The following is a 54,598-nucleotide window of genomic DNA, read 5'->3' on the forward strand; positions in this document are numbered from 1 at the left end:
ATATATATATATATATATATATATATATATATATATATATATATATACACATATAGGGTAGCAAGTAGATATGTGTTTTTATATCTGGGTCAAAAACTATATGGATGGAAATAAAGTTTAAGAAGACTGGAAAGTTAGAATTAGAACAAGTTGTGAAGATATTTAAATACCAAATAGAACACTTTATATATTTGATCTTGTACTTAATAGGTAGCCCTTAGGAGGGAAGGAGGAAAGAAGAGAGGGAGAGAGAGACAGAGACAGACAGGGAGACAGAGACAAAGACAAAGAGACACAGAGAGAAAGACAGAGAGACAGAGACAGAGAGAGAGAGAGAGAGAGAGAATGTTAGGGCGGAGGGTGTGATATGGTCAGATATCGCTTTAAATAAATTATTTTGGTGCCTGAGTGGAGGATGAATTGGAGTAAGAAGAGAATGCGGGCAGTAAGACTGAACAAAAGACAATTGCATTAGTCCAGAAGAATGGTGATGTGGACCTTGTACTAGGATGGCAGTCTTATGAGTGGACAGAAGGGGACATATACAAGATATGTTGTGAAGGTAAAAAAAAATTAAGAAGAAATTTGCTATTTGGGGTGAGAAGTTTGGGGTTAAGGATGACACTAAGGATGTGACTCTGTGCAAGAGAAAGTATTGTGATAACTATTTTGGGAAGTAAGAAGAGAGAAAATGTTGTGGGAAATGATGAATTCTATTTTGTACATATTGAGTTATATCTTTGTATTTCTTGTGACTGTGCTACCACAATCTGGATGTATCTTTGCCTTGGACCCTCTTTTTCTTCCCCTACTTCCCACCAGTGCCCTGGATGTCTCAAGATATCTTTGATACATTCTCTTGCATGAGTTAAAATGTACCCATAATAAAGACTTGTTGCTTTAAGCATAATTGGACATTCTCTCTCTTCTATGAACATTTACGATTTCCCAAAGTAATTTCAATGGAGAACAAAAGGAAACATTCAGTGAAACAATTCCATACATTTATAAATAGCAGATTCATGGTAATATGATTAACTAATTTGCTAGGCAATGTTATTCCTGATAAACAGTTTCAGTCTAGTTCAGGCTTTTGAATTTTTTTTCAGAAATTTCCTATTGTCAATCCTTAAATGTACCGCTCATTATCAAGGTTACAATTTTAAGATACTGGCTTTGAGAACTGAAAGAAAACTGAAAGAGAAACAGAAGTCTAGCCTGATCATCCAGCTCTGTGCTAAGGCACCAGGACTGGAGTGCCCTCGATCAAACACATACTCCTTGAAAATTCTTCCTCTCCCTTTGCCATTAACTTGCAAGTCACATAACCTCACCAAGCTTGGATTCTCTGAGATGGGGTCTGAGAGGGCAAAAGCATGCTCTGCTTGAATTTATATAAATTTTTTTTATAACAATTGGCCACTATATACATGTCTCTGATGACTGAGACTGATGATGACTGGCAGATGTGCCTTTCTTAAGGTCTGGATTTCAGCTGAGCTGTTGTTTCAAGTAGTCCAGCAAAGATATAAATATGATTAGCCCCAACTTGGGCTGCTTAGCATAGAGACCTGTGAGCTAGGAGCCAGGAACCCAAATATTCTCTCGAAACATTAGTCAGGATGAAAATGGATATGAATTCACTGAACTCAAGAATTCTAAAAATAAATATGGTAACCCTATTTCTATAGCAATACAGCAAAACCTGACAACTCTTCCCCATGGCAACCCTTCAAGTATGGGAAGCCAGTAATCATATTTTATGACATCTTCTATTTTCCAGGATCCCTTAACTTTTGCTAGCCTGTAAAAAAACAAACAAAAAAAAGCTAATTTCTAGGCATCCCCTTCACTATATTCTTCCTCCCTTTCAAAGTTCTAGTAGCATAGAATCTAACAGGGATTTAGAAATTTTGGAAATAATGTTTAATGAACTAAGACAATATATGATAGGTCCATTTCAAAGTGGGGAGACTTTCCCATCAATAGTCAAATATGTAATTATTTTGAATTATAGATAATTTATTTTAAAATATTCAAAGGAACAAAATAAAATTTCCTGATTGAATTGGCATTTTATGGTATTAAATACTGATGGGAAAAAATGAACAAGCTATCAAGTAATACCTGGAAATTAGTCTTATCATGGAGAGATTTTAATTGCAATGGGATTTGTCATGATGAATTTTGACCTGTATTATATTCAGCATCTTTTCATACTAGATGGCTAGGTGGTACAGTAGATAGAACACTGTCAGACTTGGAGTCAAGAAGACTGACTTCAAATCTGGCCTCAGATAATTATTAGCTCTGTGACCCTGAATAAGCCATTTAACTATGACTGCCCAAATTTCCTCATCTGTAAAATGGGCTTAACAATATCTACTTTCCAGTATTCTTCATGAGAACTAAATGAGATGATATTTGTTAAAGTGCTTTGCAAAACTTAAAATGCTATATAAATGTATTAGGGTTATTATATAATTAGCATGTTTAACATCCTTTTAAATATAACATTTCTATACAAACCATTATATTTTCAAAAATACCTAACGTGGTCATTCACTCATTTCTCCAGTACCTTAAGTTCATTAATAATGTTTTTTATTTTCTCTTCTTGCCCTATGTAATTATAATAAATATTAATGAATATTTAAAATAATATTTTCTTATCTTCTAAGTATATATATATGTAAAATGTATGCACATTAAATACATACACATTTAATGTATGAATGCATTTTAAACTATATATTTTAATACAGATACATAAAAAATACATATGAGGAAGCCTCCTCTGTAATTATCATTTCAGAGGGATGCCCATGTTACTTAGGTAAGTCACTTAACCTCTCAAGGACACAGGCAACTCTCTAAAATGATAAATTACAAAGGAGCCATTAATCTTCATGGACAGAAGGAGTTTCCTCACTTGGATTTCTTTATTCCAATGAAACTATAGGGTCAATGTAAACACATATAGATGAGAGATGGTTGATTGATAGCTAGTGAGATATGTAAATGAGAGAGACTTAGATTAAGTCAAAAGGTTATTTGTCTAAAAACTATGAAGTCTTTCTTTCCTCTTCCTTTCCTTCCTTTCTCCCTCCCTCCCTCCCTCCTTTTTTCTTTCCTTCCCTCCTTTTTTCTTTCTTTCCTTCCTTTCTTTCTTTCTTCCTTTTTCTTTTTCTCTCCCTTCTTTTCCCTTTCTTCCCTTTTTTTGCCTTCTCACCCTTTCTCCCTTCCCTCCATCCAAATAAAATGAAATGGGAGATCATAGAGGACTGTTACAATGCTGCCTAAGCCACTCATTACACTCAAATCTTGAAACATGTCCATTACCATTACCAAGGTTCCTGGGATACCATTTTCTTAATTTTCTACTAATGATCCCTGTTACTTAGGATAATTGCTTTCATTTGGCACATTGAAGTTGTTCTGGAACCAGAACAAATATCCACAGCTTTACTAAAGAGTATGTGTAGTGGTTCTAAGTGTTCTCCTAAGTATTCCAAGCATTAGGCAAAAGACATGAGCATAACTATGATATCCACTTTGTCTCCCAGGATTTTGCTGTCTTGAAGAGTAAATCTTTTGAAAAATTTCTACCAGTCCTTTGAAACATTCATTGCATCTGTAACATCTTTTATCTTTTATATGTAAACTTACTCCATTTTGCAAGATACTTAGAAACAAGAGGGTGCTCACTTCTCATAGACTGCAGACAAAAGAGTTGCCAGAAATTGTTCAATCATAACATCCACAGCAATTTCTATTAAAAGCTCAAAATTAGTCTTTCGTATCAATTTATGTTTGAGAACATCAAGAAGAGCACTGCTTTTAAGTTGTGAACAGCTTCAAATGTAGGAACACAACCGGAAAAGCACCTGCCAGATGCTGAGGCCTTTGTGATAACTAATGCCCTATGATGAACTTTACCACACATTCTGTCATTTACTTCTTTTTATTTCGTTTTTTGCCTCTCAGGTTAGTGCTATAGTATCTTTGTATCTGTGGTGTGTGGGTGCATGTGAATACATTCACACACTTATGCATGTGTACAAGCACACACATATATACATACATCGAATGTATACTCACACATATACACATATATGAATGCATGTGACATTATATGTTAGTAATTATGTATAAATGAATTTTTATATTATTTTCTATACGTGATCATATTATTTTCTTTCTATTATTTTATATACATCTTATCACTACAGATACACAAAAGTCTACCAAGGGCAGAAATCAGAATTTCCATTTTTCACAGAACCACTGAACCACTGTGAATCTTAAAGTTTATCTAATTCCATTTTAAAAGAAAAAGAAATTGAGAATCATAGGTCAAATGAGTTGTAACTCATATGTAACACAGGAAGCAAAAAGCAGAGCGAAGATTTGAATGAGGAACCTTTGATTTCAAAGTTATTTCTATTAGGCACTCTCCTTAATCATACTACCACCTCTTGTCTATCAGCACATTTTAGATCTACATGAAAGACTTGTGAATGGCTGGATTCAATAAATCAAAAGGTGCATATGTGTGGCCATATTCTCCTTAACAACTAAATCAAGGGGGAAAATATTTTTTCAAGTGAAATTTTAAAAAAAAATCTTAGCTTCAAAAAGAATCTATGAAGACCATCCTCAGCAAAAACAAACAAAAAGAAAAAAAATCCATTGATTACAAAAATAAAGCAACAAGCTAAACAAATCAGCTGAACATTATCCATGCTTTGCTGATATTCCCACAATTAATTCTTCTCACCATATAATGATCCAAATCTTTTAGAGATGGCATAAACTGCCATTACCCAAATATAAATGGTCAAAGTATATCAACAGGCAATATTCAGAAGAAATAAAAGATATCTATAGGCATATGAAAAAATGTTCTAAATCTCTATTGATTAGAGAAAGGCAAATTAAAATAACTCTGAGGTACCAACTCCTGCCTATCTGAAATGACAAATGATGAAGGGAATGTGGGAAAATAGGTACACAAATGCATTGTTGATGGAGTTGTAAACTGGTTCAACCATTCTCATGAACAATTGGAACTATGTCCATTATAAAACTGTACACACCTTTGATTCAGCAATACTGCCAATAGGTCTGTATCCCAGAGAGATATTTTTTAAAAAGGAAAATGATTCTTATGTACTAAATACTTATAGCAGCATCTTTCGTGGTGGAAAAATAATTGCAAACTGAATACATGCCCGTCAATTGTGGAATGGCTAAACAAATTGTGGTATATGATTGTGATGGAATATTAATTTGCTTTAAGAAATGATGAAAAGGATGGGAAAAAAAACCAGGGAACACATAAATGATCTGATACAAAGTGAAGTGAACAGAATCAGATAATTGTATAGAATAGCAGCAATATTGTAACAATGATCTACTTCTAAAGACTTAGCTATTCTGGTCAATACCATGTTTCAAAATAATTCAGAAAGACTTATGATGAAAATTGTTATCTCCAGCAAGAGAACTGATGAACTCTGACTGCAAATTGAAGTATGATTTTCTCACTTTATTTTTCTTGCTTTTTTGCAACATGGCTAATATGAAAGTATTTTATGTGATTTCACATGTATACTGAGTATCAAATTGTTTACCTTTTCAGTGGATAGAATAGGGACTACAAAGAAAGAGAGAATTTGGAACTATTTTTTAATTGTTAAAAATAACTAAATAACACATGCACTTTTTTAAAGGCTCAAACCAAGAATCCGACTTAAAATATGATCAATTTATCATGGCATGGGAGTTTGGGATTGTGCAGAAAAGGGCTATAATTCTAGAAAATGTAGTAAGAGATATGTTGAAAATTTTTAGAGAGACACATCTAAATTTAAATTATCAGTTACCTTTTCTAAATAAGAAAAAAAAATCATCTTATGCACATTACCCCTCCTTCAAAACCTTTGGCCTTAATCTAATTATTATGTCCTATGATATATATACATATATATATATAACCAAACCAAAGGTTTTTTTTCTAATCATAAGATTTCTAAAGGGTCACATTCATCTATTTGACCACAATACATGTCTCACTGATTCCCTGAAGAATGTTGTTGATTAGTGACATAGATAATTCACCTCTGAACCTAACTTTATTTTCACTAATAATTTCAGAAATGTGTATCTATATATATATGCACACATATGCTCACATAATTTATACATTGCATACATGTGTATATGCATATATAGGCTTATGTGTGTATATGATGCATATACATTTATATAGGCATATATAAAAGTACTGAATATAGAAAGTTGATATTTCAGAATGGAGAGAAATAGTGATGGCCTCAAAGTCAGGAAAAAAAAACTGGGTGTAAGTCCTTCTTTTGACACAGACTGCCTCTGTCATTGTGAGCAATTCATGGAAGCTGTAAGCATTTTAAACTCTCTAAGGGTACAGAGAAAGTACTGAATTACATACATAGAATAAGTTTCTTTACCTTATATTCCCCTATCATTATCCCTACATTCTTGAAGGGGTGTTAGTATTTGATTCTTAGTCCTAAAATGCTCAGGCCTATTGAAATATTACACCTAATATGCTATGTCTAGTAATTTTTACACTACAGATTTTTAAACTACTTGGAGTAGTTAATAATTAGCTGAAGAACTGAAGCCAAAGTTACAAGTGGAGAGTCAGCATAAAAACCAAAGAATTTTTAGATGAATATCATATGACTTCCCTGTTAAGATAAATTCCTTGTAACTTCTCTCATGATGGGATTCTAAGATTTTATTAAAATAATCAGTTTAAATATGAGTTTCAGTTTAATAAGTATATATTTTATATTTATTTTTAGTATAAAATCCTCTAAGCAAAATATTTATTTTTATAGGTTAAAGGCTAACATATATAATTATATGGAAGGTATTTGAAATAGCACAATAATTCCATAATTATAATAATGCTTGTTAACTTAGCTTTTCTGAAAAAGGTTCCATACATACTACTAAACATTTTAATCCACTTGTGATATGATTGAGTAATTTGGGGGATATTCAGCAAATGATAACAATTATAATTTAATAGCAAGATTAAAGTAACAAAATTAGGCATTATTGGGATGCAACATATGTTTATGTCTGTATATAATTTCTCCCTAATATCTCTTCTTGTAGAAAAAAAAATCTTCAGTAGGCAAATCAGATTACTTCCTGTCCCTCACAAGTCTCTCATTTCCTTTTGTGCATGTGTTCAGACAATATATCATCTGTGTCTAGGTGTGAAGGATGCAAGATAGTCATTATTATTAAACTTGAAAACATTCTGAAGTTTAAACCCATACAGAACTCTAATAATTTAACTTTAACACCATCTATTGCATTAATTCTTTGGGACTCTACCTCTCATATCTCTCAACTTCTCAAGTTAATTACATGTATGATTTCTAAAGAATACAGAATGTTCTGCAGAATTAATAAATCTCAGCTGGAAATCAAGAGCCAAGTACAACATGGACATGCAATCTTTAGCATGAGAGTCTAAGGTAAAAACAAGAATCTTTTAACCCCTTTTCATTATTTTGCATTAAACTTTAAAATATCAATAAGCCCTTGTAAATTCTTCACATTGAGATTGATGCTTCTTTCATTATCAAGTACAAGTGAAATTTCTGAGATGAATTATATAGGACATAATGTTTTAATAAATACCTTAACCCACTGAATGAATATGGGAATGGAATGTCAAATTCAAGGAGGTGTAAGATAAGGACTTGTTGAATTGAAACTGAATGGGTACCTCACATCCAGTGGGGTGAGTGTTAAAGATATTTATTGACCAAAGAAAGAAAGTGTTTAAGAATCATAAACATTTCATTCATTTAACATACATTTTCAAAGTGCCTACTAAGTGAACATCTTTGTACTAGTCACTACAAGAGATATAAAGTTTGTATATGGCATCTTTTAAGTAGTTCAAAGAGAAATAAGATGGCTAAAACATGTACAAATAATTACAATCAATACTAGTGTGTAAATAGTACAACCTCAGATTTATAGAATGCTTTAATGTTTGTAACATACTTTGCTTACAAGAATCCTGTAAGGTCAAAATTATAAGCCTTATTTTTCTCATTTTGCAGAGAACAGAAGAGTTAAAAAATCTTCCTCAAGGTCAAATCCTTAAAATTGTTGAAAAGAACTTTTTAAAATGTTTTTTGAGTTTAAGGTTGCTTAACAGATAGCAAAAGCGATCATTCACCCACATGCTACTGTGTAATCTGTTTAGAAGTCTATCTGTATTTAAAGGTTTCCTGTGTAAATGGTTAACTGATGTGTGCACTGATTTTATTTCTGAGTGGGATAACATATTTTGAACCAGAACCAGAACTGGCAACAGAAAATGAAGTAAGGCAGTTGACTAAAAAATAGAGTGGGTTGTGAAATAATTAATTTGAGGAGTATGAAAAGCTCAAAAGTCTTCTTATGTTGATCTACTCTGTCTTTAGCACCAAGTTAGCAATTACTAGTAGACCACACTGAATGCATGAAAAAAACAAAAACAAAAACAAACAAAATACAAAATACTTTGAATACAGATGAAAAATAGATCATTATCATTTGAGGGTAAAGAGGGAAGAATTCATGAAGAAGGTGTAATTTAAGTTAGCCTTGAAGTGGCCAAAATAGGGCAATAGGAGAATCAGTATTCCAAGCAAAGTGACTGGTATCAGAAAAGATACTTTGGTGGAAAAGTGAAAGACAATGAGTAGTCTTATACAGCAAATTATAAATTTTTTAAAAGAACCTATGTTGTTGTTGTTTTTTTCTAGAAAGCTATTTAAATAACTGTGCAAGGATACTTAAAAGGTCAAAAGACTGTAAGAGCATCAAATGAAATAACTTAGATGGTAGTTGTTGTTATGATTATTATTATATCCAGTGCCCTGACTCTAGGTTGAACCAAAATTTTACCAATTCAAAAATGCAGACAACACTAGAATTTCCCCCATTCCAATGTTTCATCATCCTTTCAGTGTAGCAGTTCTTTTTCATGCTTAACCTTAATTCCTAGGCCTATTACTTCTTGTCTTTGCCTCAAGGAAAAGCAATAATGGCAACACTCTACTACGTATACACCAACCGTTCACAGAACTGAGAGCTCTGATTGTCACTCATCATCTCACTCTTTTTCAGGCTAAATAACTCCTATTCCCATAGCCTTGCCTCATAGGGCCTATTGTCTTCTCAGCTAAAGCTCCTACATGAACCCTACACAATAAAAATTTGAGAACTGAGGATCTATAGAGCAGTAAAAATGGAAGATGCCAGAGGGAGAAAACATCTGAGTCTTTGCAGAGAAAAGCAGGCAGCTAAAAACAAGTTAAAATGCCAAATCCAACACCTATTCCAAAAACTCTTTACTTTGCTATGGCCAAACAGACTGCAAAGGGACTGGCATGTGCCAGTGAAACATGAAGCAACACTGGAATGGGCAAATCTACCAAAAGGTGTTAGGTGAAAGACATAATAAATGGCCTAATGAAGTAGGCAAACAGTTCAAATGCAGTTACTTAGGCTGCCAGCTGTTATCTTCATTAATTTTTAAATATGTACAAAGCCACATTCCTGAGCACAATTGCCTGATGGGAAAAAAATAATACTTTATATGCTTAAGTGACTGTTGTGAAGGAAAAATGAAATTAACAACCACAAGCAAGATAAATTAAAATAAATGATAAGACATTAGGCAATATGACCTAGCCAATGACAACTGAGCAGGTCAGTGAGAAAAAAAAAAACATTCAACATAGGGGAGGCAGCTCATTTTGAGCAAAGCACTAAGAAGAGCAGTAGAGATATCAACAATAACAGCACACTCTCTAACAGCAGCAAGTAGCATTGTGACGACCTGATGATTGTTCAGACTATTGGCGGCCCCTACAGAGATTCTTTCCAGAGTCCCATCCAAATTGACATCTCTGCTTCCCCATATATCCTTGGCATCCTATTTCTCATCTAGGGCAGCCTTGGGCTTTACAGGGTTCTCTGGGATGTTCATTTCAATTCAAGATATATTTTAAGTACCTACTATCTGTGATAGGTGAAGTAGTAAAGGGATTACAAAAAAAAATACTTTTCCCTCATGAATCTAATATTCCAATGGGGAGGGAGAAGGAGAAGGAGAAGGAAAGGGAGAAGCAGAAGGAGAGGGAAAGGGAGAGGGAGAGGGAGAGGAGAGGAGAGGAGAAGTGAGGAGAGGAAAGGAGAGGAGAGGAGAGGAGAGGAAAGGAGAGGAGAGGAGAGAACTAGGGAGAAAAGAGAACAGAAGAGAAAAGTAATCAATATCCATAAAGGATGCAGAAAGTGGTCCTGTAGGTGGCTGCCAAACTTTGTTCTTAAGGAAGTTAGGGATTCTGTGAAGCAGAGATGAGGATGAAGTGCATTTCTGGTATAGAGGAACACTGCACAGAGTTAGAAGAGAGAATGTCTTAGAGGGGAGACAACTAATCCACAGGGCAGTTTGGGTGTAATAGGGAGTGTATGAAAGGGAGCAAAGAGAAACTCTTTGAAACTCTTTTTAACTCTAGAAACATAGGTTTGTAGGAATAGGTAAAGGATGGTGCTAAAGCTACACTCAGTCAATGGGACAAATTGCAACCTGTAAGTATGGTTGCCATGAAATTTTTGAGCTATCATGTTCCTCAAAGTATTTATTTCATAAAACATTACATTTCTTAGTCACTGGGCTCACCTCATTTCCAGGAGGGGCTAGCCTGATCCTGTTCAAAATAAAATCAGTGCACACACCAGTCAATGATTTAGATAGACAGTCTTTAATTATAGAAGGCTCCTAAGCAGATTAGTCAGTATTATGTGTATGAATGATCCTTTTTACTATCTGTGAGGCATCCTGGGAAAACTTTTTAATATCTTGGAGAACATTTTGCATAATGTTCTCCACAGTCTTGGTAGGCAAAACCAAGCCAAAATAAAACTAAAAGCATAGAAAAAAATCTTCATTCAGTCATTGGCCTCATCCCTTTGATGTCTCCAGAGTGCAGAAAAGTGCTACAGGTTTGACATATATATATGTATGTATGTATGTATATATGTATGTATGTATATATGTATATATATACATGTATATACATATATATGTATATATGTGTATATGTGTATATGTGTATATTTATAAAAAGTAACATCAGCACAAGTCAATTCTGTCTAAACTAGGGGTTTTTAAATTTTTTATGTGTTATGGACACCTCAGAATAATATTTTTGAAATAATTGAAAATGCTAAATTTCATTTAGAGGTTAGTCAAAATAAAGATGTATTTTTCCCCCTCCAAGCACACAGACATTTGAAATGTGCCAATGGACTCCCATGAATTTATGCTTAAAAAGCCCTGAGGCAAAGGCTTTGGTGCTATTTATAGCTGAAAAGAAAAGAAAAAGAGAGTGTTTGATATAAGCAATGGTTCAATAGGTATCGTAGGTTGCTTTTAAGAGATTTGAAAAGCTTTTTTAGCAGATAGTGGCAACTAAAGGGAAGGCGAATAATTTAAATAACATATGTACACGTTTATATCAATGCACATTAAAGAAAAAAAGAGAATTAAAGTTTTAAAGCAAAATTCCAACATGAACTTTCAAGATGAAGCCAATTTTAACTATTTCTCTAGAATTTTACATTATATAGGTAGACAAAATATGTACATGTATTGGGATAAAGAATAGATCTATGATTTCGTTAGCATAGGAACCTTCCAGGTGAGGAAACTCTATCTACCAACGTGGGTCTTCACATTCTCTGCAATTAATAATGTTAGAAAGTTGCTTAGACCAGTAAGAGGTTACTAAATCAGTTTAGTCAGCCAGCAAGCACTTACTACATGGTTAACCCAGCCACTATGCTAAGTGCTGGGAATACAAATATACACAGAAAGATCATCTCTGGTGCCATCAAGAAACTTGTGTTTTAATGGGAGCAGACAGCCATAAAAAAATGGAATGTAAAGGAGAGGGTGGGGAGAGGTGGTGGTGAATAAGGACAAGTTTGACCTAGGCCTCCTTCTTAAAATGGTGGTTCTGGGAAGAACTGATCACTCAGAAGGTGTCTTCCAATGTGATAGGAAGACTAGGACTGGAGTGAGCTTCCAGGGTTGAGAAGTTTCTATGGCATGCTAGATAAAGTCCTGTGAAAATGAGTCCGTATTGCAACCAGAAGAGGAAAAAAAGTTCAGTGACTTGCTCAGGATCACAGAGGCATTATATGGCAGAGACAGGGCTTGAATCTGGGTTCTCTATGTTCAAGGTAATTTTTCTTATCTGCTATGCCATGGTGCTTCAGTGAATACATATAATTATGTATAAAATAAACATAAACAAATATAAATCAATATAAAATGTGTTGACTTGTCAAAGATAAATAACTCCAAAGTCTCACATTTTCTTCTACTCCATTATAAGTGAAGAAAATATTATGGAAATTATTTTGTGTCTTTGACAAAAACATTTTTCTATGACTTATATTTTATGTTAATGATAGTATTTACTAACTCCTGCTTCCATTTGATTGTACCTTTTAATTTGCAAAAAATGCCAAATTACAGGCTTCATTTATATGTTTTGGGTTTAGGAGGCTGAAACAATATCAATTAAATTTGCATGACCCAGTCTAAAACCATTCCTTTAAGTGCCATTGATTCTTGTAAATTTATCTGTCATGATCATTTCCCATTGTTTTCTCCCTGATTCTTTTTTGATGGATTGACATTGCCAATCATTTATCTCAAGCCACAGCTGACAATGATTGTTTACATGTCAATCTGAAGATCTCAACTATTGTAATATATACATATATAAATTAATAAATATGTGCATATAAGAGAATAAAATGAAGATGAGATATATATGTACATATGTGTATGTATTTCATTATATCATCATTTAATTTTTTTCTTGGTCAATGGAATTCAGACAGAATCAGCCATGGGAATAAGTCACTATGTTGCTATTGTTCTTTAATGTTTACTGTGCTGTGAACTGTTGTTTAGGTGGATAAAATGATCGACTTTTGCAATTGAATAAAAGTAATGGGAGAAAAACTCATCTTCTATGGCCTCACAGAGAACATCTTTCAGAACAATCTGGACAGGATGTTGGAAAAGATTTCCTCATGTTTTTTTTTTCTGCCAGATATCTATATTTTAAAAGTTTTTCATACCATGTAATTTAGAGATTATGAGTATTTGTTTTGATGACATCAATTTAAAAGTTGCTATCATTTTATGGATCAATGTTATATTCAGATGATTGTAGCCAATAGCTTATTTGTGACAATATTCCAGTCAAGGGTGGGGAACCTGCAGCCTTGAGGCCACATGTGACCTTCTAGGTCCTTGGGTGTGGCCTTTTGACTGAATCCAAATTTTACTGAACAAATTATTTTATTAAGGGGATTTGTTCTAGGAAGTTTGTATTCAGTCATAGGGCCACACTTAAGGACCTAGAAGGTCACACATGGTCATGAGACCACAGGTTCCCCACCACTGCCCCAGATCAAGTAGAGCTTATTTGTTTAATTCCCAAGAATATTTTGAACTCTAAATTGATAATAAAAGGAATTGTGCTTCCTAGTTGTTTTTAATAGAAAGACTTTGATATACCATCATTTTTATCATTGAAAAATTGAGGTGGGCATGAAAAATAGGGAAAAATAGATAATGCTAGAACACCTGCATGCTTCTCCAATGATTTGATGCATAGTCTGGATTTCTGGTTTAAGTTATGGAAAATCTGTCTCTTATTTCCAGATGTAGGAATTGACTACAAAGGCCAAAAAGTCCAAGCTGAGGGAGGATGTGTCAGTAACAGAGAAGCTTCTTGAAATCAGGGGCTTTCACTTTTTACTTTGCATGCCTAATACCTAGCTTAGTGCCTAGAACAACACTTTTAATAAATGTTTGCTGATTGATTTCTCAAGATAATACTTACTTTTGTTTTTATTTTAGAGGGTTGAGGATTTGAAAGTCCAGATAATTGGTTTCATTGATATAGTGAACTCCCAGTGAGAAAACTCTACCAACACAGATCAAGTATTCTTCAACTTATAGTCTTAGAGAAATATCTAGGAAACTGAGAAGTTAAATGAATTTTCCAGGCTCACACTGGCTAGAATCAGAGGGGTGGTTAGAAACTAGGCCTTCCTGACTCCAGGGTAACTTCTCAATCCATACCATAAGTTGCCTTTCTTCTTAAGAGTTGGAGATTACAAAGTATTATTGAAACATTCATCTTAATATTGTTATTGTTCTTTAAGCCTTATGAACAAAAATAAGGATCAGTCCTAAGCTAAATCTCAAGTAGGTGAAATTTGTCTTTAATCTCCATCTTCTCTTGTCTCACTACTAGAAGTCACATCATCATCTTTGAACTACCTCATAACTTCTAGGAAGAAAGGTTTTTGCTAACTTCTGTAAAGTAACTGTGATGATAGACATTTCTCAGCATCACTCAACATCAGAGCTGAATGAGGCCTGAGTAGCCATCTAATCTACCCCTTATCTCATTCAGCATTTCAATCAAAACATCTCTAGGAAATGCGGCTAACAGAATGTTCAGAATAATGCAAACCTCCTAGTCCGGATTTGTTTGAAAAGTGGACAAAAGAAGAATGCTGAGGCAATGGTTAGAAAGGAAGCTGAATTGTTATAATTGCAATCAGTGGAATGAAAAGAAACAGATTCATGATGATCTCTGCCAAACAGTGTAACATAGCTAGAAGCATCTATAGAAACAGATTAGCACTGACCAGCTTGCTTTGCAAAAGATGCAAGCTCTTTAATCAGCGGGTGGGCATCCATATGTAAGTTGGCAAAAACCTGAGAGAAATTTAAGTTTCTTCAGAAATTCCTCAGTGTGAATTATTGAGTATCTCTCAAGTTCTCTTAAACCTTATAGAATTGTTAGTCTCCTTTAATTATCAGCCCAGCTTTAAGTCTCCCCCACATAATGTATAGGTATATTTTAAAATAGGAATGAGTACCAACAATTTTAATGATGTAATTCCAGTCATTAGAAAGCAAAATATTTTATCTGAAGTGATCTTTTAGTGCACTTCAAAGATGTACAAAGCATACCTCCACTTATAAGAGGGTCCCCCCTATTGTAACTGTTCTCTGCCTCCTCAGATGGCCTTGTATTTACTTATAGGTTTATGTGTTGTATTCATCAGGTAAATATAAGATTATTTACAGCAAAAACAATTTGTCATTTTTGATTTCATTCAATAACTGTGCCTTGTATATAGTAGGTATTTCATAAGTATTTCTTGAATTGAGTTTGTCAAGAAGACTTCATTTGAAGACATGTAGTGAAAGAGAGACCATTATCCCTTAAGGCAGCCTATTCCACTATTGGGAAGATCTAATCATTATGAAGGTGTTTTTTTTTTCTTACATCAAGTTGAAATTTGTCACTCTTCGACTTCTACCCATTGGCTCCTGATTCTCACTTCTGAGGCTAACTAGTACAATTCTTTTCCATCTTCCACATTAGAACCCTCCAAATACTTCAAGACAATTTATATTTCCTTTAACCCTTCTCTAAGCTAACCATGCCAATTTATTTTAACAGTCTTGTTATAACATGGTCTTGAAACCTTCATCAACTTGATTCCCTCCCCTGTACATTTTACAATTGGTCAATGTTCTTGCTGTAATAATTGTACCCAGAACTGAACACAGTATTTCATAATATGCTGACCAGATCAGTGTACTCAGTGGGGGTATTTCCTCCCATGTTCTGGACACTGTGTCTCTAGTGCACAGGAAGGTCTCATTAGCTTTGTTGACTACAAAATGCCACTGATGACTTCTATTGAACCAGCCCTCATGAAGTGTAATTGCATTTTAAAATCAGAATGCTCAAAATGAAAAGAAAATAACAACAAACATTAATAGTGGAATTTTGATCAGCGACAAGAAAAACATTTGTACATGAATGCATTTTCATAATGTCCTTCAAAGACCCTCAGATCATACTTCTGGCTCCCTTTGTCTACATGCCCTGCTCCTAAAAAGTTACAAAAAGAATAATTTTAATTTTGACTGATAATTAATGAATTGTTGGCATTTGATTTTTCAAACCTCCCATGGAGATCAAAAAGTAGCAGATATTCTATTGGGAAGGAAAAAGCGGCACAGTTGATTTGTTCTAGTGTGTGGCCTTGAATTTCTTTTTTTTTTAATTCTTGTCAGGGCTCTCCTTACAAACTCCAGTCTTTAAGCCCATCTGAAACATTGCCTGATTAGAATTCCTGGTGAAGTCTACTCTTCCTTCCTGAATTCTTTTTAAACCTATATCTGCCTGGTAGAATGGAAACTACTCAAATCAATAATATATTTATATTAGTTTGTTTTTCCAAAGCTTATGCTTGAGAAAAAGAAAAAAAAAAGAATTCATAGTTTCCCTCTCTCTTATGGAGAAATTTTTTAATCAACTATGAAAATAAGTTATGTTATTGCTGTGTTCTGTTTGAATAAGTTGTAACTATCATTATGGCACTTACTAGGCATTGGGGAATAGCATACACTCCAAGACAGGTTCCTTGCCTCAATGCATTGCAATATAAAGCAAAATATTGGAAATACTGACTCCTCAGAGTCTCCCTCTACCAATCTAGCCAAAGATGACTTTCCCTCCTCTGAATTCTTATAAAACTTACTAACTAGGGGCACTCATTTGACACAAACCCAAATAAATGTTATTTAACTTTTCAAATGTGTATAGCTTGTTTCATTCAAATAGACACTAAGCTCTTTTAAGGGAGAGACAGTGTTATTGTTGTTTGTATGCCAATGGCAGTATTAGGAACATAATACTTCAATACTTGATTGATTTCTGATCTTACTGATGTAGGTACCCCCTCCAATGCCAACCAATTCACATTTATCTTCTCACTGTGTTCAATTCTTGTCTTTCTTTTCATGTTATTTATTTGGGCAACTTTCATTGTAGCCAGCTAGAACTTCAGTTTTAAGAGTATTTCATGAGATAGAAAATTTTAGCAAGAATCATTTCAGGAAACCAATTTGCCTCCACAAGGAGCCCATTAAATCCACTGCTATTTTCTAGATCTCCTGTGTGTGTATGCCAACAGAATAACACAGACTACCCAATGAATACATGCTAGGTAGCTAGTAAATTTTTAGTGAATAAAAAAGTGAAGATAGTGCTACACACAAGAAGCAAAAGAGAATGTTTTAACCCTAATTAAACACCACAGGCAAGGATAAGTAGGTGTATAGGTTGTCCTTTTTTAGCCTATTACTTCTCTTACCTACAGTGGTGTCTTTGGGCATGAGAAGTGAATAGATATGAGAGAAACACTAGCAATCAATTTTCTCCTTTATGCCTGCTCTACTCTATGCTATTATGACTTGTTACAATTTCCTGCACCTTTGGGCCTTCATAGTGCCAAAAGAAATCCTGTAACATGGGTCTATTAGTTTAAAATGACAGTGTCCTAGTTCCTAATTATATATAAGAGATGAAGAGAGAGAGGAAAGAGTTAAAGATATTAAAGATTTGAAACACAGAAAACTGGGGAAGTTGTGGTGGTGCCATAGATAGAAAGAGTGAAGTAAGAGGGAGGAAAAGGTTTGAGGGAGGAGACAGCAGCATTAAGAAAGACTTAACATGAGCTGGTGAAGATTCAGGAGGCACTTTCCATGAGAGAAGAGAAACATATACAAGAAGAAAAAAAATTTGAAAATATATTCATCATCTCCACCTTTTAGATTCCCTAATTCCCTTTAAAGTACAAAGCAGAGCCTTTCCTGATCTAGTTTGTAGTCTTTCTATCCTCAAATTGTACTGTATAACAACTTGGTGTACTGGATGAGGCCATGAAGACCAATTCAAGTCATTCTTGTGACGTATTGGTTATGAGATCTGAGACAACCTTTCAGTCTTCTAGATAGCTCTCTGTGATTTTAAGATTGCAGAGAAGAGGTCAATCTGTATTGCTAGAGGAAGGTTCCTCACCTAGGAGTTTCCCTAAACTCATGAAATCATAAATGCTGTCCTTATGTCTATATTTTGTATTTATCTGTATGTGTATTGTGTTCCCAAGTACAATATATCCAGTAAGGGCCAGAACTATTGCATTTAGTATCATACCTGATATCCAGTAGGCAGTTCATACACATTTGGTACATCAGTTGTCTGGCTCTTTTAATGAATGTTAAAATATGGAGAAAAGCTTCACATACAAATGATATATTAAGACATAAATTCTAGGTAGGCCTGGGAAAGGAAAGTTATATTACTGACAACTTTAAGTTCCCTACACAAAAAACAACAAAAAAAGTTAAACTGGTTATACTGTACAAGGTTACATAAAAGGTTATACAAACCTTTCATCATTTTATTCAGTTTACATTAAACAATTTTATAGATAGTGCTATATTCTAACATTATAAACAATGTTGTATAGCATTCTATCCTACCTGTGAATAACATTTGCAAGCTTTTTGGTGTTACATAAAAGATGAATGTTAAGTTGGAATTGTTACTATCACAACTTTATGAGCAATGACTTTGAAGGGTTCTAATTCAAATGCAGCTTTTCAATAGAGGTTATGTCTATCACATTTTATTTCAGATTACTAGGCAGATTTTACGTGAGGACCTATGCCAAGAGCACAGGCAACTCATTTTTCTGATATATATTTGTTCCACCTTATAAAATAATAATGGTTTTTGTTTTGTTTTGTTTTGTTTTTTTGCAAATCTCCTGATTTGGGGATTTTCAAAGGTTTGGACGCAGTCTTATAACAGGGGTACACTATATTATAGAGATTTCTGCCATCTGACTGAGAACAATTAACTAGGTTGGAAGACTCAGTTATGGAAGTCTAGAATGCTCATGTTTTTGTTTGTTTATTATTTGTTTTTACTAATGGTGATACCCAAGTCCATATGTTCACTTTTTTTCTTCCTTATTTTCCCCTGTACTTCATTTCTCTATCTTATCTCTTTCCCCCTTGGTTTCAGAAGGGCCATTATTACTCCCAAATATCCCAGAAAAGGGATAACTAATATGGATTCTTATACCATTACATTTACAATTGCCCAAACAATATTTCTGACCTTGATGTCCTCCCTCTAATCCATGTGCCTGTCATATTAATGGTCCTTATGCATAGGGATGATATAGGAGTATATGCATCCTTATACATGAGCATTTGCTTGTTTATTTTCTTTGCTTTTTTACCAATGTCTTCTGAATAAAGTTCAAATTACTATTGCTAACATTCTAGGTCCTCAAAATTTTGATGTCATCTTTCCTTTTAAACCATATTTCTCATCATTACCCTCTTCTATGCACTCTTTGCTCCAGAAAACTGTACACTAGTCTTTACCATGCTTTATTCCCTAAACATATACTTAAATTTGTGGCTTCCATGGTTTTGCTTATTTTTATAAACACATAGAATACTCTTTACCTCCATTTCATCTGCTGCATTCTGACTTATTCTTTAGAAGATATTTTGGTATAATGGAACAAGTACTGGATTTGAAGTGAGATGTGGGTTCAAATCCTGACTGCCATCTAATTTCCCTGATTTTTGGGAAAGTTGCAGCATCCCTGGACTTCAATTTCCCCATCTGTTGATGAGGGAACAAGATTGGATGGCTTTCTATGTTGTATTGGACATTTAAATGTATCCTCTTCAATTTACCCTTTCTTGATCCCCTTTGTCAGTAATAACATTTGCCTATAGACTTCATTTAGCTCTTTATTTCTTCCTCTCTCCTCTCTACTTATCATGTAAAATTTTCTTATTTTCATAACTTTCACTTACCTCCCTACTAAACTCTAAACTTCTTAATGTCAGGGATTCAACCTTTCAACCTATTCAACCTTTATATTTCCCATAATGCCTAACCAGTGCTCTGTATACATTGGTCACTTAATAAATGTTTGTAATTCCACTTTAGCTTCATCCACATAGAAACTCATTCACTCCCCAAACTTCTGGCTATTTGGGTTACCTCCCTTGCTAAATGTTCCATCTCTCATCAGTTATGTTCCCCAACCTGCCAACTCACATGTCTAAATAAGGATGGGATCAACATTGTTATGTCATATTGTGAGAATATAAGCTCAGTTTCCCTTTAAAATCTTATGCACCCACAATAAACTTAGATATGAAAGGAAAGTTGTGACACCTTATAACACGGAATATAAACACACTTTGCATGGTGGTTGCCTGCTCCTCAAATGGTGATCAATGCTTTTTAAAAATACATTTTTAAGCCATCTGCTTACTAAGTATCCTCTTTTAGGGAAGGATTTCTTTTTAAATTGGAATATTGTCATGTATACTATTGTGATGGAATCATTTGTAGATTTTTGGCTGTGTTAATACCTAATTAAGGATTTTTTTATAATTCTTAAAAACCTTGAGTATCCATTCTGTGGAATCATCATCATTATCATCATCACCATCACCATCATAACACTAATGATATTTACCTATATTATGTACATATTTACATATTGTACATATATTGTACATATTGTACATATATTTACATATTATAGTCCTAATTTATGATTGACATTAATGGCCTTGGGTTCACAAAACATATTTACACAGTTACATATTTCAAAGCATCAAGAATATTTTTGATACATGAAGAATGGGAGATATGTCAGAAGGTAGTATTTTGTTATACTAAATCCTTTTTTTTTTTTACAGTCAGTCTAATAATAAGTGAAATGGGATCTTGTATTCTCCTCATTTTCAATCAATTGTTTGAATGTAAAGATGTAGTATCCTCTGATATTACTTCTTGAAGATTCCTGTTTCTTACCAATACCCTCATGGATAATGCCCTTAATGCATATGCACACTATTCTCATAGACATTTTATATAAATGGGAAGGAACATATATGGTTTAATACTTGTTTATGATCAATGATGTTACTGAGTAACACCTCTTTGGGAGTATAAACAAGAGATCTCCTCACATATATACACACCTTTGATATCTTTTTCTCCTTTGGATATATTAACATCCAGAAAAACAGAAAAATTCATATTCAAAATATTAATCACTGTCATGGAGAAGATTCAATGCAGAGTTCAAGTAAAAAAAGTTATTCCTTTTTAATCATAGAATTATAGCATTTGCAAGATGGTAGGAAATTGGTATCAACCTTTTCTAATCCATACACCAAAGGAATTCCCATCTTACTTTCCATATGTTTTCTCCTTCTCCTAGTGAGCTGTCTGCTTACTCTGAAGAAAATTATGCCTTGAAACCCTCCTTTCTCTAATTGGTGACCCCTTCACTCAATAGGAGGAATCCCAGGCATGCTTCACTTCCCTCCTGACTTGACTTACTCTCTGGACTTCTCCTCATCATCAGCTGCTTTTTCCACACATAGGTAAAAATTTCCACCACACCTATTGATTCCTCTTTGTGTGTTATCTTCTCAAATTGGAATGCAAGCTTCTCAAAGGTAAGGACCACATTTTTTGTTTATTTTGTAGCCCTATGACTTACTGCAGTACTTTGGGCATAGTAAGTACTTAACAAATGCTTTATTCACCTACTTATTTATTATTATGATATGCTTGACAAATGATCTCCTAGCCTCTCCTTGAAGCTCTCCATGGAGCATGAGACTAACTCTCAAGTCAAGTCATTCCACTTTTGAATAACTCTAAATTTTAGGAAGTTCCCCCCAGACACCAGCATCAAAACCAAATTGACTTTCTTATAACTTTCACCCATTGCTCATGTATCTACCTTCTAGAGTCAGACAGAACAAGTCTTGTTATTTTTCCACATGTCATCTTTTCAAATATATGAAAGCAGTTAGCATACCCCTGGCCACCTTCAAGTCTTCTTTTCTCCTGCCCAAAAATGCCCAGTTCTTTAAACTGATATTTATCCTTGAGTCAGGAATGCAAGACCCTTCACCATTTTTTATTCTTCTTGATACATGCATTGAGTATGTTGATTTCAAGCTATCAAGCACTTATTCAGCACCTACCATGTGCCAGACACTGTGGTAAATACCGAGATGCAAAGAAAAATAAAAAGATAGGAAGGAGAAAATTTCAGGCATGAGAGATAGCCAGTAAAAAATGGATATGGTCAAAAAATGGAGTATCTTCTGCAAGGAACAGCAAGGAGATAGGTGTCATTGGATCACAGAGCACAACCAGTGAGTAAAGTGTAAGAATACTGGAATGTTATGAAGGGGTAAGGTTATACAAGTCAGAGGATTTTATCCTGGAAGTAATCCTGGAAGTAATAGGGAACAACTGGAGTTTGCTGAATAGGGGGATGACATGGTCAGACTTGCACTTTAGGAAGATAAATTGACAACCAAATGAAGGGTAGACTACAAAGGGGAGATATTTGAATCAGGGAGACCATCCAGAAGGTTATTGCAATAGTCAAGGCCTGAGGTGGTGGCAGTGTCAGAGGACAGAAGGGAGAATATGCAAGTGATGTTACAAAGGTAAAATCAACAAGTCTTGGCAACATATTGGTGATGAGCAAGACTGGAAAGTTGAGGATGACAGCAAGATTGTAAGCGAGTGCCTGGGAGGATGATCATGCCTTTTCATAGTAATAAAGAAGTTAGAAAGAGGGTGGAGTTTGGAGGGAAAGATGATCAATTCATATGCCCAAAGGGCAATCAAACTGTGCATATTCTTTGATCCAGCAATACTGCTACTGTATCCAAAAGAGGTCATATAAAAGGGAAAAGTATTTATATGTGCAAAATTATTTATAGCAGCTCTTTTTGTGGTGGCAAATATTTGGAAATTGAGGGGATGCCCATCAATTGTAGATTGGCTGAACATGCTGTGATCTATGAATGTAATGGAATACTATTGTGCTATAAGAAATGACGAGCAGGCAGATTTCAGAAAAAGCTGGAAAGACTTACATGAACTGATGCAAAGGGAAGTGAGCAGTGTACACAGAAACAGCAATATTGTGGGATGATCAACTATCAAATGGCTCAGCTCTTTTCAGCAATACAATGATCTAAGACAATTCCAAAGGACTCATGATAGAAAATGCTATCTGGGTCTGAATGCAGATCGAAGCATACTATTTTCACATTTTTTTTTTTGGTTTGCTTCTTTTATAACATGACTAATATGGAAATATGTTTTACATGATTGCACATATATAAACTATATCAAATTGCTTACTGTTTTGGGGAAGGGGAGAAGAGGGAGGAAGGGAGAAAATCTGGAATTCAAAATGTTTTAAAAAATGAATATATTCTCATAAGATCAGGATAGTTCAACAAAAGCCATGATATTGGGTAGATCTTCCTGTGGTGAACATGGAAAAAATACACACAGGATGGGTAGGCTCAAATAGTTTGTGATCTGCATCATTTAAAAAATACTAACACTGATGAAATCATAGATCTCTTTGAGTATTTGAATATTTGAATTTTCAACGAAATAATATTTCTGGGGAGGGGAATCAAAACATTCCATTAATTTTAATACTCTTAAGTTTTCATCTTATAAAAAAATAAGAAAATGAGAAAAGAGAATTTCAGTGGCTTAGGTATTTTTAGGTGACAAATAAAGTGGAAAAAGCAGGTTTTAACAGGAGCCCATTTCTCTTGCTCACCCGCCTAGATAATCCAGTCAATATTATAAAAATAAGTTTCATTTATATTAAATTTTAAAGTTTACAATGTGTCTTCCAGATATCTCATTTTATCCTCACAAAGGTGTCATTATTATGTAAATAGATACAAAATTGTCCTTAGTTTATAAATGAGGAAAGTCATACAGACTTTAACTTGCCCAAGCTCACAAAGCTAGTAAATGTCTTAAGCTGGATTTTATATAAAAAAGTTTTGTTGATATATTTTGTTTTTACATTACAGTGATTTTCATATTATTGCTACAAGAGGTCTCTTGTAAATAAATAAAACAAGCAAAATAAACAACATAGGGACCTTTCTGAAAGTGCATTGAACATTCCAAACTTGAAACAACTAACCAATATATTTATATAAAAAGAGTAACAATAAACAGAAATCTATTTTCTCTCCCTTGCACTCCTCCCATCCCATTGAAAATAAAAAAAGAAAAGAATTTAAAAAAATTATTTGGGGGCAGCTAGGTGGTGCAATGGACAGAGCGCAGACCCTGAAGTCAGGAGGACCTGAGTTCAAATCCGGCCTCAGACCAAACACTTGACACTTACTATCTGTGTGACCCTGGGCAAGTCACTTAACCTCAATTGCCTAAAAAAAAAAATAATTGTTTGTAATAAATAATCATAGTCAAGTCAATCAAAGATCCTCATTGGTCATATGCAAAAATATAGATGCCTCATTCTAAATCCTACATCTATCTACCTCTCTTTCAGGAAGTGGACAGACTGTTTAATCAATCCTTTGGAACTATAGATAATCACTGTATTTATTATAGTTTTATAGTTTTCCATTTTCTTTGTCTTTACAGTATGTGCTATTGTATAAATTACTTTTCTGATTCTGCTCATTTCGTTCTTCATCAGCTTATGTTTTCAAAGTTATTAATTTTTATAACATTAATGTTATCATATAAATTGTTCTTTAATCCTGCTTATTTAAGGCTATGTCACTTCTTTAAAAAAATCTTTCCACGTCTTTTTAAACTCATGCATTTCCTCCTTTCTTATTGTACAATAATATTCCATCATATGTATATATAACTTATTCATATATGCCTCACTTTATGGTCATGATTTTCATTTTTTCAACAACAAAGAGAACTGTTATAAATATTTTTGTGTACACATGATCTTTTCCTATTTCTTTGACCTCTGTAGGGAACAGGCCTATCAGTGATATAGTTGGATCAAAGGGCATGGACTATTTAGTAACTTTTTGTATAATTCTAAACTCCTTTCCAGAATAATTGTACCTACCCACAGGCTGACCAAAAGTGCATCAATATATATTTTTTTCAATATCCATCCTAACATTAATCATTTTCAATTCCTTGTCATCTTTTTTTAGATCTTTAGGCAATTTATCAATTGGGGATTAGCTCTTACTCATATATTTGAATCAGTTATACACACATACATGTACATATATATATATGTATATATATGTATCTGTGTGTGTATACATATAAAATGATTAATTTAAATTTTTTGCCCAAACAAATCCAATAAACCTGAGCTGGATTGGAACTCAGGTCATCCTGCTATCTCCACTGTACCACTTAGCTGTCTCTAATACTTCCACCAAAAAGGGCTGCATCTCAGAACCACAGAAACTTAGAAGGTACTTCAGAAGTAATCCCCTCCAATTTGTACCTCAATGAGTATTTCTTTTCCAACAAATTAACAAGTTAGCAAGAGTTCATTTGAAGACATCCAGTGAGGGATAACCTCTGTAAGTCCCCAGAGAATAGGTATAATAGTAAAGATAAAATTACACGATCCATGTATAGGTCTTTTAACTAAAAATAATACGTAATGGAATGTCATTGTGTTCTCATAGAAAGAATATTTTCCTTTGAAATAATCTATTATATTTTCTGCATTAAGAATTAAGGAATTTTAGAACTAGAAGGGATACAAGCTAATAGTTGAAAGGAATATCAGAAAGAAAAAAAACCTGCTCCCATTACTGTCCAAGAATCACTGCTCCAATATATTGTCAAATAACAGTCTAGTCTTTGCTTGAAGATCCCTACTGAGCAGACCAAGGCAGCCTATTCCCTTTTGAGATATTACCAATTCTTAGGAAGATTTTCCTTACATCAAACATATTTTTTTCTCCATCCATCCTCCATCTATTGCTCTCAGGTCAAGTTTCCTTAGTTTTTTTTTTCCTGGGCTACATACACTAGACCTAATACATCCTCCCTAGTAGACCTTCAAATATATAGTCAGCCATCATACCTCTATTAGTCTTCTTATTGCCAAGCTAATCATTCTTCATGGCTTCAACCAATCTACATGAGTCATAATCTAGTCAACTTCACCTGGACTTGCATCTGCTTATTAATATGTTTTTTTCTTAAATTTGACATCCAGAAGAGATCATAATTTTCCAGTTTTGTTCTCACTAGAGCAGAGTAAAGAAGGGACATTACCTCCTTAGTCCTAGAAACTAGCCCTCTCTTAACACAGCCTAACTCCACTTTTGATTTTTTTGGCTACCATGTTACACTTTTGACTAATATTAAACCTACTGTCCAAGACTACCAGAGTATTTTCAGATTAACTTTTAACTTTCATGCTGCTTTGATGTCAGACTTGTGAATATGATTTTTTTTTTAAACTAAGTATAAAACTTTTCATTTATCTCTGTTAAATTTCATCTACATTACTAGGATCTTTTGTGATTCTTTAGCTAGTGTGGGATATCCTTCCAGCTTTGTGTCATCATCAAATTTGAATAGCACACTATCTATATCTTTATCCAAATCATTGAACTATTGTTAAACAGCACTAAGCTGAGCAGAGATGCCTGGGGCATTCCACTAAAATCTCCTCTCCTTATCCTCAAAGTACCTTCTGATTGATTCTGTCTACTGTAATGTCCATCACTAGAGATCTTGATTTAGTCTTCCATCTCTTTGGACCTTGGTAGCTACTGAATCAACAATATTTGTTTGTCTCATATGTACATGGAGTAGCCAAAAGAACACTAGTGTAGAAGTCAGAATACTAGGATTCTATTGCAAAGTTTGGCAATGTTGCAATGAAAAGAATACTCAATTTGGAGCTGGTTAATCCAAGTTCAGAATGTTGGTTCTCCTGTTTACTAAATGTTTCATTTCTTCTATAAAATGAAAATGTTGAATGGCATAATTTTTAAAGGTATTTTGTGGCTTAAAATTTATTATTTCTGCCTTTTCTGCCATTTAATGCTTATTTCCTTGAACAAGGTGATTGCATTCTCTTAGAGACAAAACACTATGAAGCAGCAAGAGAAATCAATTTTGAATAGGAGACCTCAGTTTGAATCTGGGTGTTAGTTGTATAATATTGAGGAAGAGATAACACCCCTCTGACTGTCAATTGTACAAAAGTCAGAAGTCAGAAGAATGCTACCTTCAGTAGCCTACTCTTTTGATACAAGAATTCAGAACTTTTTGGCAGATTCAGCAAAAGCGGAATTCTAATGACAATGCTGAATGTGACAATTGCTAAAAAAGAATTGATCTCTCCTTTCTTTTTTGAGAGAGTATGGAGAATTAAAAGAATGACTGGATTTATGGCTTCTTATCACACAAGCATCTTACTTTATAATATAACTATGTCATATGCAGAGGAGCTGAACTTTTTAAAGATGCAGCCAAAATTCCACAAGTGTAGCGGCAGTGATTCGTATAAGTGTGCTATCTATTAAAACTATGTATTAAGGTGAAGTGAAATCTCTCTTCATAGCATACACAAAAATAACAGAAATGTTAGAAATGTAGAGACACATATGCTATTTTAACAAACCAGTGTATCGATCTTATGACATTTTGTAATGGCTTGTCACAGCATCATCTGCTAAATATTCAGTACTAACGCATTTTATAACATGCTTTATTAAAAGTCATTAAAGGCTGCAGCTGCATCTCCTAATTGTTTCCTAAATATAAAGACAGCATTTATAAATGACCTCTTTCTTCAAAGTACTGCTATGAAGGCTGCAGATTCTTTGTAGGAAGCCAGAGAGCTTTTATTCTTTTAAAATGGTAAGTAATTCATTGAATGCCAAGTAATTTTTTTTAGGCTTAACTCTGGATTTCTTCCAATGTCCAACTGCTGTACTCATTAGTATTGGTTATAATATAGACTCAAGGTGCTCAGAAATTTTATGTATTCAGGTGCCACCTCAGTTCTTAGGGATTAAATTTCTTTATAGCTATTATGACCAATTCTGGACACCCTTAAAAAGGTTCAAGGATTTGGCTCAGATAAACTCAGTGAAGTACAGATCTCAGGCCAAGTATTTCAAGGCTTCACACTGACCAAATAGACCCACATTTGTTATTTGATTTTGGTGGTCAAGGTTAGGAGAAAATATCCAGAGCTTTGTGTTTTCCTTTTTTTAAATTAAATCAAGCCACTTCCACCTTTATATCTGAAGATTTAACCCCCAACTAAGAACTTGAACATTAGAATATATATATATATATAATATATATATATATACGCATGTATGTATGTATGTATGTATGTATATAGTGGGGATTCGTTTTGCTTGATTGTATTTTTTTCTTGAAAACATTGGGTTTTTTATTCCTTTCTCAGTGGGGAGGGGAGAGATAGGACATAGAGAAAATAAATGTGTTAATTAAAAAATAATTTAAAATGTACAGAAAAAATAAGAAAATGTAAGTGGTTAAGATTTATAAATGAAGATATTACTGTGTTATTCTGTGGCATTAACAGGTTTCTTTTTTTATTTTTTCAATGAGCTCATCCTTTTGGAATCTTGACTGTTAAATATTTAGCTGAGAACCACAATGGCATTGTGGCTGTACAGTTGACCTCCAAGTGAAAAAAAGACTTCATTTCAAATTTTGCCTCCTGTACTTAGTGTTTAAATGACCCTAGGAAGCATAGTTAACCTCTCAATGCTTGACCTGAATTTATAGAGGGTGCTTCCTCACCTAGGGGTTTCATATGCCAATAAAACCTATATTTAGCTATATCATTCGAAAGATGACTTTGGCAGACATTGATATAGTCAATCTAACAACATGAAACATTTGATAAATGGAAAGTATAATGATTAGAACAACATTTATATGGCACTTTAAAGCACGCAAACCACTTTATACACATTATCTCATTCCAGCCATCCAGGATAAAATCTAGTTTTGGTTGCTGATTATGATATTAGGAAAAATCCTCAGGAAGGAGAAACTTCTTTAAGATATTTGAGTATTTAAAAGTATCTTCTTCCATTTTTATTAACAGCTATGAAAGCTCAGAGTATGAAATCAGTGGTGAATGCCTGAGGCCAGAACCATCCAGAGAGCTACTCTGCCATCCAGAAGTTGAAGAAAACAATGGCAAAAGCTGTTAATCTCAGTGAACCCTGCTCTACATCTTTAAAAAAAATTCTCAATATTAACCACTGACTTCAGTACCTACATCTGGATTTAGTTTGTGCTATCCTCAACTATGTTGATTTGTATATAGAAACATCTCTGCCTTTCCTAAAACTTACTAATGGCTCATCTTTATTTATCTTTAAAAAACTTCTGCCTCTCATATGTTTTCAATAGACTCACCATTTTCCTCATGACCCTTGATATTTAAGGGCCCCCTTCCTCACTGAAGGCTGCAGATTCTGACAGAGAAAAGAAAAATAGGCCAAGGAGGAGTAGGAACTCATAATAGGCAGCATGTTAAAGGCATAGATACTATAAACCCATTACAAAGTAAATTAATGGAAAATAAAAATAGCTTCAATATAGTGCTTTACCTGTTATCTCATTCTAGGTATTTATCACCCTTATTTTTTCAGATGAAGAAACTATGTCTAAGAGGGGTGACATTATTTGTGAGTGGTCATGCAACTACTAAGTATTAGAGAGAAGGTTTAAACCAGATGTCTTCTGATGCCAAGTCCAGCACTCTTGATACTTTACCATACTGCTTTTCCACAAAAGAGAGAACCTAAGAAGGAAAACGTTTTGTCCTTTTGTGCTGAAATAGTCTTCAGGTGGGCATTTTAATAGATAAATCAATTTAGGGATGAAAGAGATATTACTCAGCATCTAGTCCAAGTTTTTCATTTCATAGATGAAGAAACTGAAGCCCAGGGCTTAATTCATAAAAATACAAAATTTAAAAATTGAGAGAGACCTCAGCTGAGATCTATTCTAACCAATCCATAATAGAAATACTCATAAGATGCGCAACAATCATCTAACCTCTGCCTAAAAATCTCCAAGGAGAGTAGACCCACTACCTCTCTGAGAAGTCCATTCCATTTTTGGATAACTGAAATTGTTAGTAAATTTTTCTTGGTATCAAGCCTCAATTTGCCTTTGTGAAACTCCCAAAATGATTTGCACCATCATCACACAAGTAGGAAATGGCAGAACAAAAATCTAGTCTATTTTTGACTATAGCATGTAGCCTCCCACCAGTGTGTATGACAGTCAATTAAAATTAAGGTGTTTGTACTTGGCTTAGAAATAGAATTCTGTAACAATAAGGCCAAGTCTACAGTCTTTGCCCATTCCTCCCCCCATGTGTACACACACACACACACACACACACACAGGGTGATTACTGTATACCAAAATGATACTTCAAAATTTAAATAATATTTGATATATTTAAAAAATCTGTGAACAGAAGTTCTTTATCATTTGATTCACCTATTTCTAGAAGCTAATGCATCAAATAAGTTCAAAATTAACAGTTATTCACATAAACTACAGAGAATGAGAATAAAGAAGGAAAGCCTTGCTTTTATGAGATAATGCGAATACATTTGCTATTCCTCCATTACTTTCTGCTGTATCTCCAACTATTACAATAATAGGGTTTTGTTTTTGTTTTTGTTTTTAGCAGTGGCATTGAATCTCTGCTCTCTATCTCCACTCCAAATGCACTTGTAGAAGATAGACTGACTAAGCAACAAAAGATTATGGGGCATGTTCTCTTTTATACAGAAGGTGGGTGAGTGATCCAACAAGCATATTCAGCCTCTGTTAACAGGGTGGGTGGTTTAGGATTGTAAAGAGGAAAAGAAAGGATGCAGAAATGACAATACTGTAGCTCTAGCTATTTTTTTAGTCTGTTTTGATATCTCTATGATAATTTAACCACAATGACTCAATATAAAAGTTCACAACCCTCTAAAACATTGAATACTATCAGTAAAAAGAGAGTAATTATTCACTGCTTGGGGTAAATTAACTCTTCTGGGTTGCCAGGGACCTATTCAATGCACTGAAAAGGCAATTTGCTAAATGGTACTCTGGTGGTTAGAAAGACTTAATTGGTCTCCAGAAAGTGAATAACCCGCCTTTCCACACTGCCTGGTAGTGGGTTCCATACAGCGTTGTTCTCAGTTTCTGTTGTAACTTTAAGGGAAACTTTCACAATGTCCGGAGCCCTAGATATCTTGCAGAAGGATGTCCTCAAATTCCTTGCTGCAGGGACCCATTTGGGTGGCACCGATTTGGACTTCCAGATGGAACAGTATATCTACAAAAGAAAGAGTGACGGCATCTACATCATCAATTTGAAGAGAACTTGGGAAAAGCTTCTGGGGCAGCTCGTGCCATTGTTGACATTGAAAATCCAGCTGATGTTAGTGCCATCTCATTCAGGAACACTGGCCAGCGAGCTGTTCTGAAATTTGCTGCTGCCACTGGTGCCACACCTATTGCTAGACGTTTCACACCGGGCACCTTCATTAACCAGATCCAGGCAACTTTCAGGGAGCCTCACCTCTTGGTGGTCACTGATCCTTGGGCAGAGCACCAGCCTCTTACTGAAGCATTGCATGTTAACCTTCCAACTATTGCATTGTGCAACACAGACTTCTTACTTCGCTATGTGGACATTGCCATTCCACGTAACAACAAGGGAGCTCACTCAGTGGGTCTGATGTGGTGGATGCTGGCCCACGAAGGTCTGCGTATGCATGGCACCATCTCCTGTGAACATCCATGGGAGGTCATGCCCGATCTTTACTTCTACAGGGATCCAGAGGAGATTGAAAAGGAAGAGCAGGCCGCAGCTGAGAAGGCAGTGACAAAGGAGGCGTTTCAGGGTGAATGGACTGCACCTGCCCCAAAATTAACTGCTACTCAACCAGAGGTGGCTGATTTGTCTGAGGGCGTACAGGTGCCATATGTGCCCATACAGCAGTTCCCTACCGAAGATTGGAGTGCTCAGGCGGCTATGGAGGACTGGTCTGTGGCTCCTACTGCTCAGACCACCGAGTGGGTAGGAACTAACACAGAGTGGTCTTAAGTTTTACCCTATGTGCTCTAATAGTGTTGGGAAAATGCTGATGGAAAATAAACATTGGTTTCATACAAAAAAAAAAAAAAGAAAGTGAATAACCCCTCCATTCTCCAGGTTCAGATTACATACCATTTCTTACTCCTCCAGGCTTGAGGCTGTGGTTATATCATTTCTTTACCATAAAGTATAACTTTGACAGTGAAGAATTTAGGAAATCAAGCAAAATTGATATCAGACACACTGCTTTTATTCCCTTAAATCTATGGGTAATTCTAGAACAGGTAGTAGATAGAGTGCCAGACTTGAAGTAAGGAAGATTTATCTTCCTGAGTTCAAATCAGTCCTCAGACACTTGCTAACTGTGTGACCTTGGGCACTGTTTGCCTCAGTTTCCTCAACTGTAAAATGAACTAGAGAAGGAGATAGCAAACCACTCCAGTATCTTTGCCAAGAAAACCCCAAATGGAGTCATGGAGAGTGGGACACAACTGAAATGCCTGAACAAGATCAGAATTTTTCCTAATCCCATAATTAGGCCAAAAGACCACAGAACTTGGATTAAGAGTATAAAGAATTATAGAAATTGTGAGTTTTGGTATACCTCTCTTTCATGACATTGAATTTATTCTATCTTCACCTCAGAAAAATACATTAGGGAGATGCAGAAACTGCAAATAATCTAAGGTTTTAAATGTTTAATACATGAAATCAATAAAATGTAGAAAATACAATGAGCAAAAAAAAGTTGATGCTGAGAATACATGAAAGAAGAGAAGTATCAATAACTCCATTTATATTCAACTTCTATGTTAATGTTACAATTAAAAAAATCCTAACAGAGGTTGACAGCAACTAACTCGTGCTATTGGAGAAACTGGCATTTTTCTAAGTGATTATATAAATTTGACGCTGGAACCTACCAGTCTTACCATCATACATTTTACATAATAATTTTTTAAATACAGAAACAATTTTCAGAGCAGTAGTTTAAATTAATCTTTCCAAGTATTATAATTTTTTTAGCAGCAGCATCGTCTCTCTTTTCTCCATCTTCACCCCAAGTGCACCTGTAGGAAGATAGACTGACTACACAGCAAAAGATTACTGGGCATGTTCTCTTCTAGACAGAAATAGGGTAAGTGAGCCAATAAGCATATTCAACCTCTGTTGACAGGGTGGGCAGTCTAGGATCATAAAGAAGAAAAGAAAGGATGCAAAAATGACCATATTATAGCTCTATCTATTTTTCTTGTCTGCTTTAATATCTCTATTATAATTCTTGATTGCCTTCTATGATAGTTTTTGAAAGAGCATTTGAGAATCTTCCTTTAAAATAGCTTGTCTACACCTAACAGCTCTACTTTCTCTACTCTGATTCACTATGTCATCTATTTTAACCTGAATTGTCTTCCTCACAGCTCTACAGAAAGTGTGCTTTGGGGGGATCACAAATGGTAAATTCATTTTTTAGCTCACAAAATCATAGCATCATAGATTTAGAGCTGGAAGGAAACTTTGAGGTCGTCTAATTCACCTGCCTCCTTTTACTGGGGAAGAAATTGAATTAGTTGATTTTCCCAAGATAACACAGGTAGAAGGATATAAAGTCATGGCATGATTTCAATTCTCATTCCTTTCGCTTCTGTGCATTTGACACTTTTAACCACAGTTTTTTTTTTTTTTAAACTAGAGCCATCCCTTCTTGGCTTCCATCACACTTAATTATTCTGGTTTCACCCTTTTAAAGTACTTAGCAAAGTGCCTGGAACATGGTAAACACTTTTAAGTCTTGTTGCAAACTGCACAGCAGAAAACGAAAGAAAAGTTACAAGGAAGCAAAGAAAAGAAGGACATCTCTGAATACAATGTGTAGTATTTATTATATAGGCTTTCTTAAAATGGAAGTTTATTGTTGTATATTTTGAATCCTCTCTTATGTTCTTCTGTCCACATGCTAAAGTTTCTTTTCCTTTTTCTTATTTTGTAGTTTTAATATTTAATATTTTAATAGTTTCAATATTTATAAAATTAATGTTTATATTTTAATAGTCAATATTATTTTTAATATTTAAGCTTATTTATATGTTTTTCTTGTTGTTGTATATTTAAGTTTTAGTATTTAACTTTAAAATAAAAAATAACAAAAAAACCTGTTGATTAAATGATTCACTTATCACTTCTCTGTCCATTATATTTCCTTTTCAACCTGTTGATTTCTAACTACAAATTTCAGTTCTTAAAATGAAAGTTCACAGCTAAAAAGGACCTTAGAGTCAATCTAAACTCTCTAAAGCAAAGAGAAGTGAAATTACTTGTACATGTAAGGATTTAAAATGTGATCTTGCTGACTATTGGTCCAGAAGTCGAACCATTGTGGCCTTCTGCATCTCCTTAGTCCTTGGTAATGTTTATACTTTCTCTCTCCTCTAGGTGAAAAATTCCTGTGACTTCAACAACCCCTTTGGTGTTTATGATTCAAAGGAGTGGATAATGTTGAGATGATTTTTGTTCATGCATGGGCTGTATTAGATAGGCTATAAGGTTCTTCCCAACGCTGAACTCCAACTGTCATAACCTCCAACTGTCCACTGGAAATGACACTAGAATAGATTCCAGATCACCTGAACTTATATCCAAATCCAAATAAGATCCATCCAAATGAGATCTCCCTTAATGCTTCCTTGTCTTCCTTAATGACACTGCCATTCTCCTAAGCTATGCTGACTCAAAAATCTAGAGCTGTCTCTCATAGAAGTTTGGTGTATTTCTCACTTTGGTGGAAGAAAGAAAAAAGGAAGAAAGGAGAGACAGAACAAAGGAAGGAAGGAAGGAAGGAGGGAGTACCTCCTATATTACATACTAATTTGTATTATAATCATGTGTTCCATTTATCAACATACTATACTTTGACCATGTCTATCTTTGGATGACCTTCATGATTGACCATAGTACCTGGGCCTGACTATAATATTTGTTGGGGGCTTGTGAGCAGAGTTGTTCAATCACTCATGTTCATGTTCCTAGTATCAAGGGACTACTAGCACTAATCTACTGACTACTACTGACTCAGTGCTAAGAGGGTTTCCAGGTATAACTTCTTCTCCTCTGCTCATAGGAACTGTAACAAAGGGTTTGTCATTCACTCATTTATTTTGGCTTTCAACATAATACCTTAATAGTAGATATTTTTCTCTCTTTCCTTTGACAATGCCCTCCTCCTCTTTTACCTTCTACTAATTATATTTTTAACAAGTACATCCCAAATAGGGAAAAAAAAAACGTTAACTCTGGTGAGTGTTATTTATAAAGACAAAGTAAATGTCTAAAACAAAGCAGGTTAAATCAACTTTCATTATGTCAGGAGGGAAAAGTTTCAGGCTTCCATAAGAGACCCTAAAGGGGTGGGGTGTGGGGTACTCTATTTTCACCTTTGGATCTATAAAGTAGTGAGAGCAGCAACCCAGAAACTATCCCAATATGGCTTGTACTTAATCTGCCCAAGAAGCCTCATTCTTAGTTTTTCTTTTTTCTTTGTGGAAGTTGCCTCTATAGGTAATTCTCTTCCCTCTCTCCACTGGGCTCTTCGAGTTTTCTACAAGTCTTGTTAGTGGCTTAGTTTCTCTTCAAATTTGTCCCCTGAATGCTAGGGAATTGACTTTTAAAGTGACTTTTAAAGGTCACCAAGAGGTATGCATATCTTCATCTTTTCACCTTTGTAGTTTTTCTGATTCATTCAATGAACTAATTTGTACCTCATAAAGGAATTATCTGACTTTGAATAACAATTGTTATCAATTAACCAGTTAGACAATTAACTTTGAGAAATAGTTGCTAAAATGCTAAGGTAAAAAATAGTTTGCTCAAAATATCTACACAAACTGGGTGTTCTCCTTCAAATATGTATAGAGTACAGAGAAGGGGACAGCAAGGTGGCACAGTGGATAGAGCACTGGCCCTGGATTCAGGACACATAACATTTAATAGCTGTGTGACCCTGGGCAAGTCACTTAACCCCCATTGTCCAACCGAAAAAAAAATATAGTACAGAGAAAATGGGCTCATGCTTTTTGAGGGGGTAACATAGCTCTTGGTTGCTAAAAGTTACTTTTGTCATTTTGTGAAATCCTTATGAAATTTCCCATAAATAGAGAGTAGCCTTCTTCTGGGCACCTTGTGAAGACCTGAAACTGCCTCTCTCAATGTGTCTAGTTTGACTTTGTATCCCAATACAGACATTGCTGCCAATCACTACTATCCTATGGACATTGCTAGGATGCCAAAAAGAAGTCTTAATCCTCTGATCTTCCAAAGATCATAAGGTCCTCTTCTGGTCAATAGGAGGGAAGAAGGAGGCAGAATTATTCTCCTTTTTTCTCTCCCACTTCTATCTTCCTAAGAGATTTCCTTTTTAGATGCTTAGATCTAACTTCTCTTTCATCTAAATTGCAGGCACTCAGATGCCTAGGTTATAAGTCATTAATCTATTTTATAAAAGGTATGACTTCTGTCCAGAAGGTTAATGACTTCAATTTATTGGTTCAGTCAATAGAGATGTTCTTTTTTTTGGGGGAGAGGCAATTGGGATTAAGTGACTTGCCCAGGGTATATACCTAGTAAATGTCTGAGGCTGGATATGAACTCAGGTATTCCTGACTCCAGGGCCTATGCTCTATCCATTGGGCCACCTAACTACTCTAATAGAAGTGTTCTCACCCAGTTAAACTGTTTTATTTAGATTAAATAGAGATGTCTAGACTTTGTTCACACTTTGCTCCATGCTTTGATTGATTTATCAGTTCAATGGAGAAGTCTGGGTAAGGAAATACTAGTATTATTATCTGGCTACCTGTGTAATGACATCTCCAGGATCCCTAGCAATATCATAGATTACTCTGATCATTGGTTAAATAGATTGAAATCTGCTGTGAACTCTTGAGCTATCTGACCCTATACTTAAACATTTGATTATATGGATTGATTATAGTCCTTACTTCATTATTTATAAGGCTGAACTTGTGCTGGCCCAGACTTGCCAGTAGAATTACTATAGTCTATGTAGTATCTCTGCATGATAGGTGTGGTTCCAGCTGAAGGTCTAGTAAAAAAGGTCTGTATGTTCAGGCCTCTCATTTCAATTGGTTTCTGGGTTAGAATACACCAAGTTTTCTTCCCTTGAAATATTTCTATCTGAGCCATTGTCTGAAAAAAAAAAAGTAGGTTGTCTCTTTTGCTTAGAGTCTCCTGAGATGACCAGTAATGTCTTCCTGCTCATTTTGGAGTTAAAATAATTTTATGTTATGCAATAAGTAGCTTGATTGCATTGTCTTTATAGGATCCCCACTAGTCTTGGGTTATTTTGTAAATAGGCAAATTGGCTAGTTTCTCCATAAGAAGGTATGGAGTAGTTTTCCATAAATCAGCTAACACATGTGATGGTTAGGTAACACAGAGGATAAAACACTGGGCCTAGTGTCAGGAAGACTTGAATTCAAATCTGGCCTCGGACATTCACTAGTTGTGTGACTCTGGGCAAGCCACTTTACCTCCATCTATCTCAATTTCCTCAACTATAAAATGAGAATAACAATAGCACCTACTCCCCAAGGTTGTCGTGAGAATCAAGTGAGATAATATTTGTAAAATTCTTAGCACTTAGTGGGTGGTTAATAAATGCTTCCTTCCTTCATTGCTTTCCCACAAATACTAAGATTTATTATCAAACTGTGACTGTTTGATCAAGGTCTTGACAACAAACTCAGGCATCATGCCATCAATTTTTTTATTTTTTTTCTATCAGTATTCTACTGAGCTAAACTTTATAGATATGTAGTCATTCAGTTAAGAGAGGTACTGATTAACAGTTGGGATTGTTTTCAGTCTTTCTGTCTCCAGAAATTCCAAGACACAACTCAATAGGTAGATTTGATTCTTTCCCAAACTTTATTAGGCATGAAGTAAAACCCATGGCATCATTCCCAATAGAGTAGAAGTGCTAGTAATGAGAAATGTTGACTCCATTAAGAATATTTTTTTTCTGGTGTGTGTTCCTAAAATATCCAGTAGTGTTTGTTTAAAATGCTCATGCTATAGGTCCTTTTGAGATTGGTAAGGTATAGTTCTAGGCTACTGTGACACTAGATAAAATTAACATCTTATTTAATAGTGTACTTTCAAAGTTCCAGAGGCATTGGTCCAATCAGGGATGGGGAATCTGCAGCCTCAAGGCCCCATGCGGCCCTCTAGGTCCTCAAGTGCAGCCCTTAGACTGAATTGAAACTTTAGAGAACAAATCCCCTTAATAAAAGGATTTGTTCTGTAAAACTTGAACTCAGTCAGAAATAGGCACTTGAGAACCTGAGGCTGCAGCTTTCCCACCCCTGGCAAATGAATCCTGGCACTGAGAAACATCTCTCAGAACACTTTAGCCACCCTAGTGGCATTGTGGTTTCCTAGTTGGGTATGCTTGCATATATGTCATAAAATATATGGTGTGAAATTATCAGTCATCAGCAGAACATGCCTTATGCCCTTATTGTCACATTCCAGAGATAGAAAGTAAATACAGATAAGTTCTGGGAACTTACAACTCACGCATATTTCATTCATGGTTAAGCTCTTAGAGAAGGCCATTTGAAAGTAGTGTTTCCACTTCTTTTCCTCTCACTCTCCTCTTCTGCAGTCTGGCTTCAGAACTAATTATTCAGATGAAGTTACTCTCTTAATTTCCCCCCCAAAATTGACCTTTTTCTTCTTCAAACTTAATTCCTTCTTCAACTCTCTATAACCCTGGACAATGTCATCAATCAATATCTTCTCATTCATACTGTCCCCTCTCTAGGTTTTCAGAACACTGCTGTCTCCTGGCTCTCCTCCTACTTATCTGAACTACTTTTCACTCTCCTTACCTAGGTCTCTATGCAGGCCACTCACACTGTCTGTGGGTGTCCCTCACAGATCTGTTCCGGGTAATCTTCTCTTCTTTCTCTATACTATTTCACTTGGTGATCTCATCAGTTCCTGTGGCTTTAATTATCACTCCTATGCAGATGATTCTCAGATCTACTTATCTAGTCCAAACCTCTCTCCTCAGCTTAAGTCTTGCATCTCCGACTTCCTTGTAATAGACCTGGGTAATCTTGAACTGGATGTCTTGTAAACTTCATAAACTCAACAAAATTATTCCAAAACAGAACTGTATCTTTTCTTCCAAACTCTCTCTTCTTCCTATAATAACTTAAAAATTATTATTAAGGACATCACCATTCTTTCAGACCCCCAGACTTTCAACTTAGGTGTCATTCTCAACTATTCTCTCTCACCTCCTGACCAATAAGTTGCCAAGTTCTGTAGATACTACTTTTAAAAATATTTTTAATTTATGTAATAAAATAAGCATTTCCACAACATAATACAATAAAAAGATGATTGCAAATGAAACTATAAATCTACCATGTAAAACTTGCTATTCCTTTCAAAAATACAACAAAATTATCAAATAAATTTATTTTTTCTTCCCTGTCCCCACCCCACCCTAAAAATGGCTACCATTAGACATCTATATATATATATATATATATATATATACATATACATAAGCATAAACACATAAATAAGAAAAATTATTCTATACATACTTCAATTTATCAATTTTTTCAATACGATAACATTTCTTCATATGTCTTTTATAGTTAATTTGGGTTTTTGTAATAGTCAAAATAACTTATTCACTCAAAGTCATACCTAAAACAGTATTGCTATTACTGTATACAGTATTCTTTTGGTTCTGCTCATTTTGCTTTTCATTACTTCATGCAAGTCTTCCCATATTTTTCTAAAATCATTAGATACTACTATCTTAATATCTATTATATATGTTCCAATCTCTTTTTAAAGACAACTCTTCTCTGACATTGCCCTAGGGTTGTCATTACCACATGGCTGAACCATTGCAATATTCTACAAGTTGGTCTCCCTGAATCAAGCCTCTTCCTACTCAAATCCAACCTCCATTTAGCTGTCAAATTGATCTTCCTAAAACACAGGTCTTACTATGTTATCCCCCTATTTAAAAAAAAAATTCTGATGGTTTCTTATTACCTTTAGGATCAAATGCAATATCCTGTTTGGCTTTGAATGCCCTATCTAACTTGACCCCTGTCTACCTTTCCTGTTTTCCTACACTTTATACCTGACTGCCCCCAGTTACTCTGTGATCCAATGATAGTAGCCTCCCTGCTGTGGCTTGAACAAGTCACTGTGTCTCCGGACTTGGGGCATTTTCATTTGTTGTCTTCCATGCCTGAAATTCTTTCTATGCTCATCTCTGATTCCTAGCTTCTGCAGCTTCCTTCAGGTACCAAATAATTTGCTTTCTTCAAGAAGCAATCATTGATCCTTTTGAATCCTGGTGCTTTCCCTCTAAATCTACCTTCAATTTATCCTGAACATACCTTACTTGAATATAGTTCCTTACATGTTATACTTTACATTAGTATGAGCTTCTTGAGAGTAGGGACATATTTATTTTTTGTTTGTTGGCCTTTCTTTGATCCCTAGTTCTTAGCACAGTACCTGGCATAGAGTAGGTGCATAATAAGTCCTTGTTGACTTGACTTGAAAATACACGCTCTATAAACATTTATTAAATTGGATTGAATTGACTTATTTACTTTACCTTGCATACTCAATCAATAACTAATTATTTTTTCTTTCAGAATATCTGACGTACCTATCCCCTATCTCTATCATTTTTGCCACCATCCTACTATCATTCATCACTATCTCGTATGAAGATAATTGATAATAATCATTAGGTAATTTACATACTGGGATAAATGGTTTCTGAGGTCCCTTCCAACTCTGAATTTTTGTAATCTGTGATGCAGTTATTAATACTTGGTCTCCCTGACCCCGAGATCTTCCTATAACCAGTTCATTTTGGACACATTTCAAAAGCACTTCACTTGTGTGCCTAACAATTTGTAGTGATTTCATATTTCTTGCTAATTTATATCTAAGGTAATTTTTCTGCCTCACCAGTAAGCTTTCCCTGACTACTTCACTCTTGTCACACCTCTTTTTTATCATCTAATCACATATAACACAATTTAAAAAATATAATTATTTGTTCTCATTTATTAAATTAGTGTGTGAACTCTTTAAGGTCAGAGAACATAAAACAGAATAGCACTGGATTTGAAGTCAGAGATCCTGTGTTCAAATTATATGCCTGCTTCATATTTCCTGAATGGTCTTGGACAAGTTACTTAACTTTCCTTGGCTTCTATATCTTGATGCATAAAATGAGGAGGAGGAGAAGGGTGGAGTGTAATAGTTCTAACATCTCTTACAGCTCTAAATCTACGAGTGATTGATTCATCAATTCATTCAACAAGCATTATTCAGTCTTTCCAGTGTATAATGTACTATAACAGGTCCTTAGGATACAAAGATAGTTTTACAGATATCCTTATCTTAATCATGTGTATTTCTGGGTTGATTAAATCCCAAATATTTATTAGTTTTTTATGTCATTTTAAAAATAATTTTAATGATTTTTCTTTATTTCTAACACATAAGAACAATTATTATATTTTGGGTTTAATCTCATTTTTTTTCAAATTTGTTGAGTCCATTTTTGGGGGTTGTGACAGTTTAATTTTTGATATTTTTCCTTAATATGAGATGGTATAGTATCTCTTGTTTTCATTATTGGTATCTGATTCAACTTTATTGCATTGACGCCTAAAATATAATTTCTACCTTTTTACATTAATATAGGCATTCTCTGTGATGTAATATATAATCAATTTTTAAGTCCTGTTAAAAAGGAAATTAATTCCCTTTTCCAATGCAGTTATCTACAAATAATTCTTCTTTCAAATTATTAAATGGAAATTTATAGCTGTGATTTCCTTAGTCTTGTTCTTTTCAATTTGTCATATTTCAAAAATGTAGAACTAAAATATTCTATTATTAATATTTTATTATTACAATCACTGCATTCTATGTAGCTATTTCTTGTGTTCCTATTAATTTGTTGAATTTTATGGCATGCATAAATTGATAAGTGTTAATTACCAGTTATAAATCTTTTTCTTTCCTTTATTATATAGTACATGTACACACAAATATGTGTGTGCATGTGTGTACATTTATATCAATGTTTTCAATTTTGGTGAGCACTTTATCAAATACTATCACTAAATCTATAATTTTTTTTATCCTTGCAGAATATATTTGAATCCACACTTTTAATTTTATCCTAGTCACAATATTTTTCATAAATTATGTTTCTTTAAATTACAAGATGAGTGTGTATAATATCTAAAATTCATTGTATTCCTATTTTGTCTTTTAATTGGACAATATATTTCTGCCATTCACATTTATTTTTCTAATTAATACATCAAATTTGTTTTCTTTATTTTTTTCCAGATACTTTTTGATTTTACCAAAGAGTAAAATTTACCTTAATCTTCTACATTTCATCTATATGAACGTTAATGAAAATTTTATACATTTAAAATAATTCTTATAATTTACTGGCATTTTCCCCTTATATAAATATATAAGCATATAAAGTATATATATATATATGTATTTGTGTATACTTTATATGTAAGGACATATATGTATGTACATATATATACATACATGCATATGTATATATACATATATATGTTTATTTTGCTATAAAATTGCTATATCATTCCACTTTTCTCCTTCCTAAATTTATTCATTCTCAACTGTGCTAATTTTTAAATTAGTAAGTAAACATATAATTTAGTGCTTGTTAACTCTCTGTGCTAGTCTTAATACATATTTATAATTTCATCCTAATATGGTTGCTTCTATTCCAGTTAGGACATAGTATAACAAACTTATATCAAATCATCTTTATATAAATATTTAAATCATAATTATAAGTGGTAGGCTCAAAATACATTATTCTTTTAAGAATTTGTTTCATCAATTTGAAAACCTTTATATAATGTTTACAAAGGGTGCTCTTAGTTGTGGAATACCACTGGAAATTTTTCACATTCTTCTTTTTATTTAACATATATTCTTTATTTTCAAAGAATAAGAATGTTTTTAATGGGTATATGATTTTTATAACTGATCTTATGAAGTTTTTTTAAAATTTTGAACCTTTTTATTGTTTTGTAATTTTTCTTCATTTTAAAAATGGAATAACATTCTAGAGAACTTCAATTCTATTTTTACTTTCTTCCTCAGCAACTACTTAAATCTAATTTTTGTGTTTTTAATTCTGTTATTTAAAATTATATAGCTTGGAGAAGCAGAATATTTCCCAATCTAGAGATTCTATCTACTTGTTGATGGTAGTCTACCTTATTTTGTTCACAACAGAAAGCTTTTATTCTTCTTCTAATTACATCTTTGATTATAGTTTTTTTTTGTGCATTTTCATTACCTTCAGGGATCTCTACTAATCTTACTTCTGGACTTTAAAAAAAATTCAAACATGTAATTTTGTTCTAAATAGTTATTAGCTCCTTTTAAAGTTTTATTCCCAAAAGAACATCTTTAATTGTTATATTACATTTTTACTCCAATTATATTATTATTTGAAGCATCCTTTGATGTATTGTGCATTATGCATTGCTTTGGGATTTTCTTAATTAGAGCCTTTCTATCTCCTATATCAACATTGATGTATGCATTTATGAGGGCAGTATTCTGTTTAATTCCTACACAAAATCTTACTCTGATGCTTTGTTATGGTATGAGGAAGAGGTGACCCTGAATTATTTAGAGCTATATCAGTGGAGTTCAAGTTCTGACAATTTCTACCTTGTTAGAAAATCTCTGAACATAGTCCCAGCAACTGACTTATGTCTGTTTTCTGATGATCAGCATAACTTAAAATGCAGAACTTTGTCATTAGTATCTGAGCCTTTCAATGTTTAATTATTTTGCCATGGTAACACTTCTTAATTTATATAGAGGAACTTCCACAAGGTGGAGACCAGAAGAGTCTAGAAACCACCTCAGGGGACAAACATTGGACCTCATTACAAAGAAAAGAGATAGGGCAGGCAATGTCACTTTGAAATTTAAATTTCTTTGTAATTGATTATAGAAGAAGATAGAGGAAGACTATGAGGACAATCAGAGAATACTGCATTACATTACACATATTGTTTCTTGAGTATTTAAGGGAATGATTGGACATAGTAATCTGCTGCCTGAACACAAGATATGCAATGCATTGATGCACTGAAAAACCCTTTTGAATTTATTCTTTGGGATGTCTTTATTCCCATCTAGCAAAAGTGCTTCAATTTGTATTTTTAAGGAAATTTATCTCTTCTTTCAAAATTTCATATCTTTATTACAATACATTTTTTTTCTGATCAGGAATGGAAATGGTGGAGAGAATTCAAGTCTTGCCAGTAACTGGAGTCGTTGCTACTGCTTCAGAGTAGCAACTCCATAGGTTCAGGGATTCTTGAAGGTTCAGCCTGGTGAGAGTACAGAAATAACCCCTCTATTTCAAGTTTCCAGGAATATGAAACTCCCATGATTTTAAGCTGTTGTAGGAAAGGTGGAACTATAGTATTTTGTTTTGTTTATGTTGTAGTCTGGTGAAGAAAGGAACCTTATCTCTTTCTTTGTGCTCATGATTAGAGTGGGACTGTATGGTTTCAGAGATTGAGAATGATAGGGGACATTGCTCAAACATGGTGCTAACAAAGAGAATCAAGTGAGACTAGTTTCTCCAGCTTGATAGAGTTCCATAGTAGCATAAGGATTTTCCTGACCTTGACCTGTTTTTGGGATATGATTGAAGTCCTGGAATCACTAAGGATACTGATTTATATGGGGATTGTGGGAATGAGCACTCCCCTTACTTGAGATTTATTAGTATCTTAGAGGTAATTTAGTACCTAATCTCTGGGTGATGCAAGGAAGGTAAGTGGGCAGGAGCCTCTCTGATGGTTGTCTAGGAGTTAAACCATAATGAGGCAGAGATCTCTCTTTTCAAGGTTCTGGATATTTGGGACAGGGGATAGGCTAGTCAGTGAAAGTACAACTTTTTTTTTTTACTTCTGTCCCCATTTCACTCTGACTTAGTTATGTCTTTGTTTGTAGTAGGAATCTCTTCTCCAGATGATTTTTCATTTTGCCTCCTTTTTTTGTGAGGGGAGAGGAAGGTAGTTTGAATCATTTCTATACCATTGAGGGGTTTGGGGTTTAGTTGGCTACCTGGTTTCTTTCTATTTTGAAATCTTATAGGAAGTTGTCTAGATTAACTTGAGGAAAAGTAGAGGGGGGAGGCAGCTAGGTTGCACAGTGCATAGAGCTACAGCCTTGGAGTCAGGAGGACCTGAGTAGAAATCCAGCCTCAGACACTTGACATTTACTAGCTATGTGACCCTGGGCAAGTCACTTAACCCCAATTGCTGCAGGGGAAAAAAGAGGGAGGGACTTTAACAGGTGACAATTACATGGAAGTATAATCCAGGGCTACAATATGGTAAAATAATATAGCAAAGATAACAGCATCATTTAACTGAACATTTAGTGAACAGGGGTGGGAGTAATGCTAGGTAGGAATAGAAAAGCAGCATAGAATACAACTGTGAAAGGCATCAGATGTCAGGATCAGAAGTTTATAGTTATTCTCATAAGTAATGTGGATCTACTGTTGGTTTTGTAGTAGCTGTTTCATTTCTATGCCCAATATTGTTTATTATTTAGCACAGTAATACACATTCAAAGAGTGTAGACCACTTGATCTGGAATAAAGGGACTCATTTCCTATTGTTTCTTCTTGTTTCTTCTTGTTTCAGTCAGGGAAAGAGACAATGGGGATGTTTCATTAGGCTCTTGCTCCAGTATTCCTGGAGCAAGTCAGTATTATTCATGTAGTAAATGTTTTAAAATGTAGTTAATGTTTAAATGACTATAATCCTAGATTTGAAAATGAAGGACAAACACAACAATAATCTGAGACTAAGGGGTAGGCAGAAGAAACTCCTGAAGGTAGGATAGGGAGTAATTTTTTGTCCTCTAATGCCCCAGTGAATATAAATTTCTAAAAAGAGAGGGTAGAATCAAGATCACAACTATCTTTTTAAAATGCACTGTGCTGGTTACTATAGTGATGGTATAGAGTAAGGAGGAACACTTTTAGGAATATTTGTGCCACATGATAGATGTTAAGGAAATGATTTATATATAAAAATATGTTTTTTTACAAAACAAGATTTGATTAAAAGTAGGCAACATTGCTTTATCTTTAATAATTTGAAAGTGTTTTGGAATTGATATTCCCCCAAAAGGCAGTACACTGGAGGAACACTAAACTGGGAGCGGACAGACTTAGGGTCTTGTCCTGGCCTGTGATTATCAGCCATGTTATCATGGACAAATCCTCTTCTCTAGACCTTAGTTTTCTCTTTTACAAAATAAAGGAATTATCTAGATGGTCTAAAGCTGCTTTCAGCTCTACCATCCACAGACGAAATGGACAAGCCAAAAGGCTTACAAATGATGGAGATAATCATCTTTCATATGTGTGTTTATGAATATAATTCACTAGATGAGCCACCTAAATCTGACTGACCTTCACTGCAAAGGTTTTCCTGCCATATTACCCATCTTGGTTTTATTACCTACACTTAATAGTATAAACAACAGGCAATGAGATTTATTTGCTTGTGGGAGTTTTACTTCTTACAGATCAAAGGCAGGCCAAAGAAACATATGACAAATGATCCAGCTAAATTGAATCAGGCTAACCATATGATGAATGTAGAATCATTATTCATGACTCTGAAAAAAAAGTTCCATCTAGTATAAAATATCCACAGAGAAGCTCCCTGTATATTTTCTGTAATGCTCTCCTTTGCTGCTCTGCCATTGTGTCCTTTTGATGCTAACCATTTTTGAATCAGAAAACAAATGTATACCCTATCCCCAAATATTATATTTCTTTAATCACTTTGAGGGTCATATTTCACCTTATTTTAACCTATTATTTTCAGTATGACCTTAATACTGATGCTCTAGGAGCAGGTGATTATAAACAAGCCAGAGCAATTTTTTTTTTCCCCTGGGAGTCCTATAAGCCTTAGAATCAGATGATTCTAGAGTTGCCATGCCATCTAAGCTAAACTCTATCTGTGAAATGAAACCTAGCTATCCTAGTCTTAACAAGTGCTTATTAAGTCTTTTCTTAAAAACTACTTGTTCAAAGGAATGCACAACTTCTCAAAGCATTTCATCCAAATTACTAAGTTATTCTAAATGTTAGGAAGTTTAAATTTAACTAAAAATACACAATCAAAAGAATAATTCTATGACCTTATATTTAACAATTCTAGTTTTTCCCTGAAAGACCAAACAGAAAAATTTATTTCTTAGATGTGACAACCCTTCAAATATTGGAAGGCAGCAACTTCCTTATCTTCTCCAGGTTTTATACCATCAGGTCCTTCAACATATCACCACATGAAATGAATTCCAGCCCTTCTCCATTCACCACACTATCTTCATGGTTTCCTGTGTCTGGTGAGAATCAATATTCTGAATATGCTGATGAAAACTGAAGTCACTATTTCAGATCTATTTTGAACACAGAATTGTACCAGAGAGGTATCACATTCTGAAGGACATCGTATTCCTACTAATACAGCCTAAAGTACATTTGATTTTAGGGCTAGCATTCCATGCTAGTAACACATGAGTTATTAATTATATTAAGCCCCTTGATATTTTTAACACAAACTATTGTATACACACACATTCGCCAAATTCTTATTATATTTCAACTCATTTGAGATTCTACATGCACATTAAGTTAAATTTTCTTACTTTTGGATCATGTTTTTATACTATGAAGATACTTTGAAATCCCAATTCAATCAATCATCCAACACATTATCTTTTCCTTTCAGCTTAATGCCTTCTTCATCAAATATAAAAATGACATCAGTGTTCATCCAATTCATGAGTAAAAATTTGAAAGGGAAAAGATCTAAAATAGAGCTAATCAGTCTTCCATGATAGACCATGAACCAGATATATATCTGGTTTAGATATATATCTAAAAATAAAAATTTAAAACCATCAAACTGGTATCACTCAGCTCTCATGCCTCTTTTCTACAAAGATATTGAAGCAAATGTCATCAAATATTTGTTGAAAATTCATATGTAATAGCAAATGAAATTTACAAAGCCTTTAAAATTTTTTCAAATTAATCTACATGAATAGTGTAATTTGATTCTTGAACCCATTTAAAGTGGATATTATGGACATAATTACATTCATTTTACAAATCAAGACAATGAATCTTATTAAAGATAAGTAAATTGTTCTGAGTCTCTCAACTAGTAAGTATCTTGAAAGAAGATTTGAACTCAATATTTTTTATTTGATGTCCAGCACTCTTTACTCTACACTATAATATCTTTGCATACTAGACATGTGGTGGTTGCCTAATCTCCCAACCTAGCAGTCCTGTCAAAATTGCCTTTGAGTCAGATTTATTTTCAATGATTGATTGTGATGATTATTGCCTTTTATGAGTTCTCATACATTATCAATTTTCATCCAAAATTCATCCTTGAATTTTACCAGGCATCAAATTCAATTTCATTGGACTATAGTTTATATATAACTTGCACTGTTTTTAAACATTTTTTTAAACAGTGAAATTTGAAATTAGTAAGTTTGTATAATTTATAAGGTTAAAGGATATTCTTTTCCTTTTTTGACATAGACTCTTCTTAGTTTCTTCTATAATATTACTATTCATGTATCTCCTTCAATGTGTAAGCATTCTCCAGTGCTCTATCTTGGGATCACTTCATAGATTTCCTTTCCCCTCTGCTCCCCTCACATTTTTCCCATTTAAAATTTTTATATACCTGTCCATGCCCAAGTCTGTCCTACCTCCCCTGTTTTGTAAGATTTCTAAAAGAGCACCAACAATGATTCAACTACTACAAATTTGAGATCTTTCTTTACTGTGGGATATAAACTTTTGAAGAGATGTGAAGAGACCATCTAGGTGATCTCTTCCTATATTCTCATTTTCTTGGGTTCCAAATCCTTAATCCTTTTTTTTTCTTTCTCCATTTGGATTTAAGATAATTCTCCTATCTTGGTAGAGAAAACATAGGCTTTGATTGTTATTGATTTCTCATAGTCATCTCTAAACATTATTCCATTCATATCAGGCAGTAGTATTACTTCCCAAAATTTATTCTTGCCTTGTTACAGTTTAACCTGTTCTTCTTGTCCTTACCATTTACTATAAGCACTTTTCATTCTTAGTTTACCTGATTTGATTTTTTTCAGGAACTTGTCAATTTTGTATTTGTTTTTGGCTACATTTCTTCATTTTCTTCTACATATCCTCCTAAAATCTGAATTTATTGGACATCTCCTTGTGCTCTTTCATTGACTTCTTTAGATATCTCCTCTTTACTGTACTCAACAAGATAAGCTATGATAATACTCTTAAAATTTCATGCTCTTGGAACCTCCCATTCCTTTTGAGCTAACATTTTTCAAAGTCTCTAGTCATAGGAGTATGCCCCCCCTTTTGATGACCTTTTTGCAACTTGCTGTCTTGACATTCCAGTTACAAATCACAGTTTCTTGAACATTTCAATTTGCATTTCCTTTCCACCTCCTATTTTTTCTATTAGGAAGTCAAAAATAACATACTTAAAAAAAAGAATCAAAATTATTTCCCCCCACATTAAATGGCCTTCTTTGAAAGTCAAACAAATACAAAGGACCTGTTCCCATCATCACTTCCTCTGTTTCCTCTAATGAGAAATAATCTTCAAGTAGAGATTCTTTAGCTCCCTTGCTTTTACTACATCAAGATCTCCAGCAGAGAAAGTAGAAAGGTAGTCTGTGATTTAGCTTGCCTATCATTCTTACTGAAGGAAGGTACTATGTTTTATTTTGAAAGATGATAGTGAAAATGTTCAATCTTTTACTAAATGTACACTGGCAACAGGACTTAATCCTGTTCACAATTCTGGTCAATATCTCTTGTCATATGTAAGAGTTTCTCATATCTCTAGACATATGTACGAGTTTCAAAGAAGATATGATGAGGAGATCAATTTCAAAATTGGACATATTTAACTGTCCCTCTCAGAGTATCATGAGACAGGTTACTGAAAATTCAAGTTAAAAACAATTAATTCATAAATAGTTAACTTCTAAATCACTTCATAAAATGGCAAAATCTATTTCACAATTAATTGAAATCAGTGAGGAGATTCTTTTTTTTTCAAAACCCTTTGATTTGCATTGTGTAAATTCATTTAAACCAGGCTTACATCTTTATTGTGTTAAAAAAAAAAGAAAGAAGTAAACATAAGAAGAAGACAAAAGGAGAAGTAAATGAGATAGAGGTAGTAGTGTTTGGAATGATAACTAAAATAGACCTTTGTCTTATTTGCATTCCCATACATTCTGGGGACTAATGCCATAGCCTTACTATGACTTTTTCAATTGAAGAAGTAAAAACTCTTTTATTCACATTACCCAAAATCTTATTTGCATCTCTCTAAAAATAGTGGACTGATTATATCCAAATTTGGCATACTACCATAGAGTTTCAAACATATCTTACAGTTGATATGTAGTTCAATTATTTTTTGAAATAAAATGGGGATCAATTTTAAAGATAAACATGCTTTCCATCTTTTTAAATCAGTGAAATTTGAAATTAGTAGGTTGGTAGAATTTATAGAGCTAAAAATGTTCTCTTCCTACTTTTCATGCTGATTCTTCTTTTTTTCCTCCTCTATGTGATTCTCATTCAAGTCCTTCCTTCAATATGTTGATGTACCTGTTTTTTATAGTAACTTTCTCTCTCTTCCCTAACTTCTCTTTCTGTCTCTCTCCTCCCCACTTCCATTGTCCCTGCCCCTCATCCATTGCAATAGGTTATACTACCGTATCTATGCACAAAACTCTTAAATGTGAATATTGAGCCTTCATCCCTCTCCTGAGTTTAGTTCCATATTGCCAACTGCCAGTTGTATGTCTCTCTCTGAATGTTCCATAAGTACCTCTAATGTAATGCATCTAAAATGGAACTGATTAACCTCCTCTCTGAACGTACCTCATCTGATTTCCCAATTTATATTTAGAGCACTATCAGTTTTCTTAACACTGAAGTTCAAAACCTAGGAGTTATTGTTGATACATCTTATTCATAAACAATCCTACCCCTATTACCAAGTCTTTGTGTTTTAACCTGAAATTCAGGCTTATATTATTTAAATATCTTTCTATTTTGTCCACCTGTACTCAGTCTTTCAGCACACCCTCTACATAGCTCCCAAGTTGATCATCTTGAAATAAACATCTGACTATGTCACATTAGTGCTCTAGGAGATCTGTGACTCTCTATCACCATCAAAATGAATTATAACCTCACTGTTTATCATTTAAGACTCTACATTCTGGACCCAGTTTATCTTTGTAGTATAACTAGAACCCTTAGTTTCTGCCAAAGTTCAGATCAAATGTTCTTCAAAAGACCCTTCCTAATTCCCCAAATTATTAGTACCTCCATCACCTATTGCTATGTATATGATTTGTATAATGTTATATTAAGACAGCTTTTTATAATAGATAGAGAGGTAGCCTCTGAGGTAGGTGAATCAGGGTTCAATTATTACCTCTAACACTAAATGACTGTATGATCCTGGACAAATCACTTAACTTCTCAGTATACTAGGTGATTGTCAAGATTATAAGCTATCTAAAATTTGCTAACTTGCAATACTAGAAGAAGTTTTCTCATCTAAGAATTTTCTATACCAAGAAAATTGATAGATTCAGTCTCCATTCTTATGACCATATATTGCACATTTTCTTATCTATGAACATATTGGAATCCCCCTTCCAACCCAATCGAATTTAAGCTCCTGGAAATAAAGTGTGTCTCAGTTTGGTGTTTTTTTTTTGTCCCACTGAAACAAATTGTATAGCACCAGGTATATAATAGTGCATTAATACATACTTATTAATTATTGGAACAAAGTAATATCAGAATCATGACATATCAGAAGGCATTTATGAGTGATTTGAAAGGAGAAGGAGGGGGTTCATAATACATATCACTAGATATATACAGAAAACTTAGGTTTGAGGTCTGGTTCTGCCAATTACTAACTCTATGACCTTAGGAAAACCATTCCAAATATTTGGGTAGCAGGTTCCTCATTCAAAAAAATGTCTGAGTTGGACTAGATGATAACTGAGATCCTTTCCAACTTTAACAAAAACATGAATAGAAGAAGTATAGGCACTCCTTTGTGAAATATCTAACTGACTTTCCTCATTTTTTTCTTAGGGGTGGTGGTAATAGATTCCATTATTATAGATAGTTAGGTGACAAAGTAGATAGAGTGTTGGGCCTAGAGTCAGGAAAATATCAATTCAAAACCAACTCAGATACTTACTGTGTGAGTTTGGGCAAGCCACTTAACCTCTGTTTCAGTTTCTTCGATAGTAAAATAGAGATGATAATAATAATATTAATAGTACCTATATCCCAGGCTTGTTGTGAGGATCAATTTTGATAATATTTATAAACAGTAGATGCTATGTAAATTCCATTCTTGTTCATTTTCTTGTTCTTATCATTAGTGCATTTATTTTGTGTTATAAATACTTATTGAGCATCTACCCAGGGCTCTGTAAGCACTGTGAGTGAGAAAGTATTTAACCCTTAGTTCTTCCTTTCAGGGTACTTCTTTATGTCATTGGAAAGATTGAAAAATAATGGAGGTAACAGGGCAAAGAGGGAAAAATACTTTATCTCATTACATAATTTAGATTCACATCTGAAACTTAGTACCTTGTGAGGTTGGGCAAATCAGTTCTCCTTCAGTCTCAATTTCCTCCTCTATATAAGTAGGCTAGGTAAGAGTATCTCTAAGATCTTTTAAAACTAAATCTTAATATCTCATAATAATATCAAAAAGTAGCATAAAATTACATCCTAAATGGTAATTTCATGCTATTGATATTAGAGGGAGGACAGAGGGCTAGTCAGTCAGTCAAAAACATTTTAAAACATTATCTATGTGCCAGGCACTGTGCTAAGAACTGGAGATACAAATACAAGTAAAAAGGAAAAAAAAGATAATTCTTACCCACAGGGAGCTCACAATCTAATAGGGGAAGACAACACACAAAAGAAAGCTGAAAATTCTGACCAATGGTGTAGAGGTGGAGAAAGGGGACAGAAGTGCCTTGTGCAGAGCCACTACGTGGCAGAGTCCAAAGAATTCCAAAAGCCATACAGCTGGTGAGAAACATGGATAATACTGTACTGTGTCTCTTTTTTGAATAAAAACCCTGGAGCTCATGGCCCTGCTCTCCATTCAGAGGGTTTAATCAGAGGGGCAGAAGGTACTGGTGAGATTTGACTATCAGGCAAAACAAATCTTGTCAGATAATGAGTTTTCCCAATGATGAGTTTCCTGGAAAGAAAGCCGTGATGGAGAAATTCAAAAATAGTGTAGATATTGAACCCTCGCTGTCGGGAGTAAAAGGGTCATTTATGCATTGGCACAGCTCACTCCTTTAGGGAAAAACAGAAGCCTGGGGAAGCACAATTGATGTCCTGCAAGAGCCTGGCTGGAGGCATAGAGATGCAGAGGGAAAAAAATAAGTGATGAAGCCTTTTTAGAAAGGAAGAACAGAAAGGAAAAGGAGGACATTATGAACAAGAGTTCAAGAAGAACTTTAGAGAGAAGGTAGGACTTGAATCAATCCTTCTTTGAAGGATTGATATGAGAAGAACCTGAATAGATAGAGATGTTGAAGGGTGTATACTGTAGAGGCAAAACATGAGCAAAATCATAGAAGGGTGAATTAGCACGGCTTATTTAGGAGGCAATATGGTATAATGCAGAGATGTCAAACATGCAACTCCTGAGTGTGGCTCAACCTAGATTAAAGTGTAATTTGGAATTATTTAACAAAATAAAGACAATAAAATATGGATAATATTACATTTTGAAACTAAGTCAATATGTGGCCTATAAGGATCTTTATTTATGGGTCAGTGGCTCCAATTCAATTTGAGTTTGGCGTGGTGGATAGAGTACTTACTAGGAATCAGCAATATTTGAGTTCCAATTCTACTTGAGACACTTTCTAGCCTTATGATCCTGGGCAAATTATTTAACCTCTCTCAATCTTATCTCTAACATAGTGATAATAGCATTTGCTATGTCACAGATGAGAGAGAGAGAGAAGAAGAAAAAGAAGAAGAAGAAGAAGAAGAAGAAGAAGAAGAAAGATAAATACATATCTTTGTGAACATTAGGGGTACAGTGAAGAAAGTGCATTTTTTGAGGGGTTTAATTTGTTAATAGGAGGAAACAACATTGGAGAACTTTCAATTTCAGCCTAAGGGGCTCTGTTTTATCATATAATTACTGAGGAGTCTTTAGGAGTTTTGGCATGAGATTACCATGTGAATGAGAAATATTCACATTGCCTCTGTGTGTGTGTATGTGTGTGTGTGTGTGTGTGTGTGTGTGTGTGTGTGTGT

At 34.3% G+C, this 54,598-nt stretch overlaps 1 pseudogene; it reads left to right on the forward strand.

Moving 5' to 3' along the window:
- The first annotated feature begins 31,141 nt into the window (after positions 1-31,141).
- LOC114031905 lies at positions 31,142-32,019 on the forward strand (annotated as a pseudogene).
- Positions 32,020-54,598: the final 22,579 nt, after the last annotated feature.

The sequence above is a fragment of the Vombatus ursinus genome, unplaced genomic scaffold (assembly GCF_900497805.2).
Source record: "Vombatus ursinus unplaced genomic scaffold, bare-nosed wombat genome assembly UNPS02015255.1, whole genome shotgun sequence".
Lineage (NCBI taxonomy): Eukaryota > Metazoa > Chordata > Mammalia > Diprotodontia > Vombatidae > Vombatus > Vombatus ursinus.